Raw genomic sequence first — 72,089 nt, 5'->3', positions numbered from 1 at the left:
TTAATAATTTTAACAAAACAATATTTAAATAATTGGTATCTGTTTTTCCTTTTATATAGTGAAGTGTAATTTTGTACAGTTTATTTTTTGTACGTATTTATAACCTCGATTAGTCCGTTTTCAAACAATCCGTATTTTTGGCCGATCTTCTTGTACTTTCTTTGATATACTGTCGTGTCCCAGGGATGGATTTCTGGATATAGTAGAATATTGTCTGGTGTTGTCGTTGTGGAATCTCAGTTGTAGAAATTAAATAATTCAATTGGTTTTAAACAAGTTTATTACAATGATTGGTACTCTTGGGATTCTATCCAACACAATGTATATACTTTAACAGGTTGACTAAGACTAATTCTAAATACTTATTCTACTTACAAAGTTAATTCTTGTTAATACAGGGTGGGAGTTGTGATCGGGAGTAGGGTTTGTTTATATTGATGATTAAGCGTTCCCACGGAAATCGGCTTTGGTGGTTTTGTTTATTATAATACTAAATCCTATGCATTTGTTTATATGAAAAAGATGATCGATTACGATTGTACATGTAACGATCATTATGTGTTTATAATAAGGACTTGAATTTGGAGTAAAGGTATAGGAGTATCGATGGGAATGTTTACGCTTGGTCCACTTTGTTTTTCTTAAAGTGTATCGAACTGGGATCACGGCTGATGTATATGTTTATATAATAAGGTGATTAAGAGACGTCGTGTATGTCTCTAGTTTGTTAATACACTATATTAACAATAATAATTGTAATAATAACGGTTGGACACAACAATATAATGTGTGCTTTTTATAAACTATAAAATATAAACTTTTAGAAATCTCGTAAACGTTCTAAAATAGCAATTCGACGTTGATCCAATAAAATTCCAATTAGATAGTTGTGGAAATAGCCTGAAACACCTGAAACTATCTGCTCAAATAAATTATTCGTCTGTAAATTCGTGATCGATTCACGCCGAGCGTGCGAATTGCAGCTCTTCGTTTTTCTTTTTCATTCGCACCCAATATGTTATTTTTCCCTTGCGACGAGCGAATTGCAATCGCGATTTATTTTTCTATCGTTCGTTTCCCGGTTTACAAGTTGCAATTAAACACACACACACATATATACACGCAAATCCCATTCGGTGGATGTAATTAAATCGATTTCGCAGCTTGTGTTTCGCAACGACAAATACGGAAATGGCGACAACCGAAAGTTAAAAAAAATGTATATGATGAAGTTAAAACCCGAGTTTGCATTGTGTATGTGTATGAGAGAGAGAGAGAGGAAAAAATAAATAATGGACGCAATAAACGGTCGTACGTGGATTCACAAACAACGGCCTATTATTATTGTTATTATTATTGGGAATGTCAAATCGTCGGGTTTTAATCATTAATGGAAGCAATTAAATCCGTCGAAAAGTTTACTTTGCCTCTGGGAACGTTCAATTCGGATTTAATTTTAATCGGGTTTCCGCACCGGAACAGTGCACCATCCAGTTTAATAAACTTAAATCAGGATCGAGGATTATTAGTTCCTCTCCGATATGCCCATAAATTACAGTTTTTCTTTTAAATTTTAGCGAAATTAAAAAGTGTATGTGTTTTGCACAGATATTGAGTATTTCAACTTTATATGTAACTTATATATAAACTTTATATATAAACTTTCCAAGCACTCTTAAATCTTTGTATATTCTTTGGAATGTAAAACAAATTAAAAACTAGAAGAAATATACAAAATTTTCTTTTATAAAAAATATTGACAAAGTTTGGCGCCCTTCATTGTCTTATTGGTTAATTCATGAATGAGTATGTATACATTAACTGATAATTATTTAAAATTTAAAAATTATCAAGTATTTCGAGTTTTCATTCAGATTAGTGGAGACAAGATTAGATCAAACATGAAACTGATTAAATAATTTGACAAAATTGGAATAAAAAAAAATTGATTATCAACTTATTTTATCTGTAAGTAAATATTTGTTTGTTTTTAATTAATTATACAAAATATAAAATAAAGTTAATGTTGTATAATTTTCTAACATCCCTTCGTTGACTTTTTGAGTAACAAAACAAAGTTAGTTGGAATATTTTCCAGGATCGTTATAGGACGAGAGGAGCTTGAGGATGTAAGGGTGGTTAGACTATATTAATTAGCGATTTGGTTTACTTCGGGCGCAAAGTTGTACTAAGCACCGAGCATTAAATTACCGACGTCGGACAGACGGAACTAGCATCAAACAACACTTTCAGTTTTCGAACTCTCTCGAAACATTACGCAACGCCGCTATCATAATTACGTAACTGGCGCTCAATAAACCGATTTTAACTTGAGAACCTGAAGGTGCGCTTGCATTTTATTATTTAGACTTTTCAAGTAAAGAATTTCGCGTTTTTTTAAATGCGATGCGAGCATACCCGGACAATGCGAAGTCTGGGATGAAAAAGGTTTGTGTAGAACCGCCACACACAGAGGAGACGTCTCCATGGAAATTTCATAACTCTAATTGCAATTACAGTGCTTGAACTCACTCACGTCGTTGGGTCTGGTCGCATCGTTCTATAGAAAATGTGTTCTTAAATGAAAATACCTAACCCAAATATAAATGAAATATATAATGAAACGTACAAAGAATAATTTTAAGAATTTAACATTCGAAGAAATGTAATTACATGCTTGAATACAAAATATTTACTAATGAATGTAACGAGTAGATGTACGAGTAACTTGTCAAAGTACTTGTATTTATACAAGTAATACGTTTATTCTATATGTTAATACAGAAGAATATTTTGTTACTTTTAGTAATTTAGTAATATATTTCTGAAAAAATACTTATAAGTTATGTAAGATTTATATTTGATTGATATATATATCAATTACCAAATTAATTAAGTGATAAATACGACAGTCAAACCTCGGTTAACGATACCTCTGTTAAGGAAGCTTCGTAATAGATTTCGAACATGCTGAAGATTATGGTTTTTCAGTGGATGATTTAGAAATGTTTGTTAACAATTAAGTCAATGAAAATTAAGATGAAATTAAAGAAGTTAAAAATGTTAACAAACAAAGATTAAAAAGGTGCTTAAATTACATTGCAAACCTTTTATTTTTTAGTGAAAACTATCATGAATTAAGAAGATTTGTTATGTTAAGCAATCAATGTTAAATGTATTAAATCTGAATAGTTAATGGACGTATCTCTTTTCTTTTGTCTCTGAAAACAAGGTAAGACTTTATAATCATTCACATCTGTAATATATTCTCCAACTAATTAAAAAAAAAACGGTAATAATTATAATAAGGATGAAAAATCTAGTATAAACTAAGTAAATTTGAAGGAATATTATATCATTCATTTTCTACTAATTTACAAGAAATCAATGGTGTGTGCTTGACGATTTATTGTTGATCGATTGTAGCAATGTCCATTAAGGCAGTGTTAACACATGCAAGGACAAACACACATTATGTGTCGGTAATTTCTGAATCCTAATGTTTCAATATAATATCAATCATGTCATGAGAACTAGTAACATCAACTATGACAAGGAAACATTCGCCGATCATCAATTACGTAAAACATACAGTTCAATACTGTTTTCATCATTAATCTACATGAATTATTATTATTACATAGACCACAATATGTAAGTGTTTATTGGTTAGTGATGGAAATGAACTATTTTATAGGGAATAAAAACGTATTTTATTGATATTTACCAATTTTATGTTAAAGGGATAATTATTATTGATGTATTTAAATTTTGTTGTTTGAGTAACACGTTAATCTTTGTGTTTCTATTTAAGTTAAATTTTTAGAATATCTAGAAAAGTATACTAAAATTAGATACAATAACTTTAATTATAAATTAACTAATAATCATATTTTATGAAAATTTAAACCAACATAAACTAAATAAATTTAACCAAACTCATCTAACCTTCAAATTGAACTAATATACAAGCAAATTTAACTTCAAATTAGTTTTTTGATTATTAGATAATATTCACAACCTTTTATTAACATTAAATTAAGTTAAAAAAAGTGAAAATGAACATATTGTTTTCCTTAATGAAAGCAAATTCGCTGCGTTAACTATTATAAAAAAAAAACGTTATTACATATAAAAAAAAACATTTTTATGAAATTCCTAAATGCATGTATTCACTATATACTCGTACATATTAAACCTGGTTTGTTAATTAAACCCGAGCACGGTTTTCGGACGTTATTTGCAGTGACAAAAATGTATTTTAGTTTTTGTTTGGAACAAAATTAAATATTAAACTCACGCGTTTCGAGTTTTTTTTTGTTCTATATTTATTTTGTGCACGTATTTTGCAGTGTTTAAAGTCCTGTATATTTTGTGTAGAGTTAGCAAAGCGATCGAATGAAATCACCTTTGTCGAGGATCGACGTATTCCGTAAAAATCCGCATTGCACTTTTGTGCACGAAATCCGAAAAAAAATGCTGCAAGGTGTTCGTATTTCCGACGTGCTTATATTTCTGTTGTTCATGTTCGAAAAGTCGATTCGTTTGCAAATTCAATAAACTATACTTGCATATATTATTAATAACCAGATATTATTTTATTCAGTATTTTTCTTTACTGCAATTAATTTGGGTCAGAGATCGGTTATTTATATGAATATTAATTATTCGTGTATTTGATTATAATAATTGGTATCAAACTGTTTTTTTCATTTTAATTATAAAATGTAATTAACATTACAAAATTAATTAATTTACTTTGAATATTACAGTGAAATTTATTTAATAACCTATCATTTTTAGATCAAACAATAAATTTAATTATTCTCATCGACATTTAATTAATATTTTCGTATTTGTAATAAATGTTCAGTAAATTATAATTCATGATTCTTTTTGTGCGTTTTTAAAGTTCTTGATTAGTTCGTTTTCAAATAGTCCGCACTGTGCGAGGTATTGTTGTAGAATTTGTTTATTAAAAAAAATTTGTGTATTAATTAATATTTTCATCTGACTTATATATTTACAGAAGGAATATTCAGTAAATTGTAAAGCATTCAACAATTATGAGAAAGTGGCTAGTATCAATCACATCTTAAACGTAATTTCTATGGTAGTTCATGTATTCCCAAGATGATTTATAGCTGAAACATCTGTTTCGTATTCAATCTTTGTATGTGCTACTGTTTCTTATATTAAACCTGTTTCCATTTGAAGATTCACATTCATCTTAATGAATCTTCGAGCATCTATAACATAATTTATAAAATTAGTTAATTTTCACTTAAAACTCAGTACAAATACTTCGATTAGTCCGGATTCACTATAGTCCGATTTGAATTTAGAATAAACTAAAATTTAATTTAAATAATTAGTACACAAAATTATTTTTATAGATAAAAAAATCTTTTTTGTACATTATCCGCAATTAGTTCGGTTTTAACAGTCCGGGATATTGGCGGAACCGGACTATGCGAGGTATTGCTGTTAAATTGTACAAATATTTCGATTCGATCTAAATTGTTAATTGAGAAAAATTGAAATAAATTCTAAATAATTAGTACACAAAATAAAAGATATTTTTTTTTACTTTATAAAATCAATTCTCTTTTTGTGCGCTTTTAAACTCCTCGATTAGTCCGGTTTTAACAGTCTGGGATATTGACGGAAACGGACTATGTGAGGTATTGCAGTATTTTAAAATTTACCCTATTTTATTGGACCATTTCTATCTCTGAAAACAATTTTATTACTTTGTAACGAAATAATACAATTAAAAAAAAATCTCTTAACAAATCTATTATTCAAATATATTTTTTTAATTTAATTAAATTGAAAACTAAAACAATTTCGCATCGTTCATATTCGATTGCAACCGTTATGTAATATAATGAAAAATAACGCGCGTATAAATCGGTTATATAATACATTTTATTGAATTAATGTGCGCGCATGTAAACGATCTCTCTATCCATTTATTTTCAGCTCGATTCCTCTTTCGTTGTGATTGTTGTTGTTGTTGCCGTCGATGTTGTTATTTGAGCATTCATCTGTGTTTATTGGCAATCAGAAATCCAATTCAATCCGCCGCACAACGAATTAAATTTAAAATAGATTCAATGTAATTTCAATTTATAGAAAATCGCTGTGTTTTATTTTTCAATTTGTATTTTTGTCCTACAATAATTTATGTTTTATTACTAAAAAAAATACTCAATTAATATCTTTGTTCATACATAATTGAAATTAGAGTGAATTATGAATTTTTAACATTATTGTTACTTATAAATAATTATTTTTTTATCCAAAACATTTTGTAATGTCAATAACTCTTAAAAAATCTGGTTTTATGATTATTTTCGTCTTGACTATGGATTATATTATGAAGCTTTTCTTATATAATTTGGTTTTGGTAATTTCAGTAATTTAAATTAAAATAAAAAACCAATTGAAATTTCTACCTTCTCATAGTGAAACCCACGCTAATAGGTTGTATAAATATATCACACGAAATTTTCAATTTAAAAAATACCGGTAATTTACGTGTTAACCGGTTTTTACCGTTTACAGGTAAAATAAACTAGCTCTAAATCAATTTTTCTATCATTTAACTTTTCAAATCTTAATTCTATTGCTCATTAATTTTTGTAGTTGTAATTCATAGTTATAACTTAATATTTTGTGTATTTTCTATTGTGATAAGCGCTAAACGAAACAACGTTAAACGAATTCACATAGAACATATAGTAAATAGTTCACTTTAACATATTTATGAGTTTTTAAAAGGAAGTAGGCCGCGTTATATCGAGTTGAGAAATCGCTAAACAAGATCTTACTGTATACTTTTTATATTTTAAATCACATTTTTATAAGATTCATTTCATTAAATTTAATCTCTCGTAATATTTTTTTAATTCTTCTAACCAACTCATTTATTCATAATTAGTAAATTAATTTCTTTCTGGAATTAATATTTCACCGGAATTTCTCTTAATTATTATATAAACTGAAGTAAGAAAAGGATTTGCGGATTAATCAATTTTTCGACGCGGAGATAATCCGGCGTATTTAATTCTTGGGGCGGCAAAAGTTTCGGTATTGTTCGAAGCCAACAAGTTGGAACGAAATAATTTGGCAGCCGTCAGAGGGTTTATTAATATCTTGATGAATGACACCCACCGAAAACCAACAAACCACTCCCTCCCCAACTCATCGAGAAATAACAATAACAACTTTTGTTCGACTCGTGTAGGCGACGTGGAAAATGGAAAACAATGCACACGCAACGTACAAATTGACAGAATGTAATTTATTAATGTCCTTCGAAATGTATAAAGGATTAATCGGAAAAATCATTAAACTGAGAATGTGAACATAATTCTGGTTGGGTATAGTTTGATCTTTAGATATCAGAAATGTTATGTGATGTTTGTTTTCAATAGTTTCGTACTAATGTGTCTTCTTTACAAGATAGTTAAGAGGTTGATCTAATTTATTCGGAAATCGTTATGGGAATTAAAGCAAGTACCAGATTTTAATTACACTTAAAATGTACTAATGTATTTTGACCCGAAATGAGCATATTATTTAAAAAAAAATGTATTATTGCCTAAAAAAATACGTTTAAAAGCAAAACACAAATATTTTCTAGTGTTTAAAGTATACCTATTATTAAGTACAATTCGCACTATTCGTTGCTTAACTTTCTTAATTATTTTTTTTGCATACATGTATGTAGAATCATATTTTCGTGTTAAGTTAACTTCGTTTCTGTATTTAGAGATATTACAGTAAATATAAATTAATTTTCATACTGTATATTAATAAAAATAAAGTAAATTAACCAAACATATTTCTTTTTAATTGTAATAATTGTAGTTTACTTAAAAATTATTATTTAAAAAATCGTCTAAGTAATATTTATTTTATTTAGTGATTACCAATATTAATGTAGAAAAATATACGTTATTTTTATTTCTTTACACATAGAAGATACTTATTAATCAATAAAAAAGAAATGGCGGATATATCCGCCCAACTTTTTATAAAGAAAACTACGGTTATGCAAAATTGTCTGAATGGCCAGTATGGTCGAAATGATCGAATTTTAGTTCTTCGAGAAGCGCCACTACTTAAGACGGAGCCGTAATTGTTTTTGATTAATCTTTGATGTTAGTTCTGTATAGGCGCTATTAAAGTTATGCCAATACATAGCTGCTTAGATTCTGACCGTACACGTCAAATTGCTCTAAAACCAGCAGTTTCGTCGAAAATTATGGAAGAATTGAATTGGGAAGATCCAGATATTACTCAAACTCTGGTATCAACGCTTTGGTTTTAAGAATTAATTTCCTATTTGCTACCTCATAACCTACTAAATAATGACTTTATCGTAATTATAGTGAAAGAAATAAACAGATGTACAGCAAAGAAAGTAAACTTTGGTATTTCTTCAAACATTTACTACGTAATTCCGAAGTAACTGTGAGAAATAAACGTAAAGATTTTAAACGAGGTTAAAAGAAATTTGTACAGAAAAATCGTGAAAAAATCGTGTTTGTGAATCAATATTAAATAATTTCCAATATGAGTCCTACAGTAATTGATGGAATAATGTGTAGAAAATAAATTTCCGTCATCGACATGCAAATTATATAATAAAAAAAATGGTAAATAGAAAATACATAAACGTTTCGAAATTAATAAAAAAACAAAAATTTTACATATAAAAAAAAAGGTTGTCTAAAAAGAAGTTACTTTCATAATAGTTGAGGTTAAGTTTGTGTCGATAATAGCTACAAATAGATTAAATTCTGTATATCAGATAATTATAGTTTTGGCAATTGAAGCACGTATTCGTAACCTCGATCAAAATACTAAAATTTCTTAATTGAATAACCAAAGCTTATGAATATAAATGGGCCAAATTGGAAATTGCAACAGTTTAAAATTAATTAATTAGAGATTAGCTTTGGCCAGACTCCAATGATTGAGATCACAATCTTCTTCAGGTCATGTACGTAAAGCGTAAAGCTTTGTGGTCAATATCACGAGATAATAAGTAGTAAACAAACAGTGGAGTGGGGGAAAAAGCAGTTTCCGGCGGAAACGATTTTATGCAGAGGAAACTTTCCGGCCGCGCTTCTGTATTAATTAAGCACAAGTTTGCAACACGGTCGGAGTTGTAAATTTCCGCGCGAAATACCGAAAGAATCTCTCCACCCTTTAACCGAGGTAGGAGAGTGCAACCAAAAAAAAAGAGTAGGGAACATCGCGTGCAAGGAAGATTTCGAGCTTGCGGTGGCTTTTCGAAAACAAGAGGAATAATTAAAAGCGTTTTAATTAACTCCTATTTACATGAGACCGTTGTCTACAGTCTGGAGACAAGTGGGGCGAAATCGTGAGGGTTGGAAATTTATTAAAAAACAAACTACCGCGATTTAAACTAAAATTAATGACTCGCTTCTTGTTCATCCAACTATATATATATATTTATTTTTTGCAAGAAAAGTTTTGATCCGACACTTGTTAATCGTTTAAAAAAATATCTTTCGGTGTTAGAACTATTAATCACACTACTAACTGGCGTTTTCTGGGATGATTTATGAATTTCTTAATATCGTTTTTATTAAGGTTTCATTAATTTTTTATCAATATTTCATATAAACTTCTTCAAGTTTAGAAATTTACTATTACAAATTTATATTAAAACAGACAAATCAAGATCAAAAAAAATTATCATAAGATTTATTAATTAATCTACAAATGTTTACTAGATCTCATATAATCAAGTAGAAATGTGAAAATTTTATAATATTTTGAAAAAATCTTTCAAGAAATATGAAATAACTTTTTGTATTGTTTCCATATAACTAATTTTAATAATTATAGAAAATGACTTCGTTTTTAAGGTTATGGAACAATTAATTACATAATGAAGAGTTAAATATAAGAAACAAATTTCTATGGCAGTTATTTGAAAAGTTAACTTAATATTTATTGAAAAACTTGTAAATTTCTTGAATTTTTATTCATAGGATTTTTATAATCAAGAATATTTATAATCATAGATTATCTCGTTTTGGGGTCTATATAAATAATAAAAAATACTTGACATTTCTATATAATTTAAAATTTCTTGAAATTCCTATACTTAATTACATTTTTGAAAATGAAGGAAAGTAACAGGAAATATAGTATTATAAACAACACAATATACACTTGGGAAATTGAAGATATTTTCGCTGATCTTTTTTCAAAATTCTCGGACAAGAAAACATTATCTAAGTAAAGGTCTTAGCTTTATATTAAATATACACATTTTCATTCATAACAATAATGAAACTACAAAGAATAATGGATATTAGCTATATGTGTTTCTGCCCTTAAGAAATAATGATGATAATTTCTTATATAAATATTTAACTATTTCTAAGGTTTTTATTAAAATTTCTGTTGTTACTATATGAAAACGTCAGAGTGACTCAGTTAATATTTCTTTTCATTAGAATTCGAATTGTAGAGGTTGATCAAAACAGTGTATTTCGGGTCATATTGACCCGTATTATTGTTGTTATACATTTATATCATCAATATTTGGATTTCAAAGTAGAATAACGATAGAAAAAAACTGTTGGGACCATTGGGAATGAAATATACTAGATATTGTTTGATAAATCATGAAGGAGGTGTATTGTGTGAACCATATATGCATGATAGAATGTGATACTAATATCTTACAATTCTGATTGCAAATATCATGCAGGGTAAATAACAATTTGTATGTAGAAATGTAGAAATGTTCTAAAAATGAATAATTTGTTCTATTTTTTTTTAATATTTAATGATCGGGTCATTTTGATCCATATGTAGTACTTGTGTTTTATTTATTTGTCCGTAGTAGTTACGGGTTAATGTACATAAATTGTGAATTTTTGAAATGGTTCGTGCATAAATAATTTTACTGTCATACATTTCCATTTGAAACAACAGCATCGATTTTACGAAACACGCAAATCATAATTATTATATATGGAAGTGAAATAATTTCTCGTGCACAAAAATGATGGTGTATGTGTCTGTCCCTTCTATAAATATTATTTATCATAATTTGAAACATTTCGAATTTGCGTCCAAATTGATGGGGCGCGAACAAAAGGCATTAACATAAATTCCCAAAAATATGCAGCAATTTCGAATGTATAGAATTTCCTAGAAATAAAATAATTAACAAAAAAAAAAAACATTATATTTTGATGATGACAAATATTGCTCTTGTTCATACCCGATTTATACATAAATAATAAAATACATGCGTGTTTTCATATTCTGTTTGCAAAACACAATTACGTGCTCATCTGCATACATTACTGGCCTTTCCGAATAATAAACAAATATGGAATTTGTAAAATAAAAATAAATTTTAATGGTAACTTGGATCGATGGAACACGTCACTCGCGTGTGCTAAGCAAAATATTTGGAAGCTAATCGAAATTATTATGTTGTGTACATTACTTCAATCACTCAGTCTGTCCTGCCCTCTCGATTATCCGTAAAAACAAGCGTGATTGATGAATTGGCATGTGTCAATATTTACTGGTTATTCGAGGAAATTGAAGACCCCATTTGTCGACAATTCGATTAAAAAACATATATCTGCGAAATACGAAACATACATTTTATTTGATATTCAAAACATTTATTTATTTACGTATTTCCGTTTGAATTTCATGTATATACATACAAATGGATTTTTAATGATGTGTACATTTTCTTTATATCTACGTCTATTTACAATTTATTAATTATAAAAGTATCTTATTTTACAAAAATATTAGTTTGTAATTGAAAAAAAAAATCAACCAACTCAAACTGTTGAAACTTACATAATACATGCACAATTCATAGAAAGTATAATAAACCTAAATTAGTTTAAATCTTTGTAATAACTAAGCAATTTTCAAAGTAATAATTTCTAATTATCAACAAAAACAATATTATATACATTAGGGACATAAAAAAAGAAAATTTAATTAATATTTACAATTTATTAATTATAAAAGTATCTTATTTTACAAAAATATTAGTTTGTAATTGAAAAAAATCAACCAACTCAAACTGTTGAAACTTACATAATACATGCACAATTCATAGAAAGTATAATAAACCTAAATTAGTTTAAATCTTTGTAATAACTAAGCAATTTTCAAAGTAATAATTTCTAATTATCAACAAAAACAATATTATATACATTAGGGACATAAAAAAAGAAAATTTAATTAATCATCTTTTATTCATTCTCAATAATTACTTTTCTCAATTTTTACTGTAGTTTCAAAACATATTGATAAAAAAAAGCATTGTTTTGTGTTCTAATATTGTTGTGTTCATATCATATCATTTGGAAATACGTTAAAACTTTAAGCGGTTGACCATTGGGAAACTTCAGATCATTCGTAGTTGGTATAAGCGGAATAGTTGTGGAAGTTTTCACGTGAAAATTAGAAGCAATTGTCTTGGTCCGAGGAAGCGAACCGCACACGTAACTTGGCAATTTCGGAAATTGCTTTGAGGTTTAAGACTGAGCGCAGATCATCAGTCAATATCAATAACGGAAATAACTCAATCGCCTGACTGGACAGACAACAACTTATTAGTGGACTACCAATGTTCCCCGAATCCATCAACAATTCCAATTCATGCTACAAATGGAGATCACGGCAGCACGTGCATCCTTTCCTCCTACGCAGGATAAATTAATTTCCAACGGCTACGAGAATCCTTGTTTCGGAAGGAACCGCTCTAATGTATTTCAAGGTAGCGCAGCAGATGGAAATAAAATAGGGACATAAGCGGGGCGCATCCCTTTCGCCCTAACTGCGTTAAAGCCAGATCGCGTCGCCGATATTTCACTCCCGGAAGAAATAACAAACCCATTTCGGAGGATTTATGATCTTCCTTCGTAAGAAGCAAGTGGCGGAAGAAGGGAAATGAACACAAGGATCTTAGGATACAAGAATATATCAATTACATAAAGTTTCTCTTGCATTATTTTTTGCGTTGTTCCAAGTTTTAGCTGATTTCAGCTTAATTTCATTATACCCTCGAATGTGCGAAGTATGGGAGATATTATTGATTTGGAGTGCAAACAAAAACAAACGTCATCATTATCCGCGTGCCCTTTCTTTTTTTTTCCGGTTTGGCGGATATCCAGAAACGACGCCTATGCCATTATTATACATCAAGGAGATTCTCCGATTCATTTAATCACATTAAGGCAGTAATTTTCGGGAAATTTGATGTCGCTTCAAATTTATTGTCGTTATAAATAAAGCTAATGGTAAACATACTTTACTTTTTGCTAACACTGATTTTTTTTTCGAGAATCATATACATTCATTTCACTTACAAATTTTATTATTGTGTATTTCAAATTAATACTAATGTTAGTAATAGGTAGTTTTTAATTTATAATTTTTGTTGTTTATATAAAAAGAAAACACTATAATATTCCTTATTATAAGTATAAAATATAATAAATGTTTACATCAGCAAAAAATTGTTCGTATCAAAACTTAATTTTCAGTTTGATTTCTACTTAATAACGATTTTTACAAAATATAAAATTAACATTATTTATGAAAAATAATCAACAAGAAATTTATACTTATTTGCATTATTAAAATGTTTACATAATATTTGTGTAACATTATTTTAAAATCAATTATGATCTGTGAGTTTTATCATTATTAAAATATGTATTTCCTTTGTTACAGATTTTTAAGTGTTAAGAAGTGGTTATTGCGTAAGAAACACCAGATCGAATTGGCGAGAAAACGCGGCTGGAAGGGATACTGGGTGTGCCTGAAGGGCACCACTCTGTTGTTCTATCCGTGCGATTCGCGCGAAGGCCGTTCCGTGGAGGCGGCCCCCAAACATCTGATCATCGTCGACGGTGCCATCATGCAACCCATCCCAGAACATCCGAAGAGGGAGTACATCTTCTGTCTGAGCACTGCCTTCGGAGACGCTTATCTCTTCCAAGCGCCATGCCAGGTAACGTTAAATGCTATCTCGTCTCCCCTTCTTCTGTTTTTCTCTTCTTTCTTCGTTTGATAACACCCACACCCAAGCAGAGACAATGAAGACCACTTGCAATAACCATAAAGTCGTCCTTTATCGGAACCCTGGTTGCACTGCAATTTTGCTTTCCATATTATCAGCACCGGTTCTTTGTCCTGAACTTTCCTCAAGATGGTGTAATAAAATTTGGCTGTACACCTGCCTTTATCAAATTGGATGTATTTCACACTTGATTTATATATACCAGTTTGTATTGATTTCATGTTGATGAAAATTGTTACTAAATACAGCATACAGCTTTACATAGCGTGGATTCGGTTAGTCTGGATTTAAATAAATATCTAATACAGTAAAACCTCACATAGTACGTTATTGATAAGTCCGGATTCACTATAGTCCGAGTTAAAAAATTCAAAATAATCTAAACTTTAATTGACACAAAATTAGTTTTCTATAGAAAAATGATCAATTTTATACTTTACGTATTATCACGTATTACTTTTTGTTATTTAGTGCCTCGATTTCAAACAATCCGGGATATTAGAAGAACTAATTAACAGGACTATACGAGGTATTGCTGTAGATACTTAAGTTCATATTTTATTATCATTCTTACAAATTGAAGGTCCAATAAAATTGTCTATACACACAAATTGAATATATTAATACTAAAGTATTGATTTGATGTAGGAGACAATGATGGGTGGGAAGGCATAATTAATGAACTGAATTTTAGTTAATTATTTGAACACAATCAATGAAATAAATTAGCGGTTTTCTGTACATCCGTAATTGTGGTAACATCTATTCAATTTGATTCAATATTATTGCATGATGGCTGCAATGTTTATTAATTATTCAACTATATGCGGATATTGCCTTTAGTACAATCGTATTCTATTCAACTGAATGCACAAATTAGCAGTATGAGTTCTATAGAATTGCACAAATCACATTGAAAAAAATATATACTTTTTTTATTTGTCTATAAAATGTTGTATATTGAAACAATAATTTTTTTCTTAGATAATTACATGTTATGTGACAAGTAATGTATTAATGTTACGGTAAATACTGCATTTTGTTTTTATACTTTTACTTTCGTTATGTTCATATTTTTGTAATTTCACGAAATACAGAAATTGATAATAGACACTTTGCTTTATGCCAAAGTCCGTTACAAAATAAATAGACGCACTTTTTTTATAATCGTAAATACGAACGAGACACTTGGTGATAATGTTACACGGAGTGCGAAAATATTTGCATACGAATCACAATTTCGTATTCCATCCTTTTCTACCTTCCATATTCATCTCATCATCTCTTTCTATTACACGTAGAGTTTATGTAGTTCGTTGATGTTGTTCCTTCCATTACCTGCTTTGCTCTATTTTCTTTACAAATATGGTAAACATCAAAGGCGAAATGTGGGTTTCGCGTAACACGAAGGAAAACAAACAGACGCAAATATGTTTGAGTTGCCGCCCAATGATCACGTGACCGCACCAAATTTTACTTCATTTTTTTTTATACTTTATTTATATACGTAAACCGGTAATGGATTGTGCAAACAAACCAATAAATATTACATGTGCATTAGTTTATCCGACTGCCTCGAACTGTGCGCGTTGTGCTTTCTATTGCCTTCGGTTTCGGCAATCTTCAATTTGCAAACCTCACGTGAAGTGTATCATTAGTTAAATGTGCTCTAATCCGGCGATCTAATTGGATTAAGACGTTTAAAGGAAGAACAAAGAAGGATTAAAAAAAAAAGAGTAGATGGATGCGAAGTTTGGTGGATTGTTGGAAAATGGTTGTGATGAGCCCTTTAAGCTCTGTGCTTTTTGTGCGTGTGCGTCGGAGCCCTTTGGCTCAGAATGCGAACAATTAGTCGACTAATTTTGGGACTGCTGATGACAAGGTCATCGCAAACTTCGGAACAATTGCTCCGGCAGAGGAATCTGCCGTTATTAATTAAACAATTATCACCGAAGGAATTGTAAGGTATTAATTCGATTTCCTCAAATTGCACGCAATAACTTTTGCGAAGAACAAAAGTTTTAATGCTTATTGTAGTTTCGTGTAATCAACTACTCAAATACGACGTTTGTACTAATATTTATTATACATAGTTCAACAGGATAACAACCTTAATTATAATAAGGATGTTTTTTTTAATCTATTTGTTAATATAAATAAATTGTTGTAATATAAAATGTATTACATAACAATTATTTTTCATACAATTTCATTATAAATATTGAGAATAATTTACATATAGTAGACTATATTTTCTAAATTTAAATTTATAATAAAAGAATAAATATATTATTCAATAAGAACATTGAAGTTATTCTGTTTACAGCAATACCTCGAAAAGTCCGGCTTTGATCAATCCGGATTAAACACAATAAATTCTAAAAGCAGATTATTCTCCCCCCCGATTAGTCCGGTTTCAAACAGTTCAACATATTGCTGGAACCGTGCGATATGTCAAAAACATATACAAATTATTAATTTTATTTTTAAAGAATTTTTTTTAAATATTACAATTATTTATAAAATATGAAGACATTATGACAAAGTAAGATTAGGTGTATTTGATGAATCATTCCTAATTTTGAGCAATATTTAACATGAGTAAGTAAGGTCGACCTTGGATAAATAATTTAAGAAAATAATCATTGGAGGTCAATAACTATGTTAAACATAAAAGGATTTCTAAACGTGGGTGATTTAAAAACCACGATCTATGTAGCATCAACATCCGCTAAATCAATGCTAATTATATTAATTGTCTTCTCTTTTAGCATTCATATCTTAAATAATGTAAAATAACGTAAAACTTTCTTTATATCCAAACAATATGTAAGTTTTAATAGACTTTTTTCAATTTAGTTATCATTCATTAAATTAAGTCCAATATTTTATTACGTAATTTATAATTACCAACATTTAATTTTTTTATTTTAATTAACAGATTTTTGTACTTCTGAAAATTACTGCATTTGATTCATTGTCTTTAGACTTGTCAATAGAGAGACAAGGCTCTCTTCATACTTATAACTTTTGATTTTAAATATATCTTCCCTTTATAAAACCAATCTAATCGAGGACTTTTAAACGATATAAAATTAAACAACACAAAAAGAATGAAATACGACTATTATGTTTAAAAATATAATTTTGTGTACTAATTTTTTAGTGTATCCGCACTACTCGAGATATATTCAGTATTACTTTGCAATCGAAATACTTATATACTCATAAATTAAATAATTAAATAATTTACATTTTATTTCATGTATTTGAAAAGATACATTTTTATGTTTTAGTTGAATCATAATTTCAAATATATTTCGAATGATTTTATTTATTATTATTTTTTTATAATCAATACGTATAAATATGAGTAGAAAACTGATTATTTAAAATTTAAATGCAACATCGTATTGAAAATTTCAACCTTGTATTCATTGATATTTTGGGCAATGTGTGAATGAACCCGTTTCTCACTTCGTGGGCTTCAAATGTACAAAAATAACATTGTTTCAATAGATAGTCCATGCAAACATTTGTAAAGCACTTTAATATTGATGGCTGCGAAAAAGCATTTTTATATAAAATGTACATAGTTTTAGTTTTTTTATTATTGAAACAATGATCGTATTTTCAATGTTTTTTTTTTCGAAGTATGAAACAATTTTATTTAAAATGAAAATAAGCTACATCAAAAACTAATATTTAATATATTGAAACTTTTATTTCAGTTTGAAATTGAACCATTTTTTTATCCAGACTTAAATTTTATTGGAAATACTGTTTTATAACATTATTTTCAATATTTTGAACATTTAATTTTTCACTGACCTTTTTTTTTTCTAATTTTCTATTTTATAATATTGCATTAATAGAGATTTTATTTATATAGTAATTACATATTACATTAATAGTTTTCACAAAAACTTGACGGATTTGTATTTCTGCAAATATTGCTTTCTTCATTCTTTAAATTGTTATAAAATTGTAAAAAAAAGTATCTAAATTTGTTAAATTTAATATAAATTATCGCTTTTTCCTTAATTAGTCCGGTTTCAAACAGTCCGGGGATCGCTAGATATTGCTGAATCAATCTGTAATTTTTTTTCTGCATTTTAACAAACATATTGTCGATGCAAAAATATACCTATTACTCAAAGATAATCAAAGTTGTTAATAATTCGAAATTGCTTGTTATAATTGATTTGTATTCTCATTGCATGGTATATTTGATTATGAGAGTTCGAATTTTGGAGAGTTTAATAACGCTTAGTTACTTTTATCTGCGCAAAATAGTAATACAAAAAAGAGAAGAGAAGTTGAATGGTTATGGGTTAAAAAAAAATGTAGGCGCCGCATGCATACAGCGCATGGATTGCATCGGAATTCAATTTTCACTCGCTGAAATATTCAACGGTGCGGATCGATGGAATTCCGGGGCGCTAAATTATTCCAATTTAAGTGCCCATGAAATATGAAAACATCGTGGAAAAAAGCGTACGCGAGAAATGCGACGATAGGGGAGGACGAGGGACCAAGGAATTTTTGAATCCGCCGGCAGCAATAAGAATTTCATCCATTTCCGTTATACCAATATGCAACATTGATTCACTTCAGTAAAATTCTTATAGTAAATTTTTATGCTAACCATTATATATCAGTATAAAAAAAATCGTGTAAAAAAAATCTGTAAAATCGTGTAAAAAAATCACTTTAAAATTTAATGAATTTACAGTATTTATATATTCAGTATTTATATTTTCAAGTACAATTTTATGTTTAGTAAAGCTGATTTCACACTATAATTATATTAAATAGTATTCTTTTCAGGAATAGCTATAGTTAACATTTAACTTACTATGTCTTATGTTAGGTGAGCTTTATCAGTTTTTACCTTGAAGTTTTACTTTTACAATCGATAAAATATGTTGTCATAGAAACCATGTCATGTTAAGTTATGAAAACACTACTTCATACTTGTCAAATATTAATTTTAATTCTTACCTATAGTGTGGACACAGTTTTATGGGTATTTACACTGAATGTTTACTAAATAGTATTCGATAAATCTTACGAGACAAGCTTAATTTATCATTGAAAACATGACATGGTTATATTTTTGAAACACTTGACAAGTACATAACAAATTTCAAGTCAATACAAATTGTCTTACTTTTTTTTTACGAATAGTGAGGATACAAGTTTATAAATATTTACAGTGATTTTTTACTACATAATACTTGATAAAACTTACAAGCAAGCTTCAGTTGTTTTAGAAAACATGTCTTGTTATATTGTTGAAACACATTGTTCTATACTTGTCAAGTACATGACAAGTATAGAGTTAATGTATTACGTAAAGTATCGTTACAGCTTATTAAGTATTTACACTACATTTTTCAATATTCACTTATGACATAAATCATGTTATGTTATATCCTGGAAATACATTACTTGCTACTTGACAAGTACATGACACTTTAGTATCACTTTAAAACAAACGACAATTATTATGAGATATGCTTCAGTTGTCATAAAATATAGACTTGACAAGTACATGGCAAGTATACATTTAATTTGTAACGCACTATAACTTTTTACACTAAACGTTTATTGGTTATTAATCGATACAATTTGAGGCACGATCTTTATTTGACAACTACAAGACAAGTATTTATTTATTTTTTAAACTCTGAATTTTCTCCAGAGCGATGTGCGACTATCTTAACAAGATTAGCGTTAGTTTGGAATTGACTAGCAGCACTGTTATACTTTACGAGCAAATCACATGTTACTAATAACCGTTAACATCAAATCAAACACATCTGGTTTCTATAGAGATACGATCCAATTGACATGCGTGTGTACAAATCGAATGTAAATAGACATGTTTTGATTAAGGTTTTCTGTTCTAGGTTGAATTGGAAAATTGGGTGAATAGCATCCACAGTGCATGTGCCGCAGCATTTGCCAGACATCGCGGAAAAACTGGTACCCTACATCTGCTTCAAGAAGAGATTTTCCGACTGGAAAAAGCCATCGAAACGGTAAGTTTTTACATAATAATATTTATTTATTTATTGTTTTATTTTTTTTACAATTTTTTGTTGGAAATTACTTCATAATAACTTTAATTTATTGCATTCATATATGAATTAATTATTACTAATCAAGTAAATTTAATTATTTATTAATATTTAAATAATTTGTGTTCATAATTTAAAAACGTTTAATTAAATTAATAAAATTCAATTCAATATAATTTATTTATTTAAAAAAAAATGTTCATAATGTTGATATTAAATAATTTTTGAGAATAAAAATGTATTTTTAAATTTACTTAAAAACTTGTTAACAAAAGTGTATATAACAAATTATAAAATTATTTTCTTGAAATTTTGTTAGATTTACTCTAAAATATTTTTTTGTAATTTATATTTGCAACAAAAATGTTGATATTTTATCATCACTGAATTAGATTATAAAAAGGGTTCCAGTATAATTATTAACAAAAGATTTTCATTTAAAAAAAATATGAAACGTTTCGTCCCTTACGTAAATTTATTGCGGCAATAAAAGCATATAAAAATAAAAATAAATTAAAGTTAGAATATAAAAAAAGGAGATGGAATCTTGCGGACACTTAGAGTTATGCCCTATTTTCTGTGCGAACTCGTAAATCTCGCTGGGAAATCGTTGCCGTAGATCCGGCTTCCCTCTATACTAATCTTTTTTTGTGCACCGCCCCCTATTTTTTTTGTTCAAAAACCCTTTTTTCTGGGTTTCCGTGGCTTTGGCCTCATTCCAAGTATCGGAAAGACACGCTTTAAATTTCACTTTGGAACTCTCTATATTTTGTACGTTTACGTGTGTGAGTATAGAATCGTCGCAGGACTAAGTCCTGCCCTGCTTTGCTTTGCCGCCAGCAGGATTAATCGGAGCGCGCCTGTCGCAACTTTATAAATTATGAATATGTCATCGGTTTTTGGCTCTTTCCACTAACCCCATCTGGGTTATAAATATGAACTTTTTAATTCAATTTGCGACTCCGGATGAAACTAATTCATAATAAGCCGACGGCTTGTGAGGAGGTGAGGGTTGATTTCTGAATTGTTTTTTTCTTTCTTTCGGTGTAGAAGGTAAATATATATTAAAAGTCATCCACTTCAAAGTAAAACGGATTTTTAGTACACGTAATCTGATGTCGGTTCGCATCATCCGCATTAATAAAGCCGACATTACTAAATGTAATTTGACAGGCGACATTAACTGTCAAAATCTGGAGTAATCTTATTTGATCACCCTTCGCGCCGAACACTTTATTACGACTCCACAATTCACACGCAGTCTCAGCTTTTGAGCCTAAACAACTATGAACTTACTACGTTAAAATACATTAAACTACATTATTTATCATATTATATAATGATACAATTATACAAGATTTGACACTTTATTTTGATATATTTTATTGGATATTTCGTCATAAAGGAAAAACCTGTCATTTTCATAAATGAGACAAATTTATAGATTTCTGGTAAATTCTGTACGTAAATTGGAAAACTTCCCGCCTAATATGTCTCACGTTATACGGATCCCGAGTGTATCAAAATCCCGACGTTCGAAATCCCGGCTGGCTCAAAATACCGACATTCGAAATCCCGACTATATCGAAATCCCGACTATGTCAAAATCCCGACTACCATAATCCTGACAATCAAAATCCCGACAGTGTCATTTATTATTACAAATTTCTACAATAACATTTTTATGGAAGTCAGGTAGTATGGTAGATATAGTCGGGATTTTGATTGTCGGGATTATGGTAGTCGGGATTTCGAACGTCGGGATTTCGATAGACGGTTTTTCGGTTGTCGGGCTTGTGATTTACAACCGCGTGAAATCATATTTGCTTTATTTGAACCAATTAATTACAATATTTATATTAATGGTATTATAACTATTTTATTCAAATATTTTAATGCGCATTGCTTCAAACGGGAAAAGACTGTTATTTTGATAAATGTCTTCTTGGAAAATCTACAAACTTCTGGTAAATCCTGTTCCATTATAAATTTAAATTTGAATATTTCCCGCCAAATATTTCATATCACGTTATCCGTATGACGCAATATTATAAAGCTATGTGTGAAATCCTACTTTGTAAATTTGAGACTTGTTTAGGCTCAAATTCACAATGAACTTATTTTATTAGATTAATAAAACAAAAACATTTATACTAATTATACAATATCTTACACATACATATACAAATTATGATACTCAACTATTTTATGATGATCTTGCAATGCGCATTGCGTCATATGGGAAGAAGCTGTCATTTTGATAAATGTCTATATGACAAATTTATAAACTCGCCAAATATTTCATATTATGTCATATTCATAATATAGCAATATAATCTGTGAAATCATCTATTTTATCAAGATAATAGAAGCTATAACACTCAGCAGTTTCATGTTAATATTGCGTCATATGAAGAGAAGCTGTCACTTTGATAAATGTCTGTTTGACAAATTTATAAACTGATAAATCTGTTTCATTGTTAATTTAAATTGGACAGAAAAAAAATCAGATCCTGTATTTTGATATTAATTTATCCAATTAAAATATACTGAAAAACAGAATTCAAGCATTAATGATTATATCATTAGGAAAATAGAAAATCTTCAAACAATCTATTGGTTCTATAAGTTAACGTATTTTCTTAAGTATATGAAAATGTTTGGTATAGGTGTGTCTGATACTGTAGTTGTAGATTTTTTTCATTGCATTTCTTGCTTTTGGGGTCCAAAAATTAAAATCGTCTTATACTGGGGAAAATCGAAAATGTTGTTTTGATATGGAAGAATAGAAGTGTTGTTAATATACTAAAAAATGTGTATCGAAAGATTAAATATGTATTGAATTTGGGTCATATTAATTGACGAAAATACAATGAATGAAATTAGTTTACATAGTAGATTCATTCATATTGTAGCAACTGCAATTACATGAAACTTTTACTCATGAGTGACTTGTTTGCTTGAATACAGTGGAATAACTTGTACAGAAAAGGAAATTACTGTAATACGTGCATATTAATAACACTGTGCTGGATTCTACCAAATGTGTGCAATTGACACAGCGGTTTGAGCAAAGCTTCCATATTGCAGTAGCAGATGTCATTTTACCTCAACTGTATTACAGTGTTAAATAAATTGTACATAATAAATTATAGAGAAAGATTATAATTATGTTTATCACAATCCGTAGCTTAACAGTATTTATTTCATACATTTTAATTAATATAGAAAATGTACATGTATTCATGACATTTCCAGTTTTCAGCACAATTGGAAAAAATACATTTTGAATACTTTAATAAAAGTTATAACTAGTCAAATTAAGAAAGAATAAAGAATTTGTCAGATTTTTGAAAATATGATGATTATTCTATGATATTACTTGAGATTATTTAAAGAAAATGTACTATATTAAATCTGTGTTTAATTACAGCAAAATATTAAATTTTATACCTGTTCACATAATTCAAGTTGTGTGTTTTTATTTTTATACGTTTAACTTTGTTGGTTACAACATTATTAAATTACGCTATTTCGTAATTTATGTAGTCAATTTTATTGCTTCGCTTTTATGCGGTGTATTCCGAAGGGATGTTATTAAAAATGTATATTTTTAACGTCGTCATGTGGAGAGATGTAGACGTAGACTTACTTCGCAGTCTCGAAAGTACGCGACATCCACATTTTAGAGCTTATAAACTTTCAATTGCTTTCAACCTTTGATGCGATTTTAATGGTCCAAAAACACTTAGCGAATTATAATTCATTAGCGATTGAAACAAACTTTGATATTCCTTTAACGTTTATTTATCTCGTTTGGTAATAAATATTGAAAATAGTTTTTTTTTACTTCCTAATTAAAGGTAATTAATTGAACAGTATTTGGAATGCAATTAGTAATCGATTATCGCTGCGGTTTTAGGGTTTCAATCCGCAAATTAATGACCAGATATGTTTCAATTAAAATCCAATGGAATTGAAATTATACGTGTATTTTCGCATGAATAATTTTATGGTTGTTATTAATGTATACATCAATGTTTAAAAGTTTATAACAAGAAATAAGTATATTTCTAAAGATTTTGTTCTTCGTTTCTTGATGCATCAACAAGCAATTTATATTTATAAAAATAATTAAATTAAAAAAAATGTAATAGTTTAATTAATTGTTACATAAATAAAGCACATATTTAATTAAATTAATTTGTTAAATTAATTATATAAAATGACAATTAATTTCGTAGTTTCATTGTTTACTCAATAAATTGACATAATTTTTGAAACTATAATAATTGTAAATAAACACTTATAAATGAAATTTAGGAAATATTTAATAAATAATTTCAATTAATTTATTAATAAATTGTGAGAAAAATGCAATTAATCAAATATTAAAAACGTGTAAAAAAATAAAGAAAAAAAAATGGTTTTCTTTTGGATAAAATTAAAATATTTCAAGTTTTATTAATATAAGCAATTCTATTGTAAATGAAAAATAGATATTTTATTTTATATTTTCTTGGTTTGTTGATGCAACTTATTTTACAAATCTTTACAAGAAAACAATGTAAAATATTATTTACATAAGTTTTAATTTAGAAGAAATTATAACATATTTAACGGTTAAGGAAATAAAAATTACAGCAATTGCGAGTTGCTGCTTCGATCAGTCACTGGAATTTCAATACAAACTAAATTTTAATTTCTCAAAATATTTTTTTATACATAAATAATCATTTTCTCCCCTATATACAGTCCAATACCTTTTTCTTCGGATTTAAAGTCCTCGATTAATCCGGTTTCAGTACGGGATTATACTGCATTATGCGAGTTGTAGCTGTATTACTTTTTTATATTTATAGAAATAAAGCAATTAAATAATAAATATTGATTTTATAGATATAATAAATCTGTATTATTTTTATATTTATAGAAATAAATCAATTAAATAATAAATATTGATTTTATAGATATAATAAATCTGTATTATTTTTGTAAGTAAAGAGATTGCACAAAATATTGAATGAAATTTGTGCAATTTATTTCTCGACATGTGTAGTACAGTTTCCAATATGTTTCATAGTGATTTGTAGTATTGGATTGAAAAATAATATTTACAAGAGAAAAGGAAGGTATAAATCGTTTGCGACATTCACGTTATTGAAATGAGTTTATTTTTACATGAAAACTCTATTATTTTTTTACTGAAGTAAAGAGATTGCATGAAATTGATGCAATTTGTTTTCGACATATTTAAATTTCTCAATGTTTCGTAAAAGTGAATTTAAATTTTGTAAAATTAACTTAGATAATTTCTTGATTTATTGATGTCAATATTAAACACTTTTATTTAATTTTGAAATTTTCATTACATTAAAAGTTTTGATCCTTTGGATTCAAATTAATGTTTACATGAGAAGATGTTTATGAAAGGGAAAAATAAGGAACAATGCAATTCAACAAATAATACAAAATTATCAAATTATTTACAAAACATAATTTGATTAATAATTTTATGATTTATTTTATACGAAATTTGTATGAAAAGAGAAAGTATAAATTATTTGCGTCATGTATAAAGATGGAAAGTTACAATTTAATTATTTGATACAAAATTTTATATATTTTTAAATTATTTAGAAAATAATTACAAAAAACATAAATTAAATAATATTAATGAATATAATCGATAATTTTGTGGCATTATTGTTTTTAGAAAATATTCGAATAAATAAAAATTAAAATTGACCATAGATTTTTTTCACGAATTTGTATTATTTTTACATGTCTATGCAGTGGGATGAACGAAATATTGAATGAAATTGATGCAATTTGTTCTCGACATATGTAATGGAGTTTCACTATGTTCCATAGTGATTTGTAGTATCGAATTGAAAAATAGTGTTTGCATGAGAAGAGGAGGTATAAATCGTTTACGACATTGAAAAAGAAAGAACGATACAATTTGTAGGGTTGGCAGAACGTTGAAGAAGAAAAGAAGACAAAAAAAAGTAGTATCAAACAGAAATAGTCTAATCCAATTTTCAGGATTCTATCAAGCCTGTGCAGCGAGCAACATTTTGCATAGGATGCTTCGATAATACCAGACTGACAGTGATTCAATTCAATACGATCGCTGTTAACAAAAGGCCTCTCGGTGTATGTCGTCTTTTATGCGTGGCGGGTTTTGCGTAGGCGGCGGCATCGGTGGATTAGGTTGTTGTCAGGGGTGGCGGAGACGACGGCTGAAGCTCAACAAATATGTTTATATCGAGTTTCATAGCGAAAGCACTTTGAAGCCGATGATATTTAAAACTGGAATCGATTTCAAAGTACCGAAGTTCTCATCCTCCTCGTCATTCAAACCAATTAACTACCCCGAAAATACAATCGATTGAAAACGGAGAAAATACAAACGGAAAGGAAAATAAATTAAAGAGGAATTAACGAAATTTGTTACAGCCTGAAGGGGTGGACGAGCGGGGTTTTAGAGGGTCGTTCTCCTCGTTCCGATCGACGTCGTCGGAAGGGATGAAAAAAAAAATATAAACGTGGAACAAAAATAAACAGCGAGGATAAAAATAAAGCACGACCACGTCGCAACCAATTACTTTCGCAACGGGAATTAATTTATTGTCGCCTGTAGATTTATCGATTCGTCCCTTATAAAACATCGAGGCTTTTCTGTAGAAAGATCTGCTGCTTCTGGAACGAAGTTAGACTTTGTGTGGGGGACGGGGGTTGAAAAAGCACATTAAGAGGAATGAATGCGGTTGTAAAATGCACCGTTAAAAAACGGTAAAAAAATATTAATTGCTGCTGTTAATGGACCATACTTTCAGGTGAAATTGATTTTGCGAACGAAGCCAAGAAATATTAAAGAAATTGCATCTTGAAATTAAAAGAAAATCAAATTTTTAATAAGAAATTTGTTGAAATGTGAATATTATTTTTAACTTACGTTCACGTCACAATATTACGTCAAAATAATCTATTACGTTGATGTTCGCATAACTAAACTTAACTATACATCATTTTGTTAAAAATAAATGCTTTTTTTTTTAAATAAAAAATTTTCAAATACAATTTATCAATAATTTAAATATTTCAAAAATAAATATATGAAAAATGTTATTTCTCAAAACATATTTTTGCATTGAATCATTGAATGTAAATTTGGATTTTAATTTATATTATACTTGTTTTTTTAAACTGTATTTTTGCTCAGTTTAAGAAATATTAATGTGACAAAATGTGATGTTGACGTTGTTCGGTTTAAAAACAGAATTTTCGCATGCTTTTAGAAATATTGACGTTACGTTGATGTTCTTATTGACGTTGCCGGATTGTAATGTGATAGTGACGCTATTATTTTTATTATACTGAAGAGATTTAGCAAGATTTGACGTTGTCTTTTTTAAAACTAAATTTTCACACGATTCAAGAAACATTGATGTACGTTTCTGTTATTGTTGTTAACGTTGCTGATTAGTTCCCGGTTAGTGACGCGATGTTGACTTTTAATATAATTAGATGTGAATTAAAAAATATAATTTCTTACAAGAAATCGCACTTCTTATATAATAAATTTTATATGGATCTGAGTTATGAGCACTAGTCATTCACAGGTAGTTAATACGTCTAGCACGTTATATTCTATGTAGTTTTCAAGGAAAATAGTCGCATTTTAAAGAAACGAAAGTTTGTTACATAAGAGAGACCTTGTTAATAATACGTGACAACAATTTGTCACAAAAATATAAATTGTGAAACAAAGATATATTATTTATTTATTTACACATTTTTATTTGCTAAAATTTAGACCTAAATCATTATAGCGAATAATATATATAAATTCTTAACAATTCTTAAAAAAAATTATTAATTAATTCAAAATTTTTGATAATTAACAAAATGTGTATACAAATTAAATAGTTTCATTAAATTAATTAAATCTCAAAATTATTGTAAATCATCATAGTTTCTAGTTTTACTACGCCCCAATTACTACGAACAATTTTGTGTCATAGGTTAAGAAACGCTGTTGTACCTATTGTTTTTTTACTTGAAGTAAAGTAGATTTGGTTCTAATTAGATGTTATAATATTTTAAAATGATTAATTACAATTGATACATCATTTATGTAACTAAATTAATGCATGTTTTCTCTTGATAACTGTGTTTATCTGTGACAGCAAAGATATTACTATAATAAATTTAAACAGTAATCAGGAGGTCGTTAATAAGTTTGTTATATACAAAAAGAAATATGACAGAAGCCTGACATAAACACATTAGGGAAGATCCGCATTGCGCCATTAGAGATGGACGGACGTTCAACTTGTGGTCGGTATTCCCCCCGATTAACCTACTTATTTATAATCAAGTTAATTCGCCACTGACCCATGGTGCCGTCCGGAAGAGTCCTGATCAGGTCACCGGATTCCCGTATAATCATTGTGTACTACCCTCGTTCAGTAATGGGTTCATGTGAACCCATTTGTTCATTCTGCAGATAGATAAAACATACATTTTGAAAATTGAATTTACTACTTTGTTCAATGAAAATTCAGTTTATTTGAAATTTTCAATCCACGCTGTTCGAAGCCTCAATATGCTGAACTATTACTATTTTATATTACAATATATACTACAAATAACTAAAGTTAACTTCTTTTTCTAAAATTTCACTTTTGAAGATAATTATTACATTTCTAATGATTTATTATTGTTACTGTTTTCAGGATTATAAACTCAAGCATATGGCTGAGATGCAACAGTCTGTCGTCGCCGATTCAGATACGAGACAACAGTTGGGTGGACAGGTCGTCCAGTGGGAGGAGAACTTGGAGCGTCTGCATTGCGAACAATTCCGTCTTAGGTGTTACATGGCCAGCTTACAGAGCGGAGAACTTCCTAACCCGAAGGTAAGCACGAAGTTATTTGGGTACCTTCGTTACTACGCAAGCATTCCATGTGGGAAAACCTCCAACAATTTGCAATCTCAACATCTTGTAAACGCGCCTTTGGCCAACATTACTCGGCCCAAAATTATTTGCGAACGAAAAGTTAAACCGGAATTTGCAAAATTTTATCATGTCCGAAGTTTTATTACCTTTCGATAATGTTTTGCTGAAAGCGAAATTTCAACATCTCATTCTCATTATGATGGATACATCATATTACTTAATTTTATTTTGTTTATCACGAAAAACAAACGTTATTCCTTATATTTATTTGGTATTCGTCAATTTTGGTACTCTATTCTACATAAGTTACCAAAGGTATTATATAGCTAATCTTACTGCACCGTATAGCTAATTTAAAGTTAAAGGATTGTCAGTTGGTAAAAATTGGATTCAATACCTTTCCTGGGTATTGATGACATTACTAACATCGTAAATATACTTAAGTTTATAATTTAGTTAATTTAATGTGCATAGATATAGTAATGTAAAAGTCGTCACAGAAGAAGGATATTTATCTAGAAGAAGATGGTTCTAACAACTTTCTGGACTTAATCGTTTCCTTAAGAATATTTTAGAATCATATGAAAGGAGTAGATCAGTGTGTACTTTGTGATATTGGTCTACTCCTTTCATGTGATTCTGATATTCCAAGTTACAGGAAATGATTAAAGGACGTCGCTGCGAGAAGATTCCACAAATCATTTGAAATATTTACTCTACGCCAGAAAGCAAATATATTTTTGTTTTTAACTTAATAGATATTATGACATGATTGTCATTATATAAAATGTAAAAAATAATATTTAGGGAAAAAAGAAGTAAGTTTATCTAAAGAAACCAAAAATATATATTTCAAGGATTAACATTTCAACGTCATTAAGGTAATAAAATGGATAATTTTCAAAAACTTGTACGTTGTGTATCATTTTCTGAAGAAACATTATAAAAGAAAATTTCAATTGAAGAACGAAATCATTGAATATTCTGGTATCTAAACTAGAAAATATAACTCTTAGGAAAGAATGCTGATTAATGTTCATTAATAATATATATTTTTATACGATCCAAATTATGAAAATTCTATAGTGAAATTATTATAGTTAAATATTAATATGTTAAAAACTGCAAATAATTATAAAAAATGTAGTCGAGTTAAAGAATTCATAGTATATGTAAATTGTACTTAACCTCTGGTTAATTTACAAAAATTAATAATTTATTGTTTGTATAAATAAGTTTCAATAGTTGAGATGAATTTACTCTATTGTTTAGTAACACTTTTAACAAATACATGAATATTAATGAATATTTCGTAGTCTGGTTTAAAAACTTTGAATTAGAAATGTTAAATGTGTAATTAGCCGAATATATCAATTTATAAAACGAAATATAAAAATGTATACCTAATATTTTAAAATTAAATGTGAAGGCTAATTTAACAATGTAATGCTGTAATCACACTATGAATGAAATGAGACAAAAATGTGTGTTGTCCACAATTTGTTAATATTAAAATTTTCCTAAAAGTTGGGTTTAAGTTACAAAATACTTAATTTGTTAGTTCACTTGATATGATGTTATGTCACATGTCATACATAGTACGAATATAGTAAATATTATATTGTAATACGTTATTTTTTTTATTATAATTGTATGATGTTCTGTTGAACTAAACATCATCTAAATCTAGGATGAGCTTGTATTGTAGTTATATGTAGCATAAACTCTGGAACTGGACAATGCGATTGGTATTGTAGCGTAAAGTTAGTCAGGAAAAGGAAAGCAGAAACATTTACGATTGCGGTAATCCCAGATATTACCATGTCACGGTTGAATATTTGGAACAATAACGGTTTTACCCGAATTGATTTTACATTTCCGCATAGACGTAACTATATATTTCGTAGTGCCTCGTTTAGAAGTTTCGTTGGAAAATCTGGGAGAGCCGCCAATAAATTATTAATATAAAATTCCCGCCCGACGGCCTCTGTATTATCGAGTTTCGAAGACACTCGCAACTTTTTCCGTATCGGTCGGTTATTACTTATTTTCCGCCAACTTCCGTCGGGCACGGACCCAGAAAATAATACAAAATCGTATAGGAAGTAAAAAAAAAAACAAGAAAAATAGAGCAGATGAAGAGAGGCGGAAAATTTTGCAGTTCGCATACGCTCTCGTAGTTGGCGTGAGAGGAGTGTGAGAGTATAGGAGAGGAGAGAAGATAGATATACCAGTACAACTAACGATCTGTTCGCCTGATCCGAGCCCATATTTCAACTCGTTCTCTCATCCTGCCGATGGCAAGATTAAAAGGGAAACTTTGATTCATTACTAACTTGACTGCAGCGAAAGACAATGGGGCGGAAAATAACGAACTTGTGTTTTTGCCTCTATTGCAACCATTTTTTTTATGTCTGCTAAATGTCTAAAGCTTTCTAAATTGATTTCCTTTTCTTTTGATCATTTCAATTCTGAATAACTCTTTCAGTTTCATATTAATTTTTCAGTATATTCACATGTTCATTTTAATCAATGTGATAGTTTGAAGACTACACACATATTCAATATTTTTAAAATACTAATTTTGACATTTATAATTACTAAACTAATTTCTCTATAATTTTAAAATTACTAATTTGGACACTTTTTCAACCCATGATTACTTTAATTACATTTTTAATTTTTGTTGTGTTTTCTTTTCAGTTATTTTTACGTTTTCAGGGCGTTTTTTTGAGTTTATTAAAATATTTTCTTTTTAATTTGCATCTGGTGAAAAATAGATATAAACGTTCAATAAATTGAGATTGATGAGATTGGTAAAATTTTATCAGATGCAGACGTTTTTAATGTTTTCTTTTTGTTTTTCATATTAATATTAAGTAGGTGATCGATCATAGGCCAAAACTTGTTAAGTCGAAGCTGAAGGCGATAAATCGACACATAATGGATCGAAAAACGTGTACACAAGTAAGGAAAGTGAAAATAACACAATAAAACTAACAGCACTCACAAAAGCGTGAAGCTAAACTAAAATAATCATAACATTATTACACTGTCCAAATATTAAAAAAAAAATAACAAAGCTTATTATATAAAAAAAAATCACATTCTTTTACAAATTATTTCTAATAAATACTTTTATTCCTAATAGTTAATTCTCGATTTTTGTAAATTATTGCAACCTAAAGTTGATAAATTTTCAGTATTCTTGTTAAAGAGAGAATTATTCTGATCATTCTAATAAAGTACACTTTTTTTCTTCATTTTGTATTTTTTATGGAAATTATACAAATTTATAAAATAAATTATTGCAATTTAAATGATCAGAACTCTTATTAGGCAAAGAATTATTGATTTGATACTTTCTTTTCTTTGTAAATTTTCTTTTGGAAATCATACAAATTACAAACTATAAATTGAACAGTTACAACGATTTTCGTAGTTTAAAACTTACGAGTTTTAAGTAACCTGTTCGTTTTACAAACTTTTCAAATTTAACAATATTCGTAGTTAAGTTTTTGCAACTAGTAAATTTCTATTAATTATTTGATGAATCAAAGTTAGTATAAATATAAATAAATATGTACATGTTAATATAGACTAGACTCTTAATATTTTCATTAATCATTCAATTAAAAAAGTTAAGCAATATTTAACTCGGATAGGTGATTTTTTACCAACTCAAGAGTACTATAATTGTTCATAATTATACTAAATAAGATTTTCAAAAGTAAAAAACTATAATATTTTACACAATTTCACGAAATAATCAACGTAATTAATGAAAATGTAAACATAATAATTATTCATTTTATTTGCATAAAAATACTTTTTATAATGAAAGGAAGAATCAGATATATCAAAGTTGTTGATTTAATCACTGTAATTGACATAAAACGGGAAGTATTTACATCGAAATTACGATTTAAATATTAGTCCTTCTGACACTAATTCTTTTAGAACCATTTGCATAACGGATAAACCTATAAATATCGAGGACGTCGTTAGTTTTACTCTTCTCTCTCTTTCAATTTTTTTGTCATTCATTCAATAGAGCTATTTCCCAATTTCCCCGTTTTCCGTGCGGGATCGTAAATAAAAAATAAATAAATATTTAAACTGCCATTTTGTCTGGCCCGGTGCGATTTTGATAGATAAATTGCGGTTTGCCCCGGTTGGTAATTTATTGGAAAACACGTTGATATTCCATGGTTCACCCGATAAATTGGGGCTGCAAAGCGCGCACCAGACGTGAATACCAACAAAAAAATCACCACACACACACACAATCTTTTTTTTTTCAACTCCCCCAGCATCAAAATATAGGCTAATCACTGCATCTCTTTATTTAATGCATCGATAAAAAAAAATGGGGGAGTAGGGAAATTTATATCGTACGACATTATCTTCCGGAAAATTATTTTCCCTACAAATGAGAGAGTATTTCCACGTAGATATTTGCTTTTTATGTGGGACGGAAGCTGTGATCTGTGTGAATCGAATATTTGGAGCGTGCACGAAGCTTCTGCTCCTCGAACAAAGAACAAAATACAAGAAAAGGAGATACGTGAACTGAAAAAAAAAACGAAAGAAAACACCGTCCTCTCAATCTCTTGTACAGCTTCGCGGAAATTTAACATTTTTCAGCATCCGCATTTTATGTCTGTTTCGTAGATAAAAAGCTAAAATAATTGTTTGCTGCTTTACTTCATTTTTCTCGTCCTTTGTGATTGGCTTCCTTTTTTCATTCCTTTTCCTGGTAACTGGAATCTTCTGAACATAATTAGGAAATTCAATAGCGCAGGCTGAAGGAACTCTTTTACTTCTTTTTTCTTTATTCTACTTGTTTTGAGCTGAAAACAAACGTTTCGATTTTTCAGTCTTTGCTGACGCACGTGTCGAGAGCAACGAAGAACACGCTGAATAAACTCGGAGTGTTCACGGTGTCGTCCTTCCATGCATTCATCTGTGCAAGAAGTCCTTCACTTCTGAACAATCTTCTGGCAGGAAGAGGAGCCACCAAGAGGAGACCTCCGATGTTATCCAGATCAAACAGCGGATCCAGCAGAAGATCGATGCAGGTAACGAACTTTCCCTACTGTTGCACTTTCTATATTTTTGTACACTTAACCCATCACAACCATCAATAAGTTTCTAGTAGAATTATATAATATATTAAATATATACAATTTTCAGTTTGAGTTTCAATTAATTTTACACAAATTGAATACATCATTCGAATTTAGTCTATTTGAAGTATTAAGTAATTAAACTAGATCATTTTTTGCCAATTCATTTTAAGTGTAACCTACCAATTAATATTGAAGAAAAGAAAGTTATCTTTTTGCTGATATTTTCAAGATTCTCTAAATATATCAATTAACAAAATATAACAAAAATATACAATTTCATAATAATAACTATATATTTTGTTGTTCAGTATACGTCTAAATAAAATAATTGGTATTTAAATGGATAAATTCTTAAAAAAGAGAATTTTGAAGGTAGTATCAACTGTTTTTTGTTGCGAAACTGCTGTGTTTTATTATGTTGTGGCGTATTTCGCGTTTCTGCAGAGCTAACGTCGAAGCTCTAAAAAAGACGCATAGAACTAAGCGAGGTCTCCTGTATAAAAGATATGGCGAATATATCCGCCGCATATCCACAAAGAGTTAATATGTAAGTCATGTTCTGTTGGATAATTTCGTTTGTAAAATGAAAATTACTAATTAAATACAATCAAAAACTAATTTGCGAGAATGGATTTAATTAGTGAAATCAATAAGTACATATTAATGAGTGTATTCGAATTATTTGAATTTCGCTGTGCGAATTTCGTGTTAATCAATATTTTAAATTAATTACATTTATTTGCCACTACTCATTTGGCTGGCCCCTATTTTCTTTCAATTTTAATGCATTCAAATGTTAATTAATATTTATTCAAAATTAATGGATTGCTGTTCCTATCAAAATGTATAATATATGAAATTATAAATCACTAATGAGAAACAAGTGATTCCGAAATTGACAGTTACTTTGATATTATTGCATAAATAAAGATAGGATTAGGTGTAAAGGGAAGTGCTGTATCTTCGAATGCTCATTAATACTGCTCTTAGTATTTCTATTTCTGTGTGTATATTAATATATTCTCGTATGAATATCAGAAAGCGCGCATGAAATATTACAGATGACTTTTCGGAGATTTATGTTGATGCAATTACACGAAAACCCTTTTTGCGAAATCGCATTGACTTATTACGTAGAGAGAGAAAAAAAAACAGATTTGTGTCAAGGTTATGAATGGAAATAACTCAATTTAATTTTGATTTACAGAGTTTTTAGACTTAATTTTCGGAATGTCTACTTACTTTACACTTGCCAATTAACTTTTTAAATAGTAGAGTAACTGACTAATAAAAATCTGGAATTTTTTGAAGTACAGAAATACTTAGTATAGCGCGAGTAATCGGTTTTGCCAATATTCCGGACTGTTTGAAGACGGACTAATCGAGGAATTAAATACATAAAAAAAAACGGACAAAAAGAGATTTAGTATTCAGACTTAATTTTATGAATGTATATCTACTTTGTACTTGCCAAGTAACTTCTGAAATTGTAGAGTCCGTGATTAAGAAATATCTGTATTAGAAGTACAAAATTAGAATAAAATTGTCTGTATATTTGTTCTTTGCAAACAGATGAATTCTCGTGAGGAGTCCGAAAATACAGTGAAAGTATCTCTTCCGGATTCTGCAACTGCTACTGTTTACGTAAGGGATGCCATGTCCGTAGAAGAGTTCTTGGCAAGTGGCTGTGCCAGGAAGAGTCTGAATGCCACAGAGCATTTCATTCGTGTCAAAAAGAGGAGAGACATGGAAGACCATAATTACTTTGTGCCACACCGTAGTGATTTGATAGCAACATATGTAAGATTGATTAATCTTGTCCATTTGAAGTCCTAATTATTTCTTTTTTTTTTCTGATTTCAGTTACATACACATGAAATCGTAGAAGTTTGTGCCAAAATCCTTTATCAAGTAGAATTATCTAGAAGTACGTTAGAACAAATGTGGGGCTTCAGCGTCGAAGCTGAATTAGTAGAGAACGCCGATAGACAGGACGAACTTTGCTGCTACGTGAGCCGTGTCGAAGATAAGAGTGTGGCCATGCAAAACGGTAAGTTCCTTTGCTTCTTCTTTTATTCCCGAATCCGTGCTTCATGTATGCCGTATGAATGCATGCATTTGCTCACAGCACTAAACCCATGGGGATAGCATAAATTTACAACCGAATCCGACACACTTTATAGGTATACCACGATCCTTAAAAACAAGTTAAATAAAACTTTAATGCAACACATTACCACTCCCTTGTAACTTTTCTGCTCTACAAGATAAATATACTAATATTTTTATATTCTTTAGTATATCTAAAATGTTAACTATTCATATCTATATCTTTAGTGTACAATAAAGTTTGCAAAGAAGTTATAGACAAGAATTCAATTCTATGTTTAATTCAAAATTAATTTCAATATTTTTATTATTATGTTACCTGATGGCTCAACTTTTTAAGTTGGTATAATTTTTTTTATCAATAACAACATTTGTACAAAAAAATAATTAATATCTATTAGAACATTTATAAATTAACTCAAGTTGTTGAAATTACATTAAAAATATATTTAAAATGTAAATACAACTTTAGATTTACTATTACCGGTTTCATCGAATATCGTACATTTAACACTTGATATAAACGTTTGTCTACCAATTATAGATATTTACTTGGAAGTTTCTCTTAAAAAGTTTATGGACTTCAGACTTTGTTACATGAAGACATCGATCCTTCAAGAATATTATCCGATACAATTGTGAAATATCGTCCATCCATCCAAGAATTATAATTAATACTCGTTGTTTAACTTTATTAAGCTTTAAACCGTCAAAAAAATGAAATAGACGCTACAGGATAATCCATTAATTACAAATTTGCTATTTATAATATAAATTATGCACTTGTTTTTTACATCAATTTTAATTGTATGGAAACGAATTTGCTATAAGCTGATGTTTTTGCAAGGATGTTCCATTTTCTGTGTTTCGCCTTTGGGAAGTTTATTTTTGGCTTCATCCGTTGAAGGAAGGAAGGAATGAGAAGGAAAATACGAAGACTGAAGAATGTCTGAAAAATAAATGGTAAAATAAAACGGCAACTCCGGATTTGATCAATGTTTGAAAGCCCTCGAGCGGTGAACCAACGCTTCCGAGGAATATTAATGGAATCAAGTCTGTGTACAATTTACGGCGCCGACAAAATTTCATTAAGGATTTATTTGATTTATATCTGGAAATGTACAGTGGTGCACATCGAAAAAAAGAAAATAAACGAGGAAGAACGAGAATTTATATGTACACTCGACCGTCGAGTCAAGAGCTTCGTTTATAACGAGACAGTGCAGAGGGTGGCATATTTATTTATGTTTAAATTTAACCAATCAGAATGATGGACTTTAGTACCTTGTCAAATTTTAACCTTGTAATATGAGTTTTTAAACTGTTTAATACTTGTTAGAATTAATGATACATCATAACTATTCTTGTCATCAGACAAAAGTGTTTATCAGGTGTACCAACTACGTTATGCATATGACAGATCATTATACAATAGAAGCCTAGTGTGGATAACAACATTAAGTAATATTTTAACTCTAAAATCAAAGGGGCCTCAATTCTTGAACTGGGCCTAGTTAATTTAAAAGAAAAATCTTAATTTTAGACTGCAAAACGCCAATTATCTGTGATTATATAATATTTATATATTAATACCATTGTAATAATCGTAATAACATGGTAATCGAAAAAAATTAATTATTTTATTGAATTTTATATACAGATAACTATTTCTTCTAGATATATCCGCTTTTAATGTTAATTTTGTTGGAGATTTATGGTAGAAATTTACGGTTTAGGAGTAACGCTGAGGAGGTTGGGTACACTAGAGATTTGCTTTAATGAGATTTAAGTAGTTGAATCCGGGTTGATTTAGTGTGATCCACAAGGTAGAGAGAAGAGGGTGTGTTCAGGGTGGGAATAGCTTCTGCAGGTCGGGTCGTATATATGCCACAGGACGCCTCAGGTGTCATAAAGATGTGGCAGGGCGATTCCCGGCGGGCGTAATTCAGGTTAATTTTGGTGTTTGTGTCCTGTAGGTATAATAAAGGGCGACGAGATTATGGTGATCAACGGGGCGATCGTTTCCGATCTGGACATGATGTATTTGGAGAGCGTACTGCAGGAGGAGCTCGCCCTCTGCATGATGATGAGATCGTCCAGGACTGAACCACCGGAGGTGTCCTCAATCCTCAGAGCTACAGACGACATAATCGAGAGCTTAGTGTGTCCTCCACCTCCAACGGAGCCTCCTGGAATCAGCGAGGAGATGATCTCTGGTTTAATCGTCCCGGCTCCAGGTAACATCTCGGTCTCGATTTGTTTCGATCAGAAACCAATCGAATTGGTTTTCATTGAACCAGGCAAGGACCGTTTCGAGGCGGAGACGGTCGTGGCGAATGCTGGCGATTCCTGCATCAAGGTCACCTCTCGTACCAACTCCTTCGAGATCGAGAATTTGCTCAAAACGGCCGAACAGGTGACCGGATTCTGCCGTTCGCCTGTCGAGACCCGGAAGTCCAGTCCGACTGGAAGTCTGGTCAGCAACACCTCGCAGACGCAGACCGGCCTCGGTAGACAGCTCAGCGATGCCGAGAAGCTCAGGAAAGTCGTTATGGAACTAGTGGATACCGAAAGGGCCTACGTTAAAGTAAGAATACAAAACAAATATCTCATTCGATACTAATGCATCCTCTGTACAATTTCAGCATTTAAACAACCTTCTAGAAAATTACTTAGAGCCGCTCAAGAAAGAAACGTTCTTATCGAACGCCGAAATTAACGCACTGTTCGGTAACATCCAGGAGATCGTCACGTTCCAAAGGCAATTCTTGCAGAACTTAGAGGAAGCCCTGGAACTGGAACCAGACTTCAACAAGTTCGACTTCCCAAGCCAATTTAAGGTAACTGCTCCAATAATCTTCATATTAATACAGTTTTCTTAAAATTATTCCAATTATCAAATAATGTTCTTATAGAAATGAATACTAATAAAATGTAAATTATTCTTTCAGAACGTGCTTTTCTCAGTTGGAAGCGCCTTTTTATACTATGTGAATCATTTCAAATTGTACAGTTCCTTCTGTGCAAGCCATAGTAAAGCTCAAAAAGTCCTTCATCCAAGTAAGTGCAATAATTAGTTATATCATATATTCAACTAATCTTCTTCATTCCTCTAAATAATAGTGATATATTCGCAGTTGTATATAAAAAAAACTCCTGTTTTCGTTTTGGCGTTTGTAATTTGTGTTTACTTATGATATGGATTTTCCCGCAGATGAAGGAAACCAAGCACTGCAAGATTTTCTATCCACAAGGAACCCTAAGCAGCAGCACTCCTCGACATTAGAATCGTATTTGATAAAGCCAATTCAGAGAATCCTCAAGTACCCGCTGTTGTTGCAACAGTTGCGCAACTTGACTGATCCCAATTGTGATGAGCATCAGCATTTAGTTGGTAAGTGGTCGTGATCGTTGTGCATTTACACTTACGTTTGATGTAGAATGAAACCTTGACCTGGATTTGTGAAAATTGATGTTAATTGTGTTTGCAGAGGCCCTTAAGGGCATGGAAAAAGTGGCGGAGCATATAAATGAAATGCAAAGGATACACGAAGAGTACGGAGCCATTTTCGATCATCTCTTCAGGCAGCACCAGAAATCGTGCAAGCAACCAATCGATCTCAGTCCCGGGGATCTCCTGTACTACGGAGGTGTCGAGTGGCTCAACATCTCCGATTTCCTGGGAAAGATTAAGAAAGGATTGGAGTTGCACGCTATGTGTTTCGTGTTCAAGTCGGCTGTAGTGTTCCTATGCAAGGAAAGATTACGTCAGAAGAAGAAGTTAATGGTAAAAGAGAATACTAATCAAGGGAAAATGTAGCCTTTTAATCTTTGATTTTTGTTTCGTAAAGGGCGTTGCCAGTAAAGGAAGTGCCTCAGAAGTCGAAATAATTAGATATCAAGTGCTAATTCCGGTGACGGAAGTTCAGGTGCGGGCGTCCTCCGCCAAAGACATGGATTCGCATTTCCTTTGGGAGTTGATTCACTTACGCAGTCAGTTGCAAAGGAGATCCGAAAAGGTCTACGTTCTATCAAACAGGTAAAGTACAAGGGGGTTAATAGTTTATTGGAAGTTTGTGGAACGGAAATTTGCAATTTGTTTGTTTCTGTTTCCTTTATCTGTTTGGTTTGCAGTACTGGCGATTTCAGGAACGCTTTCCTGAAGACAATTAGACAGATCATCAGGGAATCGGTCCGCAACATGTCCATTCCGGCAACGAAGCCTGGTACTGGACCCGGCATCCTTCTGGTCACCGGCCACAAGGATTCCATGAACAGCCAAACTCTGGAACGCCCAGCGCCCAAATCCATCATAGTCCAAGGATCACACACCCTTGGAAAAACGAAACGCTCGAAGTCCTCGCAACGGCATTCAGCAGGTAACATCGACTACGATGCTAGTCAGGACGTGGAAGAACCCCAACCCTCGGCGTTCCGGTCACGTAGTAAGACCGTTGGGGACGCTGCAGGTATATTAATAATACATATATAAGAAATTTGAAGATTTCCCAACGACTTCCATGTTACAGCCGCTGAAGCTAAAGGCGTCAAATCCGAAGGAGAAGAAGATTCTCAGACTGGCATCGTCGTACCCGTTAAGAAATCAGGCCTTGGAAGAACACCCAACCATTTAACTTTAAGGTAATCATCATCAATTAGTACTTCATTTTCGAATAGTAGTTGTAGAAGATTTAATATTGTTATTTATTTTTTCTTTTAAGAATCTTCTTCCAGGATTTAGATACATGAAAACACAACAAACATGAAATTTTCATTCGAACCAATGGAATGCACGTGTCATTACATTTTCAGTATTATATTGTATTCTATAAACTAATATAGACCATTTATTTTAGTCATAATGAATTTAAATGGTATAACATATTTTGGTAATTTTGAATGTATTTTCTATTTATAAAATTACTATTCAAGCACATTATATAACGACTTAAATACTCATCACATATTAGTTTTATTAAATATCGATTAAGTAAATGTATTTATATTAATTATTTGATAAATAAATTAGAAATGTGAAAATGGTTGCATTTCTACATAGATTATTTCATTAATATGAAATGTCTGTTAGTTTCTTATTAAAGAGAAAGTATACTTTATTCCTTTAATAATGATAATTTAGTATTTATAAGGAATTCTTTTTATATAACTGCATGAATGTAAATGCAGTAGTGATTTATGCTTTCTTTTTGTGATATGTGTTGTAGTACAACATCCACGTTATCAGCTGGCAGCACAGGAAGCCAGGCGCGTCTCATTCAGTCCTCGCATCAGCCGGAAAACTATCACCCGATTCAAGTCGAAGAGTTAGGTAAGCAGCACGTAAAGACAGTGAAAGCGGAGGTGCACGAGTCCCGTAAAAAGTCACCGAATCGTTCCCCGAACAAACGGGCCGTCTCGCTGTGCTCCGTCCCCAGCGCAGGCCCCTCCTCCGTTATCTCCGTCGACCAATCGGCGTCGCGGAAGGAGTCGGCGACGCCGTGCCATTCGCGCAAATCGAGTCCGAATCATTCGAGAAAATCGTCCCCTAGCCAATCACGTAAATCGAGTCCTAGTAAAATAAAGCGCGCGGACAGCGGAAGTCCGAAAACGGCGCGCAAAGCTGCTGAGCCGATTCGGTCCTCATTGAAAAAACCGTCGAGATCTTTGAGCATCGAAAATCCGACGTGCGTCGAATGCTACCTATCCTCCAAAACCGAGAAAGGATAGCACAGCGCGTCCTCCTCGCTCGATCATCAGGAACATCGAATCGTCAAATGCAAATGCGACGAGATCGTTTGCTGATCTACACCGAACAGATCAGCGCTCACTCACGAGAAAATCGCTTAAATCAATACTTCCGTTTCCGTTTACCGAATGTAATCATTTATCGAAAACTCAGAGTGAGAGAACACGAAAAAGAAAAAAAGAAAAGAACGAAAAGAGAGAGAGAGAGAGGATTTAAAAAATAAATAATGATACACGAGTATTAAAGATATGCACCAAAATTATTGAAACTATACACCAATATTAATGATATAATCGAGTCTGCACTTCAGCTTTCTTGTTTTGATGTCGTTTATCGTTCTTTATAATATAATTATTACGAATTTTTCTGTTAATTATAAATTTTCATTTAATTTTATTTATTTTTTTATTGTTATTGTTTTCAAACATACACACATGAACACATCACAAGTAATTTTTTTGTATCGATTATGATTTCTTTTTCTGTTCTGTAGCACCACCCTATTGTCCACGTAAACTAAATCGAATGTACATATACTATTTATCGAATCCCGCTTCGGCATAGTCCGGTAGAGCTTTTTGTAAGTAGATCTAGTGAATGCTTTGTAGTGTGATGAAATCGAGGCGCTTAATCGTCTGAGCATATTTGTTATATGTCTATTGGAATTCTACACAATTCCACCGGAATGTCACGACCCTATATATATATTTATTGTATTTTCTGATCGAAAAAAGAAAGAAATAAGAACGAAAACCCTGGCAAATTATTTTTTTATCTGCACTAAAATCCATTTGATTTATTCCTTCTTATACCTAAAGATAATAAATTTAATTGCATTTTCTACATGCAAAATGTTTATTCCCATGGAATATTTACGTTTTTTCCGAAGGAAACTATGTTCTTCTTTCTAGGAAGGAATTTATCAACACTTAATGCTCTTTAATTGATTTTTAATTGTTTTTTCTATACACAAATTATATAAATAAAATGTAATCAAATTATTAAAATTTAAATTGATAGATAATTGCTTAATTGAAAAAAACTAATTAGAAAGTCGAATATATAATCACAGCATTATTATTTTAATGAATCGCTTGAAATTAATCAATAAATTAATTAAAAATAATTGTAGAAAAGTACTTGTAACGAACATAAAATTAATTAATTGCTTCTTCTATAAAAGTTAAAATTGTATTCTGATAATACGAACGGTTTGTAAATAGTTGTAAATTGTTTTCATTAGGAAATTATTGAATTTTAAATGTAATTAATTCTTATTTATTATTAAGACTTATACACAATTATTTAATAGACAAAATTATGTAATCGAAATATGTATTCCTATAATTATAATGGATTGCACAAATAATAATATAATCGTTATAACTAATTTATTATAGGCAACCAAATGGTCACGTCATGTATAAATCAGATATATTTAGTAATATGAAGAATTAGGATTTAAACTGCAAATTTATTGAAATTGCTGAAAAAAATGGTTAAAATATCAATTAAAGAGCAGAAACCTATATTTTTTGTTGTTGTTGCATCTACACAGAAGAAAATAAGTGTCATATAATAATGTAAGGCTTATTTTCTTTAGAAAGTAAAAAAAATAATAATAATCTCGTTTTAAATGAAAAACTCAATGCAAGAGATGTCCGGAACGAAAAGCAAATATTTGGAAAGCATTTTTTATTTGTGACATTTATTAGTATTCGAATCGTGTGTATATTTTTTGTTTTCTATTATTTAATTTATTAATTGATTGTTTTAAAACTCGGTATAAAAAATATTATTAGTTTATTGCATTCGTGAATTGTTGTTTAACACTACTTAATTAATTAATTTATTTATTTATATCTACAGCTTTAGATGAGTTTAGGGTGGATTTTCTTGGCTTCTGATGATAGGGATTTAAAACTAGTTTATTTCCATTATTTTTCTTTTAAATAAATATTACTAATCCACATGTTTATTTATTTTTTTACTTCTTTGATTATTTTTTTTTATTATTATTTTCAAGATGCTTTCCAAATGTTAATTATTAGGAAATCTTATATAACAGTGCAGTTAAGAAATGTTTTTGAACGTACGCCAAACGTATTTCAAACTGATTCATCTTTGCGTACGAGAATTAAACTCGTTGTTAAATGTTAATTATGAATTTGATGGGTTTCGTTTGAAATGCGTTTTGTACGAGTTTGTTGTATTGGAAAGGGACTAGAAAAGATCAGCTGATGAATGATGAATTGTTGTTGTAGGGTCGCCTGTGTGGAAACCAAGAGACAGTAGTTTAGAGGCAACCTCAACCACCCTCCCGCGCAAGGGCAGGGACTCAGCAGGGCTGAGTTCATCGCGTAAGTCTCTAGTAGACACCACGACAGGCTTGGAGATCCATAACTCGTTTAATCCACAGTAAATAAAGAAAAACTTACACACTCAAATGAGCGAGAGAAAGTGAAAGAGAATATAAGAGAGTAACTAAGAAATTAAACAAAACAAAAAAAAAAGTGAGAAAGAGTAACCATGTGAACACAAAAAAGAGAGAAAGAAATGAGACGAGACGTGTAAACGAAAAAAAGAGAGAAAGATGATACAAAAAAAGAATGTGAGAAAGATTTGAGAGCGAGAGAACAAGAAAAGAAGTTATGTAAAACTCACAATACACACAATTATAATACCAAAGGAAAAAAAAAACTAATTACTTAACTTAATAATCATTATAAACACATAATATTATTACTCACACAATCGTACTTCGAATCAAAAAAAAAGAAAGAAAATTAAGTAAAAAATTAATATTTAAAGCATGCTTGCTATTTACTTAGAGAACTATATACTTGTTTAAGAGAAATGCAATCATCGTTTTGTTTCTCATTTCATTTTCGTTTATTTAGTTATAATTTCTATTATAATTATTATATAATATATAAATATATTACTATGAACTACGGAGGAGTATCTAACATTAACTCTCCTATAAATGTTAGGCAATAATAAATCAATTTCGCTGCGTTGTGTTTCCTTTTCGTTATGATTTCATAGGAAGGAATATTTAAAAGAAAAGGAAAGGTTGATGATGATGATGATGATGAAGAAGCTGAGGATGTGCTGGATGATCTGTTTAGCATTTAATATTTTCTATAGTCAGATTTTATTGTTATTGATGGATTATTTGTGAAAAAAAAAATATGAAAAGATGGCAATCATACTGCAACCAACTGAAGGGTTCGGAGCCGAGTTGGGTTTAGTCAAAGGAAACTTCGAGGGAGGAAAGTTTGTGAAGACTTCTAATGAAAGCAATTGTTTACTGCAATCAACTCGGATCCGTTATTTCTTTAATTTAAATAAATGAATGAAGGCGAAAGTAAAGAATAATATATTACAGGGGTTAAAAGATAAATTGGATTACTGTTACAATTTTATTGCATAGTTTAACTAAGAGGAAAATGATAACCGTTACATTTTTACCCGAAATTCAAGTATACACACACCAACACCGTTTTTTCGTTTTTCGTTGTCGTAACCGTATTATGATTGTTATTATTATTCTTTTTGTATTGTTTTCGATGGATTAACGTCTTTTTTTTTGTTCGTATGGAATCAAGTAAAACGAAAGAAACGAAAATCTAGTAGAAAGAATATATATTAAAGAAAATATTAAAAAAATAAATTAAATGAATAAAGGGGACTAGACTTTGTCACATTATTGATAAACCAAGCAAAAAAAAAAGGAAAAATTATATGATAAAAATTTTTTTAGCGAATAGTTTGAGGAAAAAAATAAAAACGTATGGGAAATGAAACTGTATCTAGGTTTAATACATAGCTAATACATGTATTGTATTACAAGAAAAACAAGTATATACCGAGTTAATTAAATACATTAAAAAAGAGAAGGAAAAGAAGCATTGGGAGTAAGGAAGGAATTTCGTGTATTTAATTAGTTCATTTTTTTTTTGTCGTGTGCCTATTGTTTCGTGATTTATTGTAATTTACGTTGAATTTCATTGGAATTATCGCACAATTTAATTAAAAAACTAATTTGTAAGGCAAATAAGTGAAGAAATGAAGAAAAAAAAATATAAAAATGAAACGTTACTATTTAAACTCCCAGAAGCTCATTTCAGGAACTTCGACGGCTCAAAACTTATTTAAAAAGTAATGAAAGAAAGAAAGAAAGTTGAATAATAAAAAAAAAAATGATTGATTATATAAGTGAAGTTTTTTTCTGTTATGTGTCGCGATTACGATGTTCGTTTTTTCTCTTTTGATATTATTTTTTTGATGTTTTAGTTTTAAATGAACGTTCGGTTTGAATCCTTTCGTTATCGTCAATTGTGTGTGTCTCACTTATACAAAAAAAAAAAGATTAATATAACTTGTTGAAGCGAAAAAAAAATTAATGAATTAATTAATAATGAAGAAACTATTAGACATTATTATATTTATATTGTGTACGTGTATTTGTATGTTCTTTTATTTGTGATAATGTTTAGGTTTGCTTTTGTGGTGGGAAAAAAAAATAAGAGATTGAATTTTAAAGAAATGTATTTGAAAAGTAAGTTTTAAGAGATTTTCTAGCCTAATTTTTGGGTTCTGTATTGTAAAAGTCACACGTTTAACTGGAACAATTTCTGTATATCGGTAGTGCCAAAATGAAAAAATGAAAATTAATAAGAAAAGGATATTAAGAAATGGAAATTACGTAAGAATGATGATGATTGATGATGAAGATCAAAACTCTGATGAAACGAATTAACTTTAAGCGATCCCAATTCATTTGCAAACTACTTACAATTTTTAATTATTATTATTATTATTTTTATTAATACTTAATATTAACCGACTTCAATCAGATTCTACACAACACTAACATTTATGTTTGTTCCGAGTGTTAATTTAGTTACACGAATTGTTCCATTTAATTTCGTTCTTTCTACGACATTGTTTGTATTTGTTTTGTTTAATTGTATTTGTAACGTGAAACATTGCAACTTCTTTGTATTTCCAAACGTTTTGATTGTGTATTCCGTTTGCGTACTGAATTTTTCCACTTTTTAATTCGTATAGTTAAGACAACAAAAAAATAAACAATATACAACTTTCTTGTACGTCTGTATGTATCTTTTATCTGCCTTTATGCAGACATTTATGTATGGACCTACGAAAATGAATATTAAAAATATAAACATTAAATAAAAAAAAAATATATGTTTGTGTTTATTTTACACCTTTTCATATCCCAAAAACTCCATTAATATTAAGAATGAAATATATTATATAGTAAGTTTATACTCTTACAATTTGTTGTGTCTATATAGTAAATAAATGTTTTTTCAATGAATTTTTCTACAAGTAATGTAAATTTACTTAGACATTTTTAAACATTTTAAATTTCAGTTTTGGCTTATAATACAATGGGGTCAAGCAATAGGGCATTCAATAGGTACAATAGGTTCATCATAGATGAACAGTCAAATGAATGAGGTTCAGCATATGGACCTTCAGCTAAGTCGATGGGATAATGACAGTGTTAACGATAGCAGAAGATTCACAGTCAAATATACTACTGAAGTTAACCTACAAGACGATAGCCAACCAACAAATTACAAAATCAAAATCCTCATAATGGTAACTATCCACTGGGAAAGATTACCTACCTAATCACATTGATGAACAGATTGTGAATAAAATTATACGACATAAAAAATGATAATACTGTAGCATTACAATTATTTTTAGATGATCCTTGGATCAATCTACCGAGACCGTTGTGCAAGTTATAGTTCTTAGCTATGGAGAAAGATGAGAAATGGAGGAGTGTTTACAAAGACACTGCTGAAGCCAGACTGCTGGAAAAGTGGTTGAAAAAGTAGCTTCATTTCATAGCGAAGGAGGATGGAATATGCTGGTATTGTGAAGAAGCTGACATTACAAATAATACTTTCTTTATATGTTGCAGATGGCCAAATATTAAGCATAATGCGAATATGATAGGGAGAATTGCTAGTACCAGAAACGTTCTTTGCTTTAATGTCGAAAAGCCTCAAGATCTGATGATGTTTTTTGCTATGGAAGAAGATGGGCCAATGAAGATAATAGTGGAGATCAACATTGATACTAAAGCAAAGACAATTAGCATTGTAGAGTAGCGATCTTGGATGTCGATAAGGAATGGGAGAGGTTTTAGTATTCTTCACTATGAAAGAAGAGAGGCCAGATGAAGTAGAGGAAAACAACACTTCAGTATGGAAGAAGATATGCCAATTAAGATAGTAATCAACATTGAAACATGTCGGTGAACGAAGTGATGTACTAAATCAAAGAATATAAGCATTGTAGAGATATACCAGATTAGCGGTCTTGGATGTTTATTAAGACTGGACAAGGTTTTGGTGTTCTGCACTATGGAAGAAGATAGGCCAATGAAGATAGTAGTGGAGATCACTAACACATGTCGGTGAACGAAGGATGTACTAAAGCAAAGGCAATCAGCATTATACTATACTATATTAGCGGTCTTGGATATTGATGAAGAATGGGAGAGGTTTAATTCGAATTTATAGAAAGAACATATTTAATTATTTTCAATCCATTACATAGCTTTATTGACTATACAATAATTATGTTAAACTTAATGCATACTGCTATTAGTTTCCTGTATTTAAGTGATTTAAACTATTGACACATACATCTCACTTGTTTATTAACGCAGTTCGAACTGTGAACTATGTTCGGACAACAACTTACATTATGTGGGAACTGATAAATTTAGGTAATCATCATCAATTATTGAAGGCAAACAATCCCAAAATCCAATAGATGAGTTATTTGTCTAAGTAAATAAATAATATTATTAATTAATGTTTGTTCTTTGCTATAATAAAGTTATTTAATTTTAACTTCTAGAAAATGTTAATTTAAGTGGCATCGACAGCATAAGTCATTAGACATTAAGTAATAATTTAATAAGTAGAATAAGTAAAATAAGTAAGTGATGGATTCAGTATAATCAAAAAAAATATTGGACCATTTTGGTCAAAGCGAAAATGAACTAAATAATTTCTACCAAAAAAATTACATATACAATGGTTAAGAAATTTGCTATTACTATTATATTCTATATCATTCAAGCCAAAAGGAAATATTTTTGTAAAATAATTATTTGTTAAGATATTAAACTTAGTTAAAAATGCTAGAAAATAACTTACATATTTTTAAAAAAAAATTGTGTAGGTTTATGTTAAAAAATAATTGAAAATTACTATTAAAATTGTTCATTTTATAATTGATTTGAGTGATTAATTAATATAATATTGATGGGAAAAGTGATCTCGTGTAAAATGAATAGGAAACTGTTTCGATTTTGACAAAACAATCATGAAAGCCAGGAATCGGAATGAGAGGAAATGACAAAAATTACAAAATACCAATAGTAGTCTCGAACATCCCTAATACTACATCAATTAATGCGTTATTGCAATTAAATGTTATAGGCTAATATTGGCATGTAGATTAATCATCAATAAATTTGCTAATCAATCGTTTATCGAACAGGTAAATATAGATTAAACATATTTTTCTCCATCCGTCCACCGCGCGAAACGATTAATTCACTTCAAAGATTACGAATACTCGGTGGATCAGTTGATTAAGTCACCTGAATTTGATATTTATTAATTATAATTACTTGGTTCAAATCTCAATTAATATTTATTAAAATATTATTAAAAAAAAATGATATTTTTAAATAAATAAATAATTATTTCTTAGTCAAAATATAACATTGATGTCAATTGCGATTCACTATAATAAACTATAAAAATATCTTAACATCTACCATTGACATTTTTTTTCAGATTTTCATATATGTTTTTATGTAATAATTACATCATAATAGAAATACAGGAATAAGAACTAATATTTAATATTAAGGTCAATGATTCATATTTCTTTTATTACCAAAATTATTTGTCTTATTGTAAATATTGTTCTAATTTGTAAATATCTGCCGCTTATTACTTAATAAAATACATAAACTATTTTTTTTAATCATCAAACATTGATGCTAATATACAGTCATTCGATTAATGAATATGATGCATTTCAAGTATTTACTCAGTTTTCAGAGGTTTCATATGTTACTTCATTAATAAAATGGAAAGCTTTTTTCGAAAAAAAAAAATGTTGTATTAAGTAAACAGTCAATTTTATTCTTTTTATAATTAATATAATTACCAATACGAAGTTTTTTTTATTTAATATTGATTGCTTAATTAGTAAAATCAGTAAAATTTTAACTGAAAAATAAAACGTTTTTAAATTTTTTGGTTATTAATATTTTTCAGTAAGAACTTTTTTAATTTCGCCTTTATTTCTTTGTTTACATTGCAATTAAAGTTATCTAAATCTTCTATTGAAAAACCATCATTTTCTGCATTTCATAAATTATTATTAATATCAGATTGACGACAAATTTCTTTCGTTATTAATGTTAATATTAAATAATGTTTTTTTTAAGTGAATAGACAATTTTTGAACTGATTTCAATATTTTTTTTTCTTTCAGTATATTCCCTTTTATCCTTACAAATGTACATAATGGAATGTTAATTTTTAATTAATTATTTTTACTAAATTAATGAATTAATAATTCAATAATAATTGTTTTTCTACCGAAAAAAAACTTTATAAAAATTTAAGTATAGATAATAAAAAAGCAGGCATAAAACTACAAATAGTTTTTATTTTGCTGCCCCATTAAAAATGTGTATAATACCTAGGGAAATTACTCTCAAAATATTATATATAAATTGCGAACTCGGTATTACTATCATTAGTTCCTTAGCAACCGTTGTTTAAAAATCTATCAAAGATGTTTCTTTACAAAGAGAATGAACCTACAGAATCGTCGCAGGATAATTTGTCACAAAATTCATTGATGAATTCGATGATATTAGTAAAATTATCACCGATAAGGACAAAGAGGAGGATAATGATGTACCAACATATTGCAATTCTGAGAGTTACATCGAACAGATGCAGGTGGATTGCTCAATGGAAGGAGAAGTTATTAACGAACTTTTGATGGAAAAATGATCAACAACACAATTGTACCATAAATAATAAACTTTGCAATAATTTGCCATTCCATAGATTAACGTAATTTTAGCATAATTATATTAATTTATTTTTATTGTTACTGAATCATGCATAATAATTTTCTGAAGAAAGCAGTTGAATTATAAATAAATTATGTTGTATATATATTTTTATTATGTCGTGTACTTTTTATTTAGAATATGTGAATTTATGGTCGCTATTGACATTAAATGCATAATATTTCTTGGTGGATAGTTATAATGGTAATGATTTTAATTTTTTGTTTGCTGTCGTCTTGTAGGTTAACTTCAGTAGTATATTGATGCTCTGCGATTCCACTATTTACTTTCACTGTGAATCTGCTGCTATCCTTAACACTGTCATTGTCCATCGACTTGGCTGAAGGTTCATATGCTGAACCTCATTAATTTCCCAGGATTTGAACCTGTGACCACTAGCACATGGGTAAGGCGACTTAACCATTCGGCTATTAGTCGTCCCGTGTTGTATATATCAATAATTATTGTAATTTTTATTTAGAAAATCCTGATCACATTAATATTCACAAAATACAATTTAATTACAGAAATTCCGGCATTTTTTTTTATTACATTTACATTTTTCTGCTATTTTTTCCTATAAATCCTGGCCATTTTTGTTGAACGATTGTTGGACGCTAGCATTAAATTGGAACATTTCTTTAGTTAAATAAAGCTTTAAATTGCAGAATTCGTTATATCGAAGTTTTGTTATAAGAGGTAACTTTAACTGAGGTATGACTGTATATGTAAATGGTAATATTCTGTTCGTGTGTCAACTGTCATCTGTCAATATGCTGTCAAAAGTACCAGCTTTAATAAATTTATGTCATTAATGTTTAGAAAATTACCTTTTAGGGTTTCCTGTACAATATATAATATTGTAAATAGTGTGGATACAACACATAACATTTTTTTCGTCTATTCACAAAAAAAAGTAATGTTTTATATGAGAAGTTATATCAATTTATTGCAGCAAAATAAAAATAAATTATAAAAATTGGTAGACAAAATTAAATATATAAATAATATTTTTTTCCCTTTATGCAGTCTTTTACTGGTGCGGTGTGCTGAAAGCCTTCAATTAGTCCGGTTTCAAACAATGCGGAAACGATATTTACTTTGTAGTAATTACAAAAGAAATGAAAAACGTTTTAGAGGAATACTTGAAGATACAATAACATTTGATTATCAGAATAAAGTTCAGGTGACGACGAACCGAAAACAACAACAAATAAACTATTGTTCCTCACTAATTAATTTCGTCGTAACATTAATTACTAAGTTACCAGCATTAATTATCGACTGTAAACTGAATAACGAAAGTTTTCTTGTCTACTGTGAAACTAGTAATACATCCACCATCGATAATTAATTCACTAATATTCCTCGTATTAGTTTAACCTGAGTCTAGACGACGAGATCTTCCTTTTTCTGTTCTTTTTTTTACTACTCTTATTACTTTTTTTTATCTTTGCTCATACGATTCCAAAGGCCATTACGACACAATAGATTTTGGGATCATAAATAAGCATGGAACTGGTAATAAGTTTTTATGTATGGGTCGTAACATAAATAACGACGCATTCGAAAATAATAAAAATAATAATGCAGAAGCCGCGGCTCGGATCAAATGAATAGTGGTTTTACAATAATAAGAGACGATGAATGGAAATTATGATTTAAGGTCGTTATTCGTTAATCGTTATTCAACGGAAGCCGACTATTAAAATAAAAACAAATAAAATACAAACAACTTTTGTTGTGCAATTGTTATCATAATTTATAACTAAATCGTAAATATATATCATATTTTTTGTGTATCATTTTATTATGTACTGTAGAATGTTTTCATATAATTACAAAAAAAGAGAAATCTAAAAATTAAGTTTTGAATTACACATAAAGAACTAAAAATAAGTATATTAAATGAAAATATTAACTATTAATAAAGGGTCTTTCTCACTAGATATTAATTTTTTGTTATTAAGTCAATATTAATGATTCTATACATTTTTATACATTTAATAAGGTGACCGGAGAAAAAGGACAGCACTAAAAAATTGTCATGTTTTGTCATGAAACCATTAAAAAATATTGACTATACATTTACATAACACGATTTATTATTTACATTAAAAACAATCAAATCTACTAATTCTCACTTTAATTATTATAAACTATATTTGATAGTATACAATACTGATACTAAAAACTTTTTTAAACTTTACTCAATTTGGAAAATATTTGCACGAAAATAATGTATAAATATAAGGGACGATGTCCTACTACAAGGACTCATAGGTGACTTATTATCCAGAATTGAATCAGTTTCTTAATTTTTTACTATTTGAATTCAGGAATCAATTGGATTATTATGTCGTCTCAAAATTTCAAAAAGATTTCAGATTTGCAAAACTTTACCTATTTTAAACATAGTTTCAACAATAATATTATTTCATTCAGCAAATTTACTGATCGAAAGATTTTGAGAAAACACATTAACGTTTAAATTTGAATTACAAAATATTTGAATATTTAACATTTGAAACCATATTTTTTCTGTAACTTTTTTTGAAGTACATTAAAAAGAGAAGTTTAATATAATAAGTTTAGGCTATTATGCGTTAAGCCTTGTTTATAAAATATATATTTATTAATACATACATTTAGTCATAGAAATTGATTACAGTGAAACTTAATGTATACTCATAATATTATACAATTTTGAATAAATTCATTAAGCCTAACTGCTAAAAGTAATCGTTGATTTACATAATAATTGTAGAATGTTGTTTACTGGGAAAATTTCATATTATTTATAAAACAATATCTATTTTAGAAAACTGGCATGTTGTTTTGGCAAGTGTACCAATTCAAATAATATATGTTACTTGCGAGGCGATATATGCAAGTTCTCGTGCGAAATAAAATGCTATAATTAGAAAAACAAATATGAGAAAAATTAATATTTGTGGAAGAGGTAGTACTTATAATATAAAATATTTAAAAAAAAAATAAAGGGCGACTAATAGCAGAATGGTTAAGTCGCCCTACCCACGTGCTAGTGGGCATAGGTTCAAATCCTGGTGAAGCCAGGCCCTCTGTGAGCCCTCTCGGTGCTTGCAGTAATAGGGCCATCGTTCATCACAGATGAACATTGAAATGAATGAGGTTCAGCATATGGATCTTCCGCCAAGTCGATGGACAATGACAGTATTAAGGGCAGCAGCAGATTCACAGTAAAAGGAAATAGTGGAATCGCAGAGCATCAATATACTACTGAAGTTAACTTACAAGACAACAGCCAACCAACAAATTAAAAAATCAAATCATCATAATAGTAACTATTCACCGGGAAAGATTATCTATATAATGTCAACCGCGATCTTAAATTTACTCAATATTCACATTGATAAATAAAATTACACGATATAAAAAACACAAAAAACACGACATAAATAAGAAAATCAAAAGATTCTATTTTCAGATTCTGTCTGTTATATTATTACAATAATTAATCACTTAAAATACTACGGTTTGTCAATTTAAAAAAACGATATTTTAAAGAAATTTATTTAATTTGAAAACTGAAGTTTTTGAATCTCTGACTTAAAACTCACTAACGATAAGAGAGTTTTCTATTTTTGGTAAATTTGTGAGTAATAAATCTATAGACGATCTTTCCTTTTATAAATTATATTTGAGAATAATTTTATAGGCATTAATTTATATTCGAGTTTCTTTATGGTTTTCTATATAGTAAATTTAATCTTATTTATTTATTATTGTTGATTTTTGTGTAATATTTTAGCATGTTTTCGTGTAGTTTTTGTATGTTGATTAATTTTATTTTGATATATTTTGAAATTTGATAATTATACCGGTTAAAACTGGTTTCGTAGAAATGGTTCGAACTGATTTTTTAATATATACATAAATTTCTATACACCCAGTGTAAGTTAATCGAACGTTGAATGTACTTGCAATTGCGACTTTTTGGTACACATTTATATCTTCGTTCGCATTTCAATTTTTGTACATTTATCGGTTAATAGTTTTAAACAGATTCTATACTTCAATTTTAATTGAGTCAGAACATTTTTTTACTAAAACTTCATATAAAGTTCATATAAACCTATATTTAGCAGTCAACCTGGTATAAAATGCTGTAAATATACAACTTTGGTTGTTTCTCCTAAATTGAGGAAATCTTCTGTAATTTATTTAAGCTCAATTTTCCATTTCAACAACTCAAATAAGTAAAGTTTTTCTTGGAAATTATAATCATATCTAATATTGTACATTTAAAATCAGGGAATGTTTATATATTAGAATTTGTGTTTCATTAGATGAATTTAAAATTATTGAATTATTGTATTCAAATTACATAAGAAGAAGAAAACAAAAAAAAGTACAATTTATACATAAATAAATTTTAACATACAATAAAAAAAATATATATTAATAGGCTGGCCAAAGGGCTAACGACCGAGGTGTTTCCGCCCTCAAATTACTATAAATTCGTAATATATTATTTCCAAAAAACGAGTTATATAATAGAAAGATAATGACTTGAGTCTGTCCTGCTGATATTATTGTACGTTAATTCGTATAGAGGGCAATGTATGTACGTTAAATGAACGCTGACTGTATATTTAAGAATGTCATTGATGGAGATGATGATTAATTTTCAAAGATACTTAATCTCGAGCAGCGAAGAGTAGAAAAGTTTTCAGTGAAGTTTCTGCAATAAGAATACTAATAATATTTTTCTAATAAATCGCGGGTTCGGGGAGAGATTAAATGGAGACGGTTTATTTTCTGTGGAGTATGCGATGTGTGCTTTGGAATACGTTAAGGAAACGAATGGAATGTTGGTTTTCGCCCTGTCGCTGCCTCTGCTCGTGGGGTGGAGACGGCGGAGGGCGTCGGTGGGGCTTTGTCGTGGGGTGGTTCGGGGGTATCGACGAGGCATGCGCCCTTTTGGCGTCGTGCATTTGGGCCGACGCTGAGCGTCGCTGGAGTCGGCATCGATTTTGGCGGAAACTTGCGCGCAGAACGCGTGTGTCACATCGCAAACGCTTTCCGAACCGTACATATCACACGAAAAAACTCCAAGCAACATATCACATCACATCAAATGTGTGCAATGTCCATACCTAAGCAATACACCGCCGATCGAACATAGAAAACAAAAAAAAAAGGACGATAATCTCGAGTGCATCATCATCATCCTTAAACTTTCTCATCGTATAATTTGATCTCGGAATGCTATTTACAAGTGATTGCCGTACGTAAATAGTTGAACTGAAATGTGCGAGTGAATGTGTGTGGTTTTTGGGGACAGACGCGAGGGGGCGGCCGCGTGTGTATCATGCAGTGTGCGGCGATGAATTTTTGAATATCGATGACTGTTAAATTTGGGGGGCAGCGCAGCCCCCCGTGGCTCCTAATACTGCGCTCTCTTCTCATCCTGTCTTCTCTGCCGGCCCTCGTCAACACCGAGAAAAGCAAATATTGTAAGTACAAATCATCTAATCAAAATTGTATTCTATCGACTCTATAGAAGCTCAATTTATGTGTGAAAGCGTGCTCAGGATTACCCGGCGCTTTCACCTTCGGGTTAACGCTCCGCTCAGCAGGTTATGTTACCCGTTTCTATAGAAACTCAATAAATAACCTACGGATATACGAGGCAACATTGCAAGCCTTTCAGTTTACATTTTTCTACTGCATATTTTGTATATAGAATTATAAATTTTATATTTGGGAATACCCAAGAACCTACTTATTTTAAGCCATTATATTGCTCAATTTCAATAAAATGGAAATGCCAATTGGACAATACATTTTTACAAAAGTTTATTGAGTTTCAAGAAATAACATTTTTTCTAATTCTCGTATAATGAAAAATAATATTACAGTATTTTTTTTATATATCAAAATCAAAAAAAGTAATGTAAATGTAAAATAATATTGTTAACTGGCAGATTTTTTTTTAAATTTTTCAATTTAGATAATTTGCTGACAAAAACGTGTAAAACGCAAATGTAACTTTTTGTATCGAAAACCGTGTAAATCGAAAAATATGCAAAAACCATCATAGGACCGTGTAAAAGCGAATACGTATAAAGAAAGAACCATGGAAAACATGGGCTAGTTATTTTTTTAATCCGTGTAAAAACGAAAACGTGTAAAGAAAGTACCGTGCAAAACGAGGAATAGGTTTATTTGCAAAATATTCCCATTCCTATTGGAATTGTACTATAAGAAAAATATACTATGATATTATTTCTGTATGGATACACTCAATTCTAATATTAAACTGTGTGAATTGAATAATGGAATTAATACATTTACCGCAAAATAAATGCATTTCAACAATAACGAGTTTTTAATTCGAAATCCCTATAGGATTTTGTATACTATAAATAACAATATATTTGAAACATTCATGTTTAATACGAAATAAATATAATTTCGTAACAGCAGTATATTCATTTCCATAAACCAAATTGAAATAGTAATTGCATTCTTTTATTAATTCATGAATTTCGAGTTGAATGGATTAATTTACTATAAAATTCACGAGTTAAATATAAACGGTTTAATTTGAAGAATGAATAGAAAAATACACGTAGGAAAACACAATTCTTTTGGATTATAAATAAAAGTCGCGTGCAGTAAAACGGATTTTTATGTTCTAAAAATAATTCCTAAGAATCGTTTCTCGACCGCACGCATTCATCCATCAACTTTGTTTATTTAAAGGTGATATTCCGGGATTTTGTTGTCTTTGTGGTCATTTATAAAACGATTTTTTTATTACTTTTGTTGTTGATCGAGTCTAAAAATAAATAATAAATTGAACTTATCTAAGTGGATATTGTTCGTTGCTTCGAATAGACTTTATAACTTTCCTTTTTTTTATTTTGCTAGCCATTAGGGAATTGAATTCTTATAGTTTATTGGCTTTGGGTAAGTTAAGTCGATCAATCATTATGTTTATTTTTCATTTTTTGTTTGCTGTTTATCTTTTCCGTCGTATTGTTTCAAATGCATTTTTCCAATCTAATCAAGTTTTTTTCTAACTATTTCTAACTAAACTAAGATTATCTATTAACTAACACTATCTATTTTCTAAATGATCAAATGAAAAAACCCAATTAAGATTTAATTTGCAAAATTTAGTTTTAAGGACTTACTAGCAAAGATTGTCAAAAAAAAATGTATTACTTAATATTAAAACTAATTAACTAACTAGTATTGGTTTAGTAAGATAGTTTATCATATTTTTTTAATAATGCAAAGTAACTAAAACTTATCAAGGGTAACTGACTACTAAGACTGAGAATGTATTAACCCTTTGCGCACGAACGGCGGATATATCCGCCATATCATTTTCTCACGTGTCTTCGCTTATGCAAAATTATATGCTAGGCCATTGTAGTGGTTGAAAAGTCTAGTATTAATCAAAGTAAACTGTCTAACTGAAAATAATTAACTAAGTATGACTAAAATAGGTTTAACAGGTAAAACTTAATACTAAAATTGCTCAAAAGACATCAATTTAGTAATACTTGTTTTTCATGTTCTTATAAAAAATATTTACTTTATTATGTTTATGTGCACACTATCTACAATCTTTTGATGTTAACGAAAATAACAAATATTTGTGTTTTCTGAATTGAGTTGAGATAAATATGAGATATTCTTCATTAAGAAGCGCATTGAAAACAACTTTTGTGTAACACTTTAGACTAAGCCGGATTTAATTAGTCTTCATTAAAATCTGAGCATGGTCGGACGAGTACAGTTTTAATTTAGATAATTAAATAGGGGTCACGACGAGTGAGATGAAAAGGGGAGAACGAAACAACTAATTCATAACTTATTATAAAGTAACTTTACGAAAATATTGACAAAACGCCGTAAACATTAAATTGATGGTATTGTGATAACTATTTGATGTTACGGAATTTATATATTTAATATGTTTTGTTATATTAAAATTAAATTTTATGAAATGTTGTTTAATTTAATTTTAATTATTATATATAATTAAAAATATTTTATGGTGATTTTGCTACGTTATTAATTTGTTTATTTACTGGAAATATTAATAATAGATAAATATACAGTAAGACCTCGTTTAACGTTATGTTGCGTTATGAATGCTAAAATTAGTTTTAGTATTTATTTTCGTTTCTGTTTTAAACAATTACCTCCCAGTTTAAAAGCATAGTTTTATACAATTCTCACAAATAATTACTAATTAAATTTATTCCAAAAATATAAACTATTAGTTATAATTTTTATCCTACAAATATAATTAATTTTCATGAGCCATCAAAGTTTAACTACTCAATAGTCATTATAATAATATCATGATTATAATAACAGTTATGGCTTTATGGTCCATGTGCATTTAGATTAGAGATTTCGTCTTAACAAATACATGTAATAATGTGTTAAATTACGTGTAGAATGGAGAAATACATGTCAACGAATTTGATGTGGGTGTTTCATTTATGATTAGATCGTCCATTATCTTAAGCCTTATATAAACCATCTTTGCATAACATTTACAATTACTACAACTGCTTAAAATAATAATTTAATTAGAAATTAAACATTGTACAAAATAAATGTATTATGTATGAAATCAAGAAAAAATCATAAATTTTCATCTAAACTATTATGAACTTTGCAAAATTTCATTGTGATCATTTAATTTGTACAGAATTCTGTGAGATTTATCCGATTTTAATTCAATTGTATTTTCTTAATTGATCACATATTTTGAAAAATTTAACAATACCTCACATTGTACGGGCTATCAGTTCTACACTGTTTGAAATTGAACTAATTGAGGACTTTAAAACCGTGTACAAATAAACAGCAAAAAGGAGTCTTGTTTTTTGAACGTAATCTAGTGAATCCGCACTAAATGAATGTATTACAATACAAGTATTAAATATAAATATGTTTTTCATTACCATTCGAAAATTATTCAATACCAAAATGTGTAATTTTACCAGTGATTTTTTTGTTGATTTGTTTTTGATAGAAAATTAAATATTTACATAATCTTAGCAACATAATCTGTCGAAAAAATAAACGTAAAAGTATAGATCAGAAATTTTATTGAGTTATTTGATAATAAAATAATTATTGACTAAATTAATTTCATATATATGTGAATGTATATGGAATACAGTTATTCATAACATTCCATTATTTCAACGATTTCAAACAAAAATGTATAAATTACGAACATGCTGTGATTACTCAACAATGTTAACCCTCACTCACTCGCCCGGCATTTCATATCATTGTTACTCACATGGCGTCCGACAAACTGTGAAATATAACGTTAGTAATTACTATAATTATATAATTGATTAGACTGAGGAAAAAAAATAGAAGATATTAGTTTCTAACTTTTTATAAAAATGTTAAAGTAACATCTTAATCATCACTACAATCGTTTGCTAAACTAAACTAAACTAAAAAATTAAATCTAATTGGAAGCATTCATTTTTTTCAACATAAAGCTGAACAAATGTTAACAAGCAATATAAATATAAATTGTATATAATAAATATAAAAGTTAAACTATGAAAATAAATATGAGAGAGATTTGTGGATGGGACTAAACACAGTCTAAACATTTCCGTATTTCATTTGTGCAGAAATAAAAGCAAAAAAATAATAAAAATGTTAATGAAATAATGTCGGGTTGCGACGAATCCTCCCCCATGCTGGCAGTAATTCAGCCTGCATTATTTATAATGCCGTAAAAGTTTCGGAAGCAGCCGTGGAGGCAATTAAAGTTTCTGTTCCATAACTTTTATTGCCATATTCCTCATGAAATCACAAACAACTCCACGTCGCATTGATGATCATACCCTTTACCCTTTCATTACACACATAGAGACGCTCGAGGAAGGAAGGAAGGTTCGAACAGTAGAGCATTTGTTTCGTATTAATGATACAGGATTTTTATTATCTATAGTTTATTACACATAAATGTATAATTTAACCTAGTTTTATATCATGAATTTATATTGAATAAAATATTGAGAATATTACTACAAAATACTATTTTAGATGCATTTCCAGATTATATTATTACTAACAATTAAAATTATACAAAACAATTAGTTTTAAACAATTGTACTCGAAAAGGTGATAGGTATAACAGGTATGTAACTATTGATTACATACCCTTGCTTATAATACGAAAGAGTTGCCTAATTTGGACCACCTAATTATGTACTTGTTTGTAATTGAAGTGCGATTATAAACAATTGTGTTTATAACATGTAATTTTGACACTTTGAAGCAAGGTATCACCTGTCATTAAAAATAGAATGCTAACCTATAGGTCCAGAAACGCAGTTATAGGGAACACTTAAAGAATAAATGAATTAGATGGAACAATTGTTACTATTTTTATCGTCAATGTGATGATTTTTCAAAAAATTTAATTCAAATTTGAAAAAAGTGAAAGTTAACAATTAACGTCAAATCGGTCCAATCAAAGCAACTTGTTTCTAAGGATGATCCACTTTTTTAACTTTAGTTATTTTACGTATATTTTAAATAAAATACGTTTTGATCTTCCCACATTATATGGACATTTGCATGTCTTCTTTCTTAATTTCTCCACTTTAGTCATGTAGAATTATTGTGTTAAATCGGTCTACCTATGTTGGTTAACAATATAAACAGGTAAGATTATGATAGTGGTCCAATCAAGGCGTCGGTCTAAATTCCTCAACTTTCTCCTATTATAACTAATCGATTTCAGCGTCTAAGACATATAGTATTTCTACTATATCAAAACAAATAAAACATTGTTATTTCAGTAGTAATCTGTAAAAACTTAATTAAACACAAGTTGCAGTTTTTTTTATACAGTTGATATTCAGGTTTGATGTATTGCTAGAAGATATGAATCTCAATTTAGATGTAAAACCCTATGGATGTGTTAATTTTCCTCGCGAACCGTAATGTTTCATCGTTCTTCTGTAAATTTCATCTACCATCGCCAACCAACTGACCGCAAAAACGATGGCTCTCTCTACACTCCTCTAGTGCGATTCAATGATTACAACACAACCATTCCTGAACAGGGGAGTAAACCGCACAATGAAAACCATCAAGAACGAAACCAGGAAATGATATATTACACATTACAATTACTTCACTTGCAAACACGAATGTACAATTATACAATTTATTATTGATTCATCTGAATAAGTGATGAAACTTATATTCAAAGATTAGATTAGAAGGATGCGTATCATTCAAAAGAATATTCGAAAGTTAAACAAGTTTCGTTGCGGATAAATATTGAATTGGTGATTTTGAGAATGAAAAATATGATCTGTTCAAGTAATAAGATTTATTACATAATAGCAACTTTCAATGTGGACAAAGCTTGAATTGGTGGATCTCGTCAAAGAAAAACAAATGAAATAGAAATGATATAATTTGTTTGAATCACATGAATTAATATAAAACACATTTATATAATACTAAAAACCTTTAAATTAAACAATTTTTGCTGTGAAGAAATTGTGAATCTTGTGATCTTTTATACAAATATTTTACGCATTTAATAACATATAAATTATTTACTTTCCTTAATTAAGAAATATTTCGTACAACTATTTAATAGTTTATATACTTATTGCTAAATCTAATTGAACTATTTTATTTCTACCATTATATATTCATGTCTGATGATTTTGTTGACAATTCCTTGAAAAAATCAAAATATTGTATTCTTTTTAACAATTATTCTATAGTATAATATCATACATAAATATCTTTACTATATTCAATAAATTCTGGTTATTCATACTAAAAACATACATTTACAGTGTAAAAAAATATGTTAGGTGTAAAATTGTCTGCAAATATTGAAACAACACACGTTGCAATTTTTATTGATTACTTTGAAACATAAAAATGCTGACTATATTAATAGATTTCCATCACTGTTGATAACATTTCAATTAAACTAATTGCTTCTGGTCGAGCGAAACAATGCGTCGATGCAAGAGAGGCAAATATTGTGCTTTCACTTCCACTTTTCAAACATGGTTGTATACATACAATATTAATAATAAATTTGGCTTTGAGCTTTAGAAAATGTGAGGTAACGTGTATTTTTTATTATTTATTATTAAAATACCGTGACAGTATTAAAAAATAGCAAAAGACATTTTTAATAAATAAAATTGAACATTTTGTACTTGCATAGTTGTGATTTTGATTACTGATATAATTACATTACATATTAATGATTTAATTAATATTTAGTCGGTATTTCAGATTCTTCTAAACTTATAATCATTGAGAGTTTATGTACTTCATGAAATGATATTAATTATTAAATTAGTAATATTAATTAGTAATTAAATATTATATAATTAACTGAGACTACTTATGTTTAATATTACGTAAATTGTGGTTCTGTTGAAGCATATTTACTTTTCTCCTAGTTGAGCTATGAACTGAAACTTCTGCAGATTCCCTTTGTAGTATAAAACTAAACTAGTATCATTTAGATCTTGTTTACTCACGTGAACGAGATCAAAGATTAATGATTTAATCAAGGATTAGACGTGTTCTGCAATTAAGTGCGAACGGGCGTCGGTGCATCAAGGAAGAATCGCGTGTAAAGCTCGGCATCCCTTTTGTCCAATAACAATATTGTTGTGCAAATGCGGCCCGGAGCGAAGTCCATAAATCTTGTTTGACGCGGACGCCCTTTTGTTCCACGTGTATTGCGACAAGTATTATTTAAAACCAACTTGATTTATGAACGTGATCCGTTTATTAATCTTCCTTCGAGCGTATAGATCACAGAATAACACACACACATACAAAAACATAGGATCCGAAATAAAAGTATTAAAAAAAAAATCGGACGAATCAGGGAATTCCCAATTTTTTTTCCAAGGGAAAACATGTCCATAAACACGCACAGAATGAAATAGGCTTTTATTTCATTTTGTGAACGTCAACTGTCGTCGAAAGTTTCAATATGATTTCGCACGCATAAATTGGCTTCACTCGACATATATTCAATAAAGGGCGGAAAGGGCGCAAAGATTGCAGAAAAAAAAAGTAGAGGTGGAGGTGCCGGGCGCGCGTATACCGAAAGGCGAAACGAAGTTATTTTATTGGAGCCGATTGTTTAGGTGCCATATATTTTCCATATCAAAGGCGACACAATGCGAATCCGTCTTCTGTATGGATTCGCACTTTTCCCTTTTTTTTTTTTTCTGCCGATATAAAACTAAGTCCTTTATTGATAAAGGAGGAGCGGTTTGTGTGGTGGCTGCGGGGGTTTGAGGAAATAAGGGGGGGATTCCTATTTAGTATTTTCATCGCGTTCTCAGGACGGAGATGAGAGAAGATGAAGGGCCGTGACAATATTTATTTAATAACATTTTATGGTCGCACTCGATATATTCAATTTAACCCTAAGACGTTTTTGCCTGAAAGCGAGGGCGCAATGAATGGAAAGCCTTCAGCATAATGGGACAAAAAAAATGTTGAAGGAGAAAACAGGCTTCCTCACTTTATATTTGCATAATGACACATACAACTTGCACTTTCACTTTTAATCACTTTCAAAGTTACTTAATGGCACATACAAAAAATATAGAGGAGTTTCCTAATTTGGCGCCTAAGTTGGACCCCTATCGTAACTTGACCTGTATAGAATATTTATAGCATATGGTAACTAAAATATGTAGTTAAATTTTCAATTATTTGTCAGAGTTTCCTAAAATAGGACTTAAGTCATAGTCTTAACTTAAATTGGATCGGACAAATTGAATAACAAGTATAGAAAGCATTTTAGAAGAAAGAAAATCTAAAATTAAGCCAATATCCTTGATTGGACCAATTGGCATAAAACATTTTCAAGATATAATTAATAACATTAACATACTTTAAAAATACCGAATATTTTTTGATGTCAGTTACAGACGTAAGTTCTAATATTAATTCAACATTATATTTTTTTTTGCAAAACTACCTTATTTATATATAATTCTGTTAGTTTGTAATATTTTATCAGCATTTATATTTTTTCATACAATTTACATTTGTAAATCCTGTAGTTTACGAACTATGACTGATATACACTATGATTGACGTCTGACAGAAATTTTTGTATCATATTACAAATACTGTGGATGCACCTTTATAGATTGTCCTAATTCAATTACTATAATGTATTTAATGTAACCTAATCGGATTCAGTAAGCAAATCTTCTGTAATATAATAGCACATGTACATTTTTTTTTATTATTAAATCAAGGAAATTGAATAGAAGGAATTCCGTAATGCCCCGTTCTTACTATCCGGATGTGAGTTAATGACCACAAAAAAAAGATTTGCGTGTCGTAAAGGAGATCCAGTTTTCCATGAAAATTGAATTAGATAATGCGATTTCGCGTTGCAAACTCGCAAAACTTTTGATTATGTTCGTTCTGAATCGAATTCCGCCTCTATTTGCATGCCGTAATAGGATGATGCAGAAGGAGTCGAGCAACCTGACACGCCGCCCCCACGTGATCACATGTTTCGAACAAAAGTCAATCGAAAACTTCTGTATCTTATTTATTTACTGTTGCCGCCGTCTTCGATCAATACTTATGTAAATATTGTCATGGAGACAAAGTTATGATTATAACAAGATACAAGATTCAAAATATTTCGTATAGTTAAGCAATAACATTAATTAGAAACTTAAGAGCCGCATGCGGCTCTTTTGGTAAGAAATTGCAGCTCTCACAGTGATGGTTATTTGCTCTAAAATGGTTGCTGAAAATTAATCCTAATACAAAAGAGTTTAATATTAGAACAGACTAACTAGAAAAATTATGAGGATTAGTGTATTATCATTTCAGCTCATGATACTAGGTCTATAACACAAAATATTTTCTTCATTGTTTTGTAACGCAATTTCGATAAAAAAATGAACAGAAACAGCGCAAACTATATATGATGTTTGTTGTTCTCAAATATTAAGTTTAAGTTTAGTTGTGTATTCTTAGTTCTATATTAAATAAACATGAATGCTAGGTAATATGGAATGCGTTGAAGTTGAAGCTTAGAGCATTGCACACTTCCGACGTAGGAATAAACATGTGTGTTTCGGATAATGTAAATATGTGCTCGGAAACTTGAACGTAATTTATTAAAGTTTCTGCTATTGTAGGGAATTGAAATTATGCGCGAAGAATAAATAAATTTAATCCTTTCGGATTGTTGTACGTTGAACAACAAGGGTGTAGGAAATAAAAGAGTGAACTGGGAGCTTCATTTTTCATGTTATTATGGAACGGTGGTGAAATGAGCAAAAGTAATGGAGAAGAGCAAAGAGAGATAGCGTTGATGAGAGAGGAGAGGAGAAGAACAAGGACAACAAGGAGTGCGGGTCGAGGCCGTAAGATAGTATCCAATTGGTGTGCTCAGTTTTGTTATGCAATACGCGACGTACACCAACTAAAGAATTGTAAATGGGATGCGGCGTTGGAAGGAGTAGGAGTGGTGGGAAGGCGAGAGAAGGGTTTGCTCCTTGCGTCGCGACGCCAAAAGGGCTTTATATGGTCCCTCCGTCGTCGTCGCTGTCCTGTCTTTCCTTCCCTCTCTTTCACGCATTCACCCTCCCCTACATCCCTCCACCCCGTGTAATATGTTGTCTCTCCGTGCAGTGAGCACCATATCATATCGATTGTTTGAGTTAACTCAAACCAACCCCCCTTTTTCTGCCGCCTCTCGCTCACTCCGATGGTCCCCCTTCTGCTCGCATCCACCCCTAAATATCTAAAAACCAACAGTCGGCTGCGACCATAAAATTATCACCGCACACGAACTCCAGTTTTCATCCAAACCCCCTCAACAAATATATTATATTTCCGTTTACATAATGCATATACGCTTCTAAAGACTCCGCTGCTATTTTTGGACGAGCTTGAATATAGAGCACAATCGCAATTTATTACATTCAGATTCTTTGATTCCATTCTCTTCGTAAACCATTTGCTATTCACTCCTGACACACTTAATAATGTATTTTTAGTCACATCAACTTCAATATTAATATAATATCTTCTATTTTACATAACTAATCATTACATATTTATTTAAAATGAGGTTATTATTAGCTATAGTTACAATTATTATATATTATTATCATGTATTTAATAATTTTTTTTTTTCATTTAGTAAACTTATTTATAGTTTATTATAAGAAATGTGATATAATATTACAAAGCTTTAAAACAAGACATATAAAATATTTGAGTTATATTTCAGAATAATGTAAAATCAATTGGATTTCTAAAACACATTGAAATTTACTTTAATAATTACAAGTGATTATACACCTTATGGTATAATAGGTGTGTGAAAAGGAAACGGATAGAAAAAAAATCTTGTATGATTAAGCTACTGGTACTATATTTATGCAAAGCAAAATAATTATATAAAATCACAGGCAAGAAAGAAACAATTTTAACTTTGTTTAATATATAATCAACAACCCTTTACAAATAATAATTAGATATATTTTTGTAGCACATTTTTTCTTTGTATTACAATAATCATTATTAGCCCATTACGAACGAGCGGCGAATATATCCGCCCAACTTTTTTATACTATATAAAAAATAATTAATTATTACTTTGGTCAATATTCAACAAATTCCTAACAACATTTCAAAATGAATCAATAAATTTAACGATGTTTACTATTTCAGTTGATTAATCATCATTATTATAATTAAACCAGAAAGCGAACAATTTCAACCAAAAACAGCATGCATCAAATTCATTTGATGTTCATGCTAACAACTAATTATTAGAATGCCTAATTGGTATCGGAATTATGAAACGATAATGCGGAAAGATGAGACAACTGCGACATGTTCGAACCGATTTGCATATGTGACATTATGCATTTCCGTGACGTAATTACGAAAACAAAATCGGAATGCGATATGTCAATACGGTTCCACCGTATTATATCTATATATATACTCATATGCGTATATACATATATCTTCATATGTAACTCTATATCTATATATATATATATATCTAGGACCATTTGCAATGGAAATCCGCAGGGCGCAAAGTTTGCCGTTCTAATTAACGCATTTATGCATACATAAGCTGACATCTATGTTCCATCCAGGTGTATACATCATTTATGTATCTCCACGTCACACACACACACTCATACCTTCCCTCCCTAACCGAAACCGCAGAAACATCCATCCATTCATTCGTTACTTATTGATTCACTTTTTTATACCAAAAGCTGAATCATTTAAAAATCGGGAAAAACTGTGCTTTATGGAGCGTATCCCACAGGAATTAGTCATATATCTAATAGTTTTTGACTAATACATGAAATATATCACAATATATCAATTTTTTTTTAATTTCTACCAAACCAATTTATTTATTTTTATTTAACAATTTTTATTGGCCCATTCAGAATCAAATTACGACCATATTATCTTAATCAAATGTATTAAATGTTATTAAATATTTCCTGTTTCTCATTATTTTTTTAATATAAGTTCGATTATTCAAGTATTTTTAAATTTTTACTAAAAAAAAATAATTCTTCATTAATTTAATTAATTAATATATATAAACAAATGATGTTTCTCTTTATTTTTTTTTTAAATCTCAATAAACTCAAAAACTATACATTTGTTTTATAGAAGTTTTAGAAGTAATTCCAGGAAAAGAGAAAATGATCATTTTTGTACTATTTTTTAAGAATTTAATTATTTTCATTATATACTGAGGTATGCGAGGTATTGTTTTATATTGTAAATATTTATTGAAAACAAAAGACTTTGGTCGTTATCACTTCGTAAAGATTAAGAAATATTGTAATTATTGTTGTTGAAATTTGATTTTAATAAAAAAATAATCTGGTATAATATTTTCTATTTATAATTATTGTTTCATGATAATTTTTCATTAATTTTAATTGTAAAAACTGCATTTGTATTCACGAAATCAAATAAATTCAATTTTTAAATTTAAACTAAAATATAATAAAATAACAGTGCCATACAAATATATTATTATTTGTTGGTAGTGAATTTGCGCGTTGTCACAAAGCTGAATTTACGAAAAAAAAAGCGCAATTACATTTGTTCCTACGCCAATTAAAACTCAAATACGACAAAACGAAATTGATTTGCAACATTTTGCATCTACTTTTTATAAAGAATAAAAAAGAGTTTATAAAAAAATTACATCATTTTAATTGCAATATTTAGATTTTTAAATATAAAAATTCATAGATACGTATATACGATGTTGGTAAGATTAAACACAGTTATAAAAACAAATAAATTTATAACAATTTTAGTATATTTTAATTCAAAACAAAATTATCACAAAAAATCCGGTCGATAGACTTTTGTGTCATAAAAAAAATAAATTTTATATAGCTTCATTACGTAAAAGTTACATATAACTATTAAAGTACGTTTTTTTTGTACCATAAAACACACCCAAATATTATGAGACAATTTTTACATAAGAATTATTTTATGACCTATTGAAAATCCAATTTAATTGGATTTTTATTAAATGAATCCAAAACATTCATTAATTGACGTCTTATAGCTTTCGAATTTTTAAAATTGTAAAATCTGACAAATATAAAAGCAAAGTATACTTGAGTGTTTAAAGTTGGATGCAACATGTAATGCGTTATATATGTAACACATTGTTCGTTGCAACGAGAAAGAAAAGTGTTCAATACCCGATATCCTTTTCGATCCGAATTCAAATCCGATCGTGATCCCATTTACATGTAGGCAGGGTGTCTGTGCTTTCCACCTGCGCCCTTATCCCGTAGTTTTCTAAAAAAAAATCCGTTGAATAAATAATGCCGTAACGATTCCATCGCATACACAACCTAGGCGAAAAAAAAAACTTTCTTTCGGTTCCCGACTAACATTGGATCGAAGGAGACAAGACAACTCACCCTCTCACCCCATTTAATATGACCCTCCTTCAATTTTATTCTCTTTCCGATCTAAATTCTTCCTGTTTTCGGTACCTGCTGTGCAGCCGATTAATTGCAGGATAAGGACGATGCGTGAGCCGAAAACTAAATTCCGACACGCATTTCCAATCGTTGGAACTTCCCCTAATTGCTCACGGATTCGATTACAATCTGGCTAACGTACGTCACGAGGATTTTTAGTGCTTTTGCAGGGTGGTAGGAGGGTTATGAGGAAGGGGGAGTGTAGAAACAGGAAGCGGCCTTTTTCCTACTTAGAAGCGTGAGGGTGGATCCGGGCCAATAATCATCGTCTGACAATAAATCTCCTCGACTTATATAACAAGACTCGCTAACATTCATTAAGAGAATCTTTCCTTGGTAAATAGATTACTTTTGCGTCTCTAGCCTTACACAATACACTTAACGACAGAATCTTGTCCTACTTAAACTAATATAAAACATAAGATTTATAGTAAATCTCAAACTGTAATAGTAGATTAAGTATAAATAATCTTTAGAATTTATATATTTACAAAGTTTTCCTCTCACGAATGCATTTTGTTTTTTATATATTATTTATAAATAAAATGAATGAATCTTGAAAATAGTAAATTGTAAATTCGTTAAATAAGACTTTTATATTTTTTAGTGCTAAAAACATATCTTTTCAAGACTAATTCGTTCAAACTTTAGTTTATAATTTTGAAGCATAAACCAATTATATATACTATACTTTCATAATTAATTTCTAGTAACAATTAATACCAATACTTTAGTATAATTCCATACTTACATAAATTAAATTGTTATTCACCAGCAAAATTGACTGAAAATAAACAAAAAATATATTAATAAAAATAAGTATAAATATTTAGTTTTATATAAATCTAAACTAGAAAAGTTACTCATATTTTCTAATTAACATTATAATACAAAAACATTAATTTCTTTTGTCAATAAGTAACAATTAAGAATGAATGTCTTAGAAAACTTAATTAATAAAAACCTCTTAAAAAATGAAGCCTACATGAAAATCAAAAGAAAGAAGAAATTTCAACCGAAAAATTAATTCTTCTATTCGCTTTGAAGCCCTTAAATTTCTTTAAAAAAGTAAAGCCAATTAAATTGCATAATGAGACTTCGAACAGTGCGGTTTTACTAGAGTAATAATAAATTGGTACTGTCAAATCAAGTCACTTTTTGTCCTCTATATTTTTATGCAGTTTTAAAGTCTTCGATTAGTTCTGGTTTAGGGAGTGCTGTATTCAAATTATTGCAAAGTATACATATTTCTGAAAGAGAGGCGGATATATTCGCCATACTCTTTTCACATGAGACTTGGATTATGCATTCACGGCCACTTGCAATAACAATACATTTATAATATTACCTAATATTTTGTTTTTAAATTACGAAAAGAAACGTGATATATACAAATACAAAAACATTTTCATTTTGTATGTAAAGTATGTATTTTTTTTTAATTACATTTTTATAACCAACAAGGCTCAAATCGAAATAAAGAGTTTCGAACAAAACGTATAAAATTTTAAGAAATGTGTCAATTATTACAAAACGCAACTTCGAAAATTTCTTAAAGCAAAATCTGCATTTGTTTAGTATAAAGCAAAGGATTATATTTCGTAATCTAGGCTTAAGTAATAATAATAATATATAACTTTGTTGAGAATTTTA

The 72,089-nt window shown here is 29.6% G+C and overlaps 1 protein-coding gene across 2 annotated transcripts; it reads left to right on the top strand.

The window, feature by feature from the left end:
* The first annotated feature begins 13,781 nt into the window (after positions 1–13,781).
* LOC108556299 (protein still life, isoforms C/SIF type 2-like) lies at positions 13,782–42,485 on the top strand. Of its 2 annotated transcripts, none has more exons than XM_017912347.1 (16): positions 13,782–14,056; positions 20,041–20,172; positions 28,956–29,138; positions 34,061–34,261; positions 35,885–36,112; positions 36,176–36,362; positions 38,398–38,658; positions 38,722–39,008; positions 39,067–39,261; positions 39,373–39,481; positions 39,636–39,815; positions 39,913–40,208; positions 40,273–40,460; positions 40,571–40,890; positions 40,951–41,062; positions 41,647–42,485. In XM_017912347.1, the coding sequence occupies exons 1-16, from the start codon at positions 13,964–13,966 to the stop codon at positions 42,146–42,148; spliced, it is 3,474 nt and encodes a 1,157-aa protein (XP_017767836.1). In that variant the 5' UTR covers positions 13,782–13,963; the 3' UTR covers positions 42,149–42,485. The 2 variants fall into 2 exon arrangements, with proteins under 2 accessions (XP_017767836.1, XP_017767835.1); XM_017912346.1 differs by having other exon boundaries at positions 40,556–40,890; positions 41,647–42,483.
* Positions 42,486–72,089: the final 29,604 nt, after the last annotated feature.

The sequence above is a fragment of the Nicrophorus vespilloides genome, unplaced genomic scaffold, assembly GCF_001412225.1.
Source record: "Nicrophorus vespilloides isolate i.1.1-1 unplaced genomic scaffold, Nicve_v1.0, whole genome shotgun sequence".
NCBI classification, from domain to species: domain Eukaryota; kingdom Metazoa; phylum Arthropoda; class Insecta; order Coleoptera; family Silphidae; genus Nicrophorus; species Nicrophorus vespilloides.
Note: the sequence above shows the minus strand (reverse complement) of the source record. Positions and strands in the feature narration are given on the sequence as shown.

Bases quoted from the DNA above. Each gene is read 5' to 3' on its own strand.
- LOC108556299 (XM_017912346.1), top strand. From the start codon at position 13,964: ATGCAACCCATCCCAGAACATCCGAAGAGGGAGTACATCTTCTGTCTG. The intron at 20,173-28,955 runs GTAAGTTTTTAC...TACTGTTTTCAG, and splicing joins TGGAAAAAGCCATCGAAACG to GATTATAAACTCAAGCATAT. The intron at 36,363-38,397 runs GTAAGTTCCTTT...TGTGTCCTGTAG, and splicing joins GAGTGTGGCCATGCAAAACG to GTATAATAAAGGGCGACGAG.